The following is a 72,089-nucleotide window of genomic DNA, read 5'->3' on the forward strand; positions in this document are numbered from 1 at the left end:
GAGAACCATTTATATTAATTAGGGGGCAAGGGGATATCAAGGCGTTTATAGGGAAAATGTAAAAGTTTTGTTTTTGATGCGTTAAAATTAACAAGCCATCATTCGCCCCATTTGTACCACGGAGAGATGTTTTGTTCTATTGCACCACGGAGATACCGTGTTGATTGTTGGTCTTGTAAGAATTGCCATAAACAGTAGTGTCATCTGTATATATGTCTATGAAGAAACTTAGAATGTGATTTTAGAAATCATTTATGAAGATAAGGAAAAGGGTGTGGCCCAGTGTAGGGTATTGAGGCACGCCAGTGTGACACTTTAGATTTCACACTTTTGTCCATCGATCATTATTTATAAAACCCTATCGGAGAGAAAAGATTCGATGATTGAGAATAAGACATTTTCAAATATTTCAGAGCTGTATTTTTTGTGTTGTATAACTTTATGTTAAACCATATTAACTGTCTTTGATATGTCAAAATATATGGCTCCGAAGAGAAACCCCCTGTCTATAGATCCACTGATCCTATATGAAATTACAGTCAGTATACCAGCTGTAGATTTCGTAGGGCAGAAACCATATTTCTTGTCACTGAGTAAGGTGCTTTGCTGAGGTGCTTCGAAATATGTTTATTTAACACAGACTCAAAATATTTACTCATAACACACAGAAAACTAATTGGTCTGTACTGAGATACAGAAGACCGATCCCCAAAATTTGTAAATGCTTGTCAAACATTAGGTTTTCCAAAATGCTGAGAAATATTTCCCATTTAGGCATCATTTAATCAGCTTTGTAAGAAATAATGCAAATTCTAGTTACAGTTATTGTAGTACTATTACTGGAATTGTCAGGATAGGTTACTTTGATGCCATAAAGATCAATGATGAGTTTGGCCAAATCACGAACAGGTATGTGGATGTCGCTCAGATTATTGTCGATCTTGAGAGGAAATTCGGGAGGTAAGTGGCCATAATCGCATCAGGTTGAGTTTGCTGTAAATATTTTGGCAAATGGTTTAGCTTTCTCAGATACTGATGAAACAATCTTAGGCTCGTTGCTAATCGTTGGGATAGAAAGCCTGCATCTGTTCAAGACCTTGTTTGCTATACTCCAAAACTCATGGAAACCAAGCATCTGTTCTTCTACTTTGAACTTGACGAACTGAGCATATGACTCTCTCGCATTTTTTATAACCCTTTTACAGTGATCGCAAGTAGTTCTAAAAGAAAACTTTTATTCCAAGCATTTAGTAAGTCTATTGAGATAATGGTTTCTGTGTGCAAGGCTGCAGCACATTAAATAGTATCCTCCACATATAGATTTATATATTCAAAGAAATAAGCAAATACGTGAATGCGTAGACATCTATATAATCTCATAAATAAACCCCTCCAAGCGTACGTGTAGATCGAGAATTAAAATGAGAATATATATAATTCAGGTATTTTTAAATAATGTTTATTTTCAAACAGACAGATCTCTATTATAAAAATATATATGTGTGCGCGCGTGTGTGTGTGGAATACGCAAAGTATATATATATATATATATATATATATATATATGGAATTTCTATTTCAGCGTTGTTTATCATTTATTACTGTAGCTGCTCTTAGATTAGCTTCATCTCACAAGAGGGCTGTTTCAGAAAAATCTTGTTTATATGTTCGCGCCTTGCTTTCAATTTCCGGTGTACATTCTTCCATTTCTGTTCTAGCCATTATTCCATTTTCCGTTCCCTGGGGATTCCCATATTTCGTAATTAATTTCGACACTTTTGGAACATATCGACGTTTTTTTTCCTTTGTGATTATTATTTTTAGTTTTGGTTTTTCCTCGAAAAGTTATCTTTTTCATGGCAGACCGACGCGATCGTATTCCGTTGTCCATTACATATATTTGACGTTCTCTAAAAAAATACAATCCGGTTTCATGCATACATTATATATATATATATATATATATATATATATATATATATATATATATATATATATATATATACACCTATTGGTAACGAGCAAAACGCAGATCTTTGCTGATGGACCTTCAGTGAACCTCATCCGGTAACGCACTCACTACAAAATTAATAACTAAGAAGCTACGTCCAGTAAATTTTAGTTTCCCTTCCATATCGCAATATTAAATGAATATATACACAAACACACCCACGCACACAGCCTCACACTCAAACGCACACACACACACACACACACACACTATATATATATATATATATATATATATATATATATATAGTCATCAACATACAGAACTGTTTTGCTGTTTCACAGCTCATCAGTGCAGCTAGACAAGTAACTGCCTCAAGCCAGGATCGAAACCCGACCGCCCAAATGACAGTAAGGCTTCTCACCATTACGCTATACGGCTGCTGCTATGAGAGTAATGAATTTAACGATGTTTTGACATCGTCCAAATGCCTCCGCTCGATTTGTTTACACAAAGAGCGTCGCTTAATACGCTAATCGTAGATTGTATATCACTTCCCAATATGGTCAACTCAAGATATGGAGCATTATAGTCATAGTCATATATTTAATATTAACTTGGTTGGAGCCCTGTTCGCACTTACATATAAAAATGTATAAAAAAAGAAAGCAGGAAAATGTTAAGCAGATTATAACACATCACACGCAAACAGGCAACGGCATAATGCAAAACTTAGTACTAAGCCACTAAACAGGTTTTAAGAACACATGGACTTCGTTTTGTTTTCTTCACCTGGAGTACGTAAAATGACAAAAACTGAATAGCTTTGTATATGCTTTATATATAAACATAATATTGCATTAAAACAAGTATTTGTAGATATTGCGTATGATTTTTTAATGGGGGGTTTATTACAATTTGAAATGAAGTATTTATAATGATATTCCATTTTTTGACAATCTCAATGCATTAGGTTCAAATTGATAACAATAGTATATGTATATACTAAATGGTATTACATAAGAAATATTAGAAATCCTAATATTCTGAAATGAAATTAATTAATTTTATAGTCCGCCATGGGGATAAACTTAGAAACTTTCAATAGAAAGTAAAGAATACAAAAGAAAGCTGAGACTCTAGAGCTTATGAATTAACCAGAAAAAAATAAAGGATATTCTGTCGATGCATGAACGCCATCTTGCCTTATATGATATGATATCTGTAAAGGTACCCAAACATGGGTCAATCGAAACAATTTGACTATTTCCCAAAGCATCGAGTTTTAAGTAAGCTTAAGGTGTAGAGAAATTACATCTAATGACAAAATACCATCAAATGCAGACAGTAATCTCTTTGTTCACATGCTTCAATGGGAATAACTGTTCCCAACAGCACGTTTATGATAGACTAGAACTTACAAACATATATGAGGCAATTAGTCTAATAGAGGGTAAGCTCAACTCAAAAGATCAATTCATAACTGTTGAGCCCATTATACTTTGATAGCATAGCAAAATTAGGAACAAGTAATTCGATATTGAGAGCGTAACATTGTGCTAGTTAGAGATATTTACTGAATAATAGATTAATATGATACATAGAATTATACATACATATATGTTTATAGTATTTATATGTATACTGATAAATGATAATGAAAAAAAAACAGAATATTAATCAGGATTTTTATAAGATTAATTGGAACTAATAACCTCATCTTGTGAAAGTTTGGAAATACAGACGAAACATTGATGATTATTTATCTAAAATTTGTTTGTCCTTTTTCTTTTATCTCTTACGTTAGAATAGTATATCTATAACTTCTATCATATGTAAATATTTGTGAACAAACACACACACAAACACACACACACATATATATATATATATACATGTATAGCGTTTTATTTTTTATTACCATATCTTTCTGTTTAGTTACATTATTGTTTCAGCTAGGCGACCGTTTTTTGGCCGTTGTGTAGCCGCCTCAGACTTTTTAAAAAGTCTGTGTAGCCGCCTCAGACTTTTAAAAAGTCTGAGGAGGCTACACAACGGCCAAAAAACGGTCGCCTAGCTGAAACAATAATGTAACTAAACAGAAAGATATGGTAATAAAAAATAAAACGCATATTTGCTCTACAACAGTATTGAGCACTTTCTTCAGGGTTTTATTAATTACCATTTCTACTATATATATATATATATATATATATATATATATATATATATATATATATATATATATATATGACATAATCTGCCTGAGGATGACGGAAATGTTCCAGTTGAAAGCGCTCGCTATGAAAAGACAGACATATGGATCCAACTCATACAAGTTTGATAACAATATAAAACGTAAAAAGTGGAAGATTGGAAAAAACAAAAATGAAAATAATCCAACAAAAAAATTCCGTATTTTTAAATAAAATTTGCCTCAATGCGAATATGCTGCCTAAATGTATCTGATGTTTGTGTGTGTGAGGGGGGCGTGCGTGTCTATGCGGGTATACATTTATTCAAAAAATTTACATATAATGAAAATTCTGGATAAAATAAATGTCCATAGAAATATCCTGGTCAGTAAACTCATCACACAAATATTCACAGAAAGATTTTTTTTAAGTAAAGTAGATTTTAGATGATGATTTTAGTTGTTTTTTTTTAATTACATTTTCACTACAAACAAGGTTCATTGCCACTTTGATGTAGGGGGCTATTTTTAGGGACACAGGCTACAGGGGTACTAGGTGGGGGTTGAGGAGCAAGATGTCGGTTCACGTTACACTTTAACTTCTGCGCGTCAGTACAGTTGAGGAAGTAGGAACCTGGAAGGGAATTCTAAAGTCTAACGGTTCTGGGGAAGAAACTACTGGAGTAGAAGGCTCTCTTACATCTAGAGATCTCTACTGTAAAGGGGTGGGATTTAAGTGCTTGTCGGGTTTGTCGGGAGTATTTACGTAGAGGGGGTACAAGTGCTTGCACTTCGTTGGAATAGTTACCGTTAAAGTACTTGTAGAACAGGCAAAGGGATGCTACATTACGTCGATGGGACAGAAGTTGAAGGTTGGATGACAGTTCAGGACCTATTAGGTTAGCGACTCTCTTTTGAACCTTGTCTAGGAGTGAAGGACTAGTAGCAGATGTACCGGCCCAAATATGACAACACTACTTCATACATGGGCGAATGATGGCCTTATAGAGGTACACGATACTTTCAGGCGTTAGTAGCTTTCTAGCACGGTAGAGAGAACCTACCTTTTTCGCAGCGATTCTGGCAATGCTCTCAATATAATTGTTTCAACTCATGTTTCCTGTGAACGTTAGGCCAAGGAGTTTAAAAGATGTGCTTTCATATAAAGAGTCTTTGACCATTGCTATTAGTGGTAGAGAAGGTTTCTTGTAGTTATTGACGGAAACAAGTTTAGTATTGGCAGCATTGAATGTGACCATCCATTTTTGTCCCCATTCCACTACAGATCGGAGGTCATCCTCTAGTGTTTCTGCCATTTCTTTAGATATGTGTTCATTTGTTTTCCTGTCCTGTCTGTTATAGAGCGTGGTGTCATCAGCATATATACCCATCTCACAGACACTTTAGTCAGGGAGGTCATTTATGAATCTTAGGAATAATAGAGGTCCAATGATAGACCCCTGGGGCACTCCCGCATTTATATCATATTGTTTAGATGCACAACCATCGAGGACAACTTGAGTTTTTCTCTTATCTAAGAAGGATTTAATTATGTTAAGTATTCTTCCAGTGATACCGTATGATCTGATTTTCCTGAGAAGACCTTCATGCCATACCCTGTTAAAGCCTTAGATATATCATGAGCTACCGCTCTACCCTCCCCTGCTTTGTCAAGTGAACGGTATATACGCTCAGAGATTACAGTTAGAATGTCTGCTGTGGAAGGGCTCTCCTACATCCATATTGTTGGTCGGTCAGAAGTTTAGCATCTGTAAGGTGATGGACTAGAGCTTGGTTAATTATGGACTTAAATATTTTGGCAAAAAGTGGGAGGAGTCTAATAGGGCGGTAATTTACTGGGTCAGTTCTTTCGCCAGAATTCTTGAAAACTGGTACTACAGAAGCAGTTTTCCAGCAGGCAGGAAAGCAAGATCCATTAAGGCATTTGTTGTAGAGTTTGGAGAGGATTGGAGCTACTTCAGCGGAGTACTTTTTAAATAGCACGACCGCGATGAGATCAGGTCCACACGCTTTTGAAGTGTCAAGATTTTTTATGATAGCATGCACCTAAGAAGTAGTGTTTTTAAGATCGTCTAGTATGGCGAGCAAACAACTTCATGGTTGTTGGATAGTGAAAGAATTGTTGATTGCCCATTATTTACTACACTGTTGTAGATTTTTCAGAAGTCACGGGTTCCTAATTTCTGTGCTTCGGTGCGTTTTAGTGGTTTCAGTAAATTCTCTTTTAGCTGTCGCTATTTCTTTCTTACAGTTACTTCTGGCTTCTATATACTTCTGTCTGTTTGAACTGGATTTATGTCGGTTAAATCTGCGGTACGTGTGCTGCCTTTGCGCGATGGCAGCTGCACATGTGGAAGTAAACCATTGAGGAGAGTGGGGCTTGCTATAAAATTTCCGCGTGGGAACATGTGCTTCAATTGCTATTTTGAACTATTCAGTGGTCTCATTTACGCACTGTTCAGCAGGAAGTGAAAAGATATTTCGCCATGGGGCGTTTCTTAATAAATCCCTGATGGTTTCCCAGTAAGCCTGTTTATAATATCTCGTTGTTTTGAGCAATGGCTCTTCCATTTTGGCTCTAGAGTTTAGAGAGATTTCAACTATTATCACTATAAGATCAGCATTCCCAAAACTTTTCTCCGTAATTTCTGTACAGAGGGTGAACAGACACACACACATACACACACACACACACACACACGCGCACACGCATATATGCATATATATATATATATATATATATATATATATATATATATATATGTAAGAAGGAACAAACCGAGTTATGTGTTCGTCAACGTTTCGTCTTTATTTCGAGACTTTCTCTGGATGAAATAAAGACGAAATATTGGTGAACACATAACTAGGTTTCTTGTTTTTTTTATTTCTATATTGCATCCATTATTATCATCTATAATATGTCTCACCTGTCTGTTTAAATGTATGTATGTATGTATGTTTGTATACTTGTATGTCTGCCTAAAACATTCGACAAAGGCCGCAGATGTTCATGAGATCGATATCATTTTCAAGCCCAACCTTTCGGACGACAAATGACGAAGAATTGGCGAAAAACATTAATTCCTACAGCCTCAACTGGGCATTTTTTACAGGGAGGGGTCGCTTTTTTTCGCCTATATTTTCAAACGTCATTACCTCTTTCCGATTGACTAGCCTTAATTTAAACCTTCGTCAGTTCCGTTTTGGTGATGGGCGCAACATCAAATATGTCACTTTATTTCTCACGTTCTTCTTTTTCTTTCGCGGTACGGGTTCAAGCCTGCCTCCCTACTAACACTTTTGTTTTGCTCAACACACATACCTGGGCAACGCCAGGCACTCAGGCTAGTCTGTTATATAAATCTCACCTATCTGTTTCAATGTATGTATGCATGTTTGTATGCCGGCCTAAAACTTTCGACAGAGGTGACGGATTTTCACGAGATCGGTATCATTTTAAAGCTCGACTCTTCGGACGACAAATATTGGAAAATTGGCCAAAAACATTAATTCCCTCACCCTCAACTGGGCACCTTCACTTTTTCCAGGGAGGGGCCGTTTTATCGCCGATATTTTCGAAAGTCATCACCTTTTTTTCGATTGACTACCCTTAATTTAAACAGGGGCAACGGAGAGCACCCAGGCTAGTCAGTTATATAAATGCCTTAAACTTTCGACAAAGGCGACGGGTTTTCACGAGATCGGTATCGTTTTGAAGCGCGTCCCTGGAAGACAACTATCGAACAATTGGCTAAAAACAGTAATTCCTTCTAATCTGTACTGGGTACTTTTCTACAAGGAAGGGTCGCAGTTTTCGCTGATATTTTCGAAATCATAACCATTTTTTGATTGACTAACCCCGGTTTAAACCTTCACCACTTCCGGTTGGTGATGAACGCAACAGCAAGGACGTCAAGTTTTTTTCGCGTTCTTTTTCTCCTTCCCGGCACGGTTTCAGGCCTGCCTGCCTACTAGCACCTCCAAACACCCGAGCAACACCGGGCACCCAGCCTTGTCGTGTGTATGTATGTATGTATGTGTGTGTGTGTGTGTGCGTGTGTGTGTGTCTGCGTATGATGGGAAAACATGACGAACACGGTACCTACGTGAAGGAGTTTTACAAGCAAATACTATAAATCTACAGAAATGAAAGTGAAGATTGGAAAAAGCATAGACAAGAAGAATAGTGAAACTTAAATGAATAAACACCCTGGAAAGTTTCACTTGCCCGAACTATTCACAGGCTGGATTAAACGCTTCTAAACAAGTACGCATCTCTGTTGATAATTTGTGTAAGAACTCTTACTGATTAGACAATAATATATAAACAAATGTAACAAGAAGGAATTTCTATATAGATATCGACATAAGGCGATAAATGTAAGCATGTCTGTGTTAGTGTGTAAATATTTAAACGCTAAACTCTTAAACTACTTGTCACATAATACGAAACAGTAATCAATAATCAAGGATGGTTTAAAGCGAGTAGACTCTTGGTTTGGATGGATAATGCGGAGAGAAGTATGTCGGCAAATTTAAATGATCGTACGCAAGCTATTCTTTCTGGAATCACTACTACATATAAATAATATTTAATAGCGAATTGGTTCTGTAATAATAAATACGAAATCAGTATAAATTAAAATATTGTTTTATTATTATCGGGCAAAGACTGGTGCCCCCGCTAGTTATGCAATTTCTTTAGAGAAATGATCGTGTTTGTTATATATTCATATGGTAATTTAATGGATATAGTAAAAAGTTATCGACTACGTTACAAACAATAAGTTTTCCCCACCCCCGTAGCATAATGTGCTTTTTGGATATAAAAAATATAATCAACGGTAAAAGTTAATATATTTAAAATAAAATGCTAGCTATATTATATAGATTCGTAACCTCTCATGTAAGATGTTCTAATATATAGAGTTCACATATAATCTGTTATTATTTCCATGGAATTTACATAGTTAATTATATGAAGGGTATGCAAGAAGAGAAAAAGCGGAAAGTGTAAGGAACTGTTGTGTTTAATTATTATCTAGGCTTCTACCTTACATAATTTCCAGTAACTTTCTAAGGACTCGTAAGATTTTATACATTTAATCAGTTGCCAGTTAGAGAAATGAGGGCGTTCTTATCCTAATGATTTCAGATATCAGTAATAAGGGACGTACATTTCTCAAATATAGCATATCTGGATAATCTATTTTAATATTACTAACCTTAGAATGGGTTGATGGAGAATGTATTATCGTTTATTGTTACTATTTACATTAGCAAAACTATAAACAATATATACACTACTGCAACTGCAGTGGTGTATATATTGTTTAGCAGTGTGTTTGGAAATGAGGCTCTATTTCCATGAGTAATTCAACGTGCATGTTACACGTTTGCCGCACAGTAACAGACTTTTTATTTTAACTGAATTGGAGTTCCAAGTTAGTTACTGTAGAGTAAGGAATTTTTCTTGGGTTTTTATTCAATAACTTTATATATATATGTATGTAAGGATCACAACAGCAGCTCTTCTAAACAATTAGAAAAATGCTCGTTTATAATTTTTTTTACTAGAAGGCGGCTTAACTAAACGAAAGTCTGTCTCCTATTCTTCTGACTGTGTCAATGAGAATTTGATTATGCGTATAAACCATGTTGTACGTTTTCAATCTGTTTTCCATGAACATAGTTTGTTTATAATGAAACTATACTAAGATACATTAACATTGTGGGTAATTATATTGGTCAACAGCCCAGCATTGTTTTGTTTTCTTATTTTTTACGATTAGATGTTTGCTTGAATTAACACTTTGCTCATAGCCTTTGAAATATTGGGATATGTATTAAGTATACTACATTTGAAAGACTCACACTTCAACAATATGTACTAGAAAATTTAAATTCGATTTAATCTGGTTAAACCCTCTATGCACATAACAAGAAGTGTAGTTAGGTTTGTTGTATTGCTTGAGTGTAATCACTGAAAAGTATATTTTTAGAAATATGGACACTTTTTTAATTATTGTAATTTAAAACTAAACTTCGAAAACAATTCACATAGTCTCTTTGTTTATTCATTGATTAAATCGTTGAAAGAGAAACTCTCTTATATAATCCTTATTCTAGCTTTATCTCGCATTTAAAACGCTCATATATTTCCTTAAGTATATATAAAAGACACGTCTCCTTATCGTGATCTCCTCTGTCACGTACGCCTGCTCAAGGTTATTTTGTTTATTTAACCTAGCTAATTTATGTAAACATCTTAAGCTAAAACTCATGGCTGCACTTTATTCTATAAACATTAAATAACTCCCAATATAAACTATTTTAAGAATATCACTGAATAGATAGATAAATAGATCAACACAAAAATCGATAATAGCTAATTAACTTTTAACAATGTTATTATCTAACAATCGTACCACATTCGTAACTTCCGCAAAGTCGTTGAAGCCATTTTAAATATTAAATTTGTTAGTAGTATCTTTTCTAGTCCAATATAAATTGTAAAAAGAGATTTACAGCACAAATAATCAGATCTATATTGGTAGAAATCATGTTTTACGCGTTTCTAGAAATGATTAAAGCCTTCTTTAGTATAAGATTTCTTTATTTTTAGATAAGGATTTATCGTTCTTGTTACTTAGATTTTACGGACTGCTGTTCTCATTTAGCATATTATCCCCCACTGGCTTAAATAAAAACTTCTGTTCGAAATTCCGTGCAGATTACATGTTCAAAATAACGATTGTCAAGTTCAACAAGATACGCCTGAATAGGTTAAGAGTTATATTGAGTGAAACGTAGTAAAATAACATTCAAGATGAGAACAATAATCCGTAGAATACGAATACGAATAAAATTATTTAGTAGTATATTTGAAATGGACTAGTGGTAAGATTTGATGTCGTAATGCTATATTATGTTTACACTTCAAATCCTGAAAACAATCAAAGACGTGACTTTAGGAAACTCAGAAGGTATCTAATTTTATCCTTCATGATGAGAAAAATTCTATCACACATATTTCATTCACTGAACCTATGTGACACATCGATGGGCATCTAATTGATAGATTGTACCAGAAGTCCTATTTATAGGCCTTCAGATTGAACCTTCGTGTGTCGGAAAATATTATTATAACTATAAGGTTTGATAATAAATAGGGCTAGGACAAGAGCATATTCTTTTAATTGTTTTGACTCTCGAGTGTGTATCCGTTTATATCTTATATGCTTTTATATTAAGTTGTATATTGCTTTCCTTAGTCTTCTATTAGATAGTATTTATCTGTATTCAATCATCCCCATTGCTTTTATATATGTGATGCGATACTCGGTTGATTGACTGTGTCTAACTGTGCCGGATATATACTCGAGAGTCAAAACAATAAGAGTATTCTGTTTTCATGGCCCTAATAATACATATTCAGCTTCACGATTAATATTTTGGTAGACATATAAATTAATGATATAAAATAGTTTTATTTTTGCTCATAGTTCAGACTGTAAAGGCTTTTCGGTTTATTTGCAGAAACCATGAAGTTATTGTTATTATTGTGATTTAAGCTTTTTTTTGGAGATTATGTCTCACACATTTTATGTTTTTTTTAATGTCAACGTTTTAATCTTATTGATCAGATTCGCTGAAATTTATCTAATGCCGCGTTTATTTGTATGCTTTAAATGACATCAATCTGTAATATTTTATTCTATTCAATGAAACATTTCTTCATATATAGTGGACTTCACTGAGAAAAATGTATTATCAGTTACACGTTTGTTCCTTAATTATGTAGTTTCAACGCAGTTGCTTGCTTTGCAGAAAATACTCCCCGTAAAATGGTTTTAACACTTCTATAGATGTATGAAGTAGGCATAAGAATCTGTTTATTCATAAAAAATAAACACCTTTCGGAAAATAACTATCAACATATTATAATGTTCAACAATTTATCTTATAAAGAAAGGCGTATGTACATTATGGATATAATATGACTAAAAATGCTAGAAGTATGAAATTAGTGATAATAGATTAGCTATAGTTGTTAAATTATAGTTTACAGAAATCAATATATATATATACTAGCAAAGATACCCGTGCTTCGCACGGAGCTTTGTTGCGCACTCGGGTACCAAAATCTGTGGGCACCTTTCCAGTAAGTTGATGTTGTAAGAGCAACGATTGCATAAGGTGATTAACATTTTAACTACCTCTTGTAGTGACTGAAATTCAATCAGGAACTTCACAAAACATTTTCATCAAAAAGGAAGGTAAATTTTTCATTGAAGTAATTTTCAACTCTTGCTTAAATTTTATCTTGCACATTCAATACTAAAAACTTACCACAATCAGATCATGTCAGTTTTTCCTCATATCCATTTCTCGAACTTTTCACTGAAGAGCCTCAGGGTAAACTACATTTCTGCTGCTTTGATTTGGAGCCAGAATGTAGAGTTTTTCTGAACTTCCTGTCCGGCTGATGGAGACGTAGAACATACCGTGACTGAAGCAGTCTGATGTCAAGTCTACGCCAATGGTGTTAAATGTCTGACCTTGACTTTTGTTTATGCTCATTGCAAAACACACCTTCACAGGAAATTGGAGTCTCCGGAATTTAAATGGAAGTACTGAGTCCGATGGAACTAAGGGGATCCTTGGCAGTAGAACGGTTTCGCCTTTGTAGGGACCACAGGAAATGGTGGCCTCAAGTACATTGGTGTGCAATCTGGTGATAACACATCTGGTTCCGTTTGTTGTTTTTGGCGGTTCCAAGGATCGAAGAATCATGATTGGCGATCCAATTTTGAGATTTAAAATGTGTGGAGGCATTCCAGATATCTCCAAAGAGTTTTAAAACTCCACAGGGTAGTGAACAGCTTCATATTCATTAGTAGCCGAATCAACTGACTTGTATTGCTTTGTGTCTCCTGGAAATTCATCCATTATTGAATTGTTCAAATGATTCACATTGCTGTTTAATGGCGAAATAATAGCCCTCTCAGCAAGCCAATCCGGTGATTTTCAATTGTTTTGCAGGTCTGGGTACACTTTGTCTTTCAGTTGCTTCTGATTACCGACACATTTACCAAGCGCAGTTGGAATCTTAATTGTGTCAGGTGAAGAAGTGATAGGAAACTGACCATTACCGATTTGGAGAAGCAATTTTGAGAAGTCTGCTGCAGCTGTGTTATCAGAGATATAGGCTCTCATATTAGTAGTCAGTCTCTTCACTATAACGTGCCTCCAGAGATAGGATTGTTTCAAACTTGCATTGACAATGTTAGCCCTTGTGCCATTTTTAACCACTGGGAGGATTTGACGGAAATCACCGCAAAATAAGGTTGGAATGCCACCCATGGGATTCTTGTTTCCTGTGATGTCTTGCAGTGTTCGGTCAATTGCTTCATAAGCACTCTTGTGCGTCATTGGGGCTTCGTCTACAATGATTGCAGAGGTGTCTCTAATTACATTTGCCAAGGCTGAGTTACCAGTAATTTTGTAAACTGGCTGATCCATTCGATGAGTATCCAAGGGTACTTTAAAAGTGCTGTGAAGAGTGCGGCCACCTTGTAGTAGAGTAGCAGCAATGCCACTGGATGCTGTTGCAAGCACAATCTTTCTCATGGATCTAATCTTTGCAAGGATCAAATTGATTACAAAAGTCTTGCCCGTACCACCTGGAGCATCAAGAAACATCATGTTTTTGTTCATTTCACCTTGTGCTTCCAACATTGCCATGAATGAATTGTAAACTTCTCTTTGAGAATCGGTCAGTTTTTCTTGCATATTTTCTGCTTGTAGGGAAAGTTCTTCAAGATTATAAGTAACTTCACGTTGATACTCTCTCGCGAGTCTTTCATCTCTCCCTTGCGTTGGTGCAGGTAATCCATAGCTTGCCAATGGTTGACCGCACATAAGGAGAACTTTTTCTTCAATTAGACAAAGAGTTTTATTGTAGATGTCCTCATTAAAATCTGCTTCTGGATTGTTAACTTCTTGCCTGTATCCGTGAAGAATGTCTTCAGATATTACATCACGAAAAGCCATCCAGATCTCAAGAGGATTTCTTGGCTCACAGGCTGTTAAAATTATCACAAATAGGCTTCGCAAATTTGAAGGTGATTGAGTGGCACTTGCCTCTCCTACTGCTTGATGCAAGTGATGGTCATTTTCTAGAAGGCCTTGAGCAAGGCACGCTGCTCTGTATATTTCAAACACCTGACCATTGTATGCTCGCAAATTTTGAAATGAAGTTGGACCAGCAACCTCATTGAGCAACAGGCGTAAGAAATAACACTCCCCTGCTTTTGGACTAATCGTGTAGATTCTCCCAATGCATGGTGCCTTCCATACATCATCATTTTCAGTACCTTCAACTTGTACCCCACGCATTCTTCTCATCCATTTCTTTGTCGATTTGTTCCAAGTGTAAAACTCAGGGACTTCTACGTATTTGAGACCCCTTGCAAAGTCATCCTCCTGGCAGAGTTGAAAAAATGCTGTCAAAGTTGTGGCAGGCGGTGGACCTTGGGCTCGTTCCAGAGCAGTATCAGCTGAGAACATGATATGCTGCCCATTTTCAAGATGAACAGAAAGTTGTACAATTGGGGGGAAATGTTCATGGATGGGATGTTCCAATATCCTCCAGGCCGCCTCTGAACTGCCGACATACCTTGCATTCTGGAACTGCTGGATCTCATCCACAATGTGACTTTGTACTTGGCCTTGTTGGTTAGCTGCTCCATCAGTTCTTTGTAGTTCAAACACTGCTTGATCACATCCTTTATTCACGTATTTGAGGACATATTTGATGCTTTGGATCGAGTTGCAAATTTCTACGTTAATGTGAGCGTTGAACTGCTGAAGGAGGACCTTGTTGTACGGAACAATCCACTGGTTTGTTATTTCTTGATTAACATACCGACCATTTCTCTTCATCCTTATTGTACCAGTCTGGCCTCCATCTTCTGGTTTTCTTCGCCTGTACTTGGGGTAAGAGTCTTGGCCTTGCTCGGTACACTGAAGAAATTCTTTTGGGTATTTTTTGGAACATTTGTTGTCAATCATACATGGACAATTTGGATTAAATGGTCCACAAGGTCCATGCACCATATGTGCCATCACTTTAGCATGAAGATCAGGATCTTCCTCTTTGTCAGGGATCTCTGCATATCTGCAGAGATCCATTTTTTCTGGTAGAAGTTTGTCCTCTGGGGCCTGCCAGGTGAGGATGTGTGCATGCGGCAGTCCTCTTTTTTGATATTCAATACTGTACAGGAAAGCCCTCAACCTGCCAAATCCTCCCTTTTTAATAAATTCAAGTAACTTTTTTAGCTTCTGCCTGAAAACCCTGGCAACAATATCTGGACGATCCTGAGGGTCTTGCCCTTGAAGACAATTTTCTGTAATTTCTGTCCACTTTGGATTTGTTGTGAACGTGATGAAGAGGTCGGCTCGGCCCATTCGCCGAACATATGCCATGGCATCACTTTGACGCTCAAACATGTATCGAGGGCCTCCTGTATAAGTTGCCGGAAGTACAACTCGTTGACCAAACTGTTCTGGATTCCCATCCTCCCTAAGAATTGAATCTCTCAAGTTGCTATAATTGTCAGCTCTCAGGGTCTGTTGCTCACGCCTCAGGAACTGTAAACGTTCTGTTTCAATCTTGCAGTACACATCTACCAGCCATTGTTGAAATAGCCTTCGGTACCAGAGAAAATAGTTTCCAGGCCGAGTCATTAAATGGTACGAATAAAATTGCTGTTGGGTAACTTTTCGCCCATTGGATGCCTTCATGTAGATGTTGTAAGATGGAGAACCATAGGGGTACATTAACGGGTACATTAAAGTATCATAGAGGGGATGTAGTTCGGAGATCCATTTTAATCTATCATTTCTAAAACGCAAGACAATATCCCGGTTAGCTGTTGGTTCATTCTCCATTAATATTCCAATCTCATACGTTGTTGTTGGAGCATTGAATCGCCGTGGATGCTCTTCTTGCGGCCTTCGGTCTTCCCTTATGACAACTTTATGTTCTACCAAGTGTTCTTCTTCAATCCTCTCCTTTGTTGTTTTCAGCTGACGAATGAAGCTGTTGTTCTCATGTAAAAATTCAGTCAGACTTTGGAGAATGTCTCTATTGAGTCTACTGTCACGTCCCCGATTATGTAGTTCCTCTTCCAGACTATCCAAGAAGTAGACTTGAATAAACTTTGCTGTTTCATCTTCAGGTGGTAAAAGACTCCCAATCTGGTGGCAAACCTGGCCTCGAATTCTAAAAGAAGGATTCCACCCATGTACTGCCGCAATTTTGTGACCAAATGATGTCATTGCAAAACAATTGTTATAACTGCGTAGATTTTGCAGAAAATCTTTAGAGATGGGACCATTGCCGGAGAGCAAATCTTGAAGCAACTGAGGCAGTGGTGGAAAGCTATCAAGCACAACTTTGCCAGAAGAACAACAACAACCAGGGGTTTCTCCTTTAAATTTTACAGCTGAGCAATGTTGACATACTTTGTCCATTTTTCCTATATCAGCTGTAGTGAGAGAGTCATTTTTGTTGTAGAGCAATCCTTTTCTATTGCAGTGTTCTATTTCATGGTGTCTCAAAGCAGTCATTCGTTGTCTAGCTGCCTCGTTTTCTGTCAGTTGCTGGGGCAAAGTCATACTCTCTCTCCATGCAGCCTCTCGTTGTTGCCCTTGGTATAGGTGAAAGCTTCATTGGGTTTCCGATTCATTCTGATGTCGTTGAGCCACTCTCAACTGACCTTGTGTACGTCTACTTACCTCATATAATTCATTCGATCGTAATATTGCTTCTCTTTCCAGTGCATATCTTTGCCTTTCTTGAATTTCATCTTGTGATGAATTTAACCGCCTTACAGCATGTCTAGTTCTGTCAGCTTCACGTTGGGTTTCTCTTTCCAAATCTGACAGTCTTGCTCTCCTTTCTCTTTGACGTATCCTGTTAAGTTCTAGACGTCTTTCTCTATCTGAATTGTTTTCATTGGAGCGAATTGCAGCAACTCTTAGTCTATTAGCTTCCAATCTTTCCATTCTTTCTTCCTCACTTTCGTTTCTACTTCGTTTGGGTGGCATAATTTCGGTTTTAAACGGAATTGTTTAACGATATTAATGATTGTAAATTAATTAAGCGAAATTAAGGAAATGTATACTAACTGAAATGGACGAACTATAAATAATATTTCTGAATAGTACAATTATAAACAATTATATTGTACCTATTTACTATGCCTCCCCACGGGACAGAGTTAGGCACCAGGGTCGTTTTTTAACGTGGAGAAAAGGTACAAAAATAAAAATTGTCTCAGTCGTGAAGGATTTCTCCTCCACCGAAAGAGAACAAGAAAATGAAGTGCAGCATCTGAAGAACAGATACTACACTTTGATCTTGACCAAAAGGAATGAATAAAAGCGACCTACGTGTGACTCATTACTTCCGGGTGTAAACGTCACAGTCTAAATAATTAAAAAAAAAGTAAATGTAAAATAAATGTAATACCAACTTAGGTTAACTAAGTAAACAGTACAATTAAAACAGTTCTATTAAAACAAATAATTACTAAGATCTAGGTAATTGTTAGTCTCATTGTTATGGTTTTAAAGAAAAAAAATGTGTAAAAAAAGTTCTGCTTTTGTGAGTACGTGTATTTCTTTTAAATTACATAACCTTTTTATTTTATTATTTATATCTCTTTTAAATTTATATATTTTGTTAGTAAACTGGAAGAAATTCAGTTGAATAAAACCTTGTTCGTGTTCTTTACGTTAAACTCATATTTTTATAAAAGGTTCATCCGGTTTAAAGAAAGCACTAAGTTTAAATAAGACTGGAAATAACTAATTCAATATATAAATAGAAAAATGAAATAAATATAAGCTTTAAGTCTTAAGATAGTAATAATCAAAATGTAATAAATTATTTGTAGTTCAAATCTATGATAAGACAGGCTTTCGAAATAGACTCGACCAGAAAGATTAAATTGGAACGAAATTATAATCTCCGTGCCATTTTCAAAACAACCCCACAAAAGTAACGGTATCCTGCAGTTGGTTAAATGACAATGGTTGTAAGAAAAATGTAAAAGAAAATGCGCTTATCTGTTTATTTTGACCTGTTTTATTTAATAAAAAAAAAATTGGCTATAACTGGAAGAGAGCGTTATGTTTTGGGGGGGTTGTTTAAAAAATAGAATGGAAATAAAGTTAGTTCCGTTTTAATTGTCTTTAATTGCGGCAAGCGCTGACAAAATCGAAAAATCACTGTTTACATTCGAAATGTTAACTTTTATAGGTTTACAGGTTTGCTGACAAGGCTAGGGTGTTTAATACAATTAATTTACTAAATTGATTTTTTTCATTTAAAAATAAAATTATTTCTTTTTTAATAAAGTTTTATTTTAAAATATTTGTTTTTGTTTATTTATAAAAAATTACGATAGTTGAATTGTATTCTTTCAATTATATTGGCAAGTAAAATATAAAAGATTAAAACGGAACGAAATTGAAATTTCCATTACATTTTCAATACAATCCCAAAACATAAAGCTTTCCTCGCCAATGAATTGTTTTGATAATATACGTAAAGTGAAATAAATCGAATATAAAATTAAATGAAAATATATTAAATAATTAAATGTTAAATAGATTTTGTAAATAGTACAGTTGAAATGATTAGAATATTTCCAATATGTAATAAGGTCGAGGTAATTAGTTAAAGAGATTTAATATAATGTGATATGCAAATGAGCATAAGTCATTCGATATGGGGGTGGTTTGTAGACTAGTATATAAAGAAATTAGGCAAAGATTCTTATGTCTCCTATAACAGAAACATCCTAAAATGGGTTCTAATGTTTCTCTACCAGGAGAGATCTACCCTCTTACCTCCTTTATATTTCGTTGATGATGAAGAGCTGTACACACAGACAGAAACACACGAACCCTATTACTTTATAAATATATATATATATATATATATATATAAATACGTACACACATACACACACATATATATGTATTAGCAAAGTCTCGACCTAAAACTTTGGTTGTAATTTTGAAAGATAATGTGCACTCCTAGGTCGACGACTATCATCATTCCAGGTTTGGTCATGACCAGTCCAGTGGGGTGTGCTGTAGAAGAGTATATATACATAGGCGATGACCTTGATCTTTGACCTTAAACTTGAAAAATGATGTGCGCCATCCCTAGGTGGGATATATCATCACGCCAGATTTAGTCATGGTCGTGCTAGTGGTGTGTGTGGGAAAGGTACACACACACACACACACACGCGCATACACACGCGCACGCTATATATATATATATATATATATATAATCAGTTTTTTTAATCCATCAAAGTGCTCAACTATAAGGAAAATCCGAAAATAAGAGGGTATATATATATATATATATATATATATATATATATGATTCAATGAATTGAATATATATATATATATATGTGTGTGATTCAATGAATTTCAAAAAACTCTCATTGAAATGAAATGAAGTGGTTGAGTTTCATCAAAGAATTTTTATACTTCTAAGCAAGACTAAGAATACTTTAGAAAATTAATATCCTTAACCTACAGGGTTTCGATGTCTACCATCTCATATTCAAACTATTCTTAAGTATATATATATATATATATATATATATATATATATATATATATATATTAAAGTCACTTAACAAAAAAATTGTTTTAATCACAATTAAATTTAAAATTTAATATAATTTAATTCTACAGTTAATAAAATTATCACCATCCGATAGATAAAAAGAGGGGTCGTGAAACGAGATTTAAATGTGAACTTGTGATGCATATATATTTCCACTTTCGGTTATAAAATAGATGAGTATTGGCTGACGAGAGCTTGATATGGGTATCTAAAACAGTACTAATTATCGGGGTTTAAACCGACGGTACCAATGACTTGTCTCAACTTAAAACTTTCTGTAAACAAATATATATATATATATATATATATATATATATATATATATATATATATACTAGCAGAAGTACCTGCCGTTGACTGGGTTCAAAAACAGCCTACAAAAAATGGACTGTGATTGATGAAAGTATGATAGGTTCTGAAAAAGAGGGGGTTATAAAGAGATAGGTTTTGATACTCAAAAATTTTACCCTAAGCAAAATATTATGAAAGGTAAGATAATTTTCGCGAAAATATATTTTTTTATATCAACGTTGTTTCTGTTCGTAGCCAAGAGTGACCAACAAAATGATGTTTCCTTACAAAGAGAAAATGTTATACATATAATAATATAAATATACAAGAAATAAATGTTATAATAGTCAATAAAAGTTACTTTTATGGTAGAAAAGTTCATTGGTTTGTATTTTTAAGTAGTTTGTAATTTTTTTTTATTCACAATCCCGTTTAAAAAAAAATCAAAATGGCAGCGACTTTGAAATGGAGAGCTCCGTTTTCAATTTGAAAGAGGGGCATCTGAGCATTCTGTGTTAACAATTTAAGAGAGTCAACGTAAGGAATATTTATAAACATATTTTAATGTTTTCCGTTATTTTGTGCTTGAGGAATATTCGATTATGGCATGTGTAGTTAATATATAAATTCATTTAAGTAGTTATCGCCTCAAATTTCGTTTTAATTTCGGTTCCCTGAAAATTTTCAAGTAAAGAGCATTAAAAACTATTTCAAAACAAAAAAAAACATGAACTGAACTTTTATTGACTATGGTAACATTTATTTATTGAATATTTATTTTTTCGGGTAGTCGTCTGTTGGCTTTTCTGCTAAACACTCTTACTAAATAATATCGAAGAAATATCAGAAAAACAAAGAAACAAAAACAGTTTTGAAAAGTAATGAAGTTTTACTTACTTTAGTAAAATAATCCGAAACAGCCAAACGGGATATTAAAAAAGTAAACACGCAATTACTCTAGTTTTTTAAAGCAACGTATCGATATAATATGAATATGAAGAAAATGGCGCCCTTTTCAAGCAGAACAGCTTCGTTTCAGTTTTACAGTATTGAACGGTATAGTATTGCGCCGTCGGATTCAGGGTTGTACACCTTTTATGTAAAGAACACGCAAAAAGGGTTGGAATCAACTGAATTCCTTCTAGTACACTGACGAAAAAAAGCTTAAACAGATATATAAATAAAAATATAAAGGTTATGTAAATGTTTTTAAAAAGACACGTAATCACGTGAGCAGGATTTTTCCTTCTTTTGACACGATAACAAGTAACGTTCCTACTTTTTATTATTTACCTATTTATCTATTTTCGAAAGAGTACCACGTGCAAGTGAAGAAAAAAAACAGAGTTATGCAAAATTTGTGTCGAGAAATGTCTAAAGTTCCGACTTTTTTTTGACTTTCACTTTAATAAGAACGTGAATTTATGAGGTGAATTTATTCGACACAATATGATTTAACTCGAATAAATAAATAAAAGCTAACGTGAATTAAAATTAATGTTAAGGTGTTATTGTGGACCCTCACCCCTTTTAAAACACCTTGTTAAACTTTGTGACATATTTCCATTCTATGGAGGTCAGGCGCGAACGAACACCAAATATTTTATTATACCATATTTCTTAAAAATGAAGTATAATTATCAAAGTATACTTACGCAAATAGATATGGAAAGTCTTTGTTTAAGTTTGTGCCATATTTCCATGGAGTACAGGCGCGAACGCAGACCCCACAATTTTATTATACCATCCCTATTTAAGTTTAAACATACTTACCAAAGTATTCTTATGTACATCTATATCAAAAACCCTTGTAAACGTTTTTTTTTGTTTTTAATTTTTTATTTCCATACTTTGGGGGGCCAAGCGCGAACGCAGACCCCACAATTTTTATGAACCAGCGGTCTTCCAGATCAAACATACCCATTCCTGATCCTCGATACATCTTCTATCATTATATGTAATCAGTTTTAAAAATAGTCAACCATATAGGAGCCTATTCGTGACCAGACACACACACACAGACGTTCAGCTTTATATATATATATATATATATATATATATATATATATATATATATATATATATATATACTTGCAAGCTGCCCTGCATTGCCTGGCCGTAAAATACGCTATAATACTATAATATTGTATTTTGATTAATGCAAATTTCGTATTGAATATTATATTATATTCCCCCCAATATATAGCAATGATTTAAAATGTTTTTAAAAAATGCTCCTGCGACACTACTGAGACATTCACCTGTCAAATTCCATTTTTTTAATGTTCACTTTTTTTACCGATTTTCCCCCGGTTAGAACCCAATATAAAGTTTTGTATGGGTTCAATACCCTATATATTAAGTTTCATGTATGTAGACCTAAAAACTGACAGAGGTGTTTGGTAGGCAAATATTTTAAATAAATATATATACGCATACATAACATATATAGAAAGAGTCTTGTGTTTTCTATAATCTTTTACGCAAATATTACGCAAGTATAAATCTTATCTGCATGAATATAATTACACGTAATAATTTACTAAAGATGATTATCCCATAAGAAAACCGTAAAAACTAATAGGATATTAATTAAAATGAATGTTTAAAAGAATATGCAAATTAGCTAGATCTTTTGCAAATGAATGCAATTCCACGACACACATATAGCAAAGTTGTATTTTCTTCTTAATAAATACATAGAAAAAAAGAGTTTTTAATATAAATACCAATACATAAAAAACCCAGATTTATAGGAATAACTATATATATATATATATATATATATATATATATAGAGAGAGAGAGAGAGAGAGAGAGGGGAATGGGGAATGAATACTACAAACTGTCTTGAATATTTTACTCTTTCATATTTATTTTTTTTTACTTCCTTGTTTCGCTTTTCTATTTGTACATTTTGCTTTTAAAACTCATTTCTAATTTGATATTGCAACTTTGAGGAAGCTATACGTACTTTTATATGGGAATAAACGGAAACGTTTATGCATAATTATACCTACTCATAGAAATGTTTTTGAGTTTCATTAATCTTTTTTCATTTCCTTTCGATTTTTGACATGATTTTCGCTTTACTTCTAATAAGTTAAACGTATGGAAAACCAAGTCATATAACTCTATATTTCTGCTGTCTAAGTGTTAACAAAACACCTTCGTCAGGAAATAATATATTCAAACTGAATAAAGATAAAATTACTGAAATATAATCTTTTTAATGTTTATTTATATAAAATGTCTGGAGTTAAAAACTGAATATAATGAACTTACACTTTTAAAATCTTATGATTTACAATCGATTAATGCACACACACGCACCCCATATATATATACATATATATATATATATATATATATATATATATATATATATATATATATATATATATATATATAACGTTAGTAGGAGATAACACCATCAGAGTGCTCAATTATGGATGTTCCGTGGAAATCTATATAAACTGAGGCTGAAAAGATTCCAAGGTAGGTTCTATTTATTTGCATTTGAAATCGACAGTACAATGTAAGTTTGTATCTTCTGTAACACATATACGAATGTTTATATGCACATGTATGTATATAGTATGGTTTAAAAATATATGGCAATCAAGCTACGCAGCATTTTCTGCGTTTCGTCCTCGCGAGGATTCGTCAGGTTATTGCATGGAAATGACGGTGCTTAGTATTATGTATATTTCCATGGTGACCGATGAGACTAGTCAGCCTATAAGATTCGTAGTTAATAACACACCATTTTATTTAAGCCACTGAGCGCGTGCATCTGTTTATTTGTTGTTTAAGCGAGGATTTTTCTGTGGTCGGAGATGATCAAGTTTTAATTTGAATGTTTATTTACATTTTATGTTATACAAGAATATTTTATGTATTGTTTTTTTTAATATTGTTTTAGTCATGATCATCATTATTGTTGTTACTGTTTTTATTAATAATAGTAGTTTATTATGTTAGTTTATTATTTATTTATTTATTTATTCATTCATCATAAGGTAAATTTTATTTTATGTATACGTACGTTTGATATTTCACTCTTTCAGTTTAATAAATTGTGTTTTTTTTAAGTTTACTCATTTTGACATTATCTACACGGGGCGTCAAGCTTTCTACGTGCTGGCCTTCTGTACTATTTTGCAATATTTTACCGACGATCGCTCCATTTCGCTGAGCTCTCTAGTGGATCAGTAATGCTGTTTTTATTCGGCGTTTCTCATACTTACATTTACTTCTGCTGAAGCCTGACAACCCCCCACGAGGACGAAACGCGAACAATTATGTGTAGCTTAATTGCCATGTATGTTTTCACAACTTACTACCTAACTCTACTTACGAACATTGTACTGTTTAAGTAAATACTGAAAATATTTACAAAAAAATGTAGATAAAATAATTATATATATATATACTTATATATATATATATCTTGAATATATATAGATAAAATAATTATATATATATTTATATATATATATATATATATATATATATATATATATATATATATATATATGTTTTCTTTTTGAAAAGGGGAGGTATTTTCTCCCGAAATTAATCAAACTTCCATACCACCAACGGACTTTATATACACCGGACATACGAACAACTTGGTTACAAATTAATTATATAACGACGTGAGGAATGATAGATGAATAAACAGTTACACACTTCTCTACTTGAACATAGCCGTCTATTTGCTTGTTTGTTTTTCTTTTCTTTACTCTTGTGATTCCGGTCTTTCATACATTGCTTTTGGCTTTTGAAACTTTATATATATATACATATATATATATATATATATATATATATATATATATATATTGAGAAAAAATAGAAACTGTAGAGAAGCGATTAACATCTTACTTTAAAAGTAACATATCATATTTTGTTTGTTTTTCTCTTTCTGTTCGTAATGCCTATTTTGTCATTTTGAAAGATATGTATGACTAATGACGCCAGACAACTATAGTAAAATGTTATGAAATAAGTTTTATACGCAGATTTATAAATGTTTCATAATAAAAGTTAACTCTGATGTAAAAGTGCAATAATTAAATTCACGATTGACATATATGTTTTGTTTACTTAACTGCACCTAGATGTGATGCGCATTCACAAAACACATATTGGAATGATATATGTAAATGACGATTTAATTCAGTTTTGGCAAGTTCAGCTCTATTCATTCTGAACGTTAACTCGAAGTTCTTCTATCACCCCAAACTCATCTTTTGTGAACTGAATCGAGAAGATAAAAGGTAGATTGAACATAAGAAGAAATGATTGAAAGACGTTTAGAGACATCACACAACAAAACGAGGAACGATTATCGTTAATTTAGTCTTTTATTTCCTTTCATGTTTTTAGATTCACTCGCCACGAACCAACTAAATGGTAATAAAAATAGTGACTAAAAAGGAAAATGAAATATTCAAGTAAACGTTAGTTATAATTGGCGACGTTTCAACCAATAAAACAGATAATTACATCACCATGACAACTATGGTAAAAAATCTCTACAATCATTTTTTTTGTGTGGAAATCTGACCGTTTAGTGTTACTGACGGAACAACTAACACAAATAGGTTCAGTTCTAAATTTTTTAGATGAGGGTGACTGTTTGTATTACTTGTTTTGATCGGACTATTGTTCTCATATTGAGTGTTATTTGTACGACATCGACCGAAACGTTGCAACAATTACTCACGATAAAAACAATAATCCGATCCAAACAAATAATACAAACAAATAGATTCATCATCGTTCTAAAGTCTAGTCTGACTACATCGCTCCAAGTGCTTACTTATAAACATCAGTAGGGCTATGACAATAGCATATTTTTTTCGTTGTTTTTTTACTTTCGGGTATATATCCGACACAGTTAGACACAATTAATCACCGAGAACCACATCACTCTACATAAAAAAACAGATAAGGTATCAATGGATATATACCTGAGAATCAAAACAAGGAAAAGAATATGCTGCTGTCATAGGCCTAGACATCAGTACAGCTAGACAATAATGGCGCAATAATCTTGAGATTCGAACTCCTAATATTAATCACTACCTATAATGACAACCAGAAAATTCAATCAGTCAGCTAAATTGCATATTGATAAATCAAGATATACACATCACTTATAAACGAATGTTTATACAAATTTATGTATGTTATTTACTATGTTGATGCAATGAAATATTCAGTTTATTGTTCGAGAAATATATAAATTCTAAAACACAACACGCATTATTCAGTTAACATATTTTATTTAATCATATGCAAGACCATCAAAGGGTTGTTTATTGTTCTATGCTTATTTATAAATAGTATTAATATGTTTGGTAATATAGATCGGTTTGTTCAGATTTTACCAGGATACTTACTTGAAATTTATTAAATTGACAAAACAAACGGAATGTAAAAAACAGGCGAAATGTCTGAGAACCCAGAAACACTGTCTCAAAAGTAATAACAGCATTTGAAAAAAAAGTATGTTTTAACATACACTTCTAAGAATGGCCCTCATGCAGTTGCAACAATAACTGCAGAACATCATGAATTGATAAAGACCACAGTTCTACTAAAACCTCTTACCGTGAATTTATACAATGTTGGATTTAACAGAAGGGTTCTAACCCCCCCCAAAAAAAAAGGAAAGAAAGCAGTTTTTTTTTCCAGAAATAAAAGTTGAAAAGCATTTAGAGTGAATTAAAACTTCACATCCTGTATATTTCGGCATATAGGGCGACCAGCAGATGAGACGAGGTACAAAATTGGAACAAATTTTTTATAAATTTATCATATATCGGTTGAATAAGACGACTGCTTAATTAGGAAACCATGTTTGTTTAGCATAGGCTAAAGATTACAACACCTGGTATCTTATGAAATATCAGTTTTTAAAGATGTATTCTTCTACTTTATGGGTCGTTTTATACGCTGAAATATACTGCAAATGGTCATCAAAGCAGTGAAACAATCTCACATGCATCAGTGTTTACTCGATGTCCGATCACTGATGCAGTATACTTGTGATGAAAGGAGTAAATATGTACATAACTCAGTATGTCTTCGTTCTATCCCACAATCATGGTGGAGTACTTGTAATAAATTGAGTAAGGCAATAGCATGAAAATGCGCCTACTCAGTCCATGCAAGAATTAGTACACATTGATATTAGTATATATTTTTAAATGACTAGAACACTTCATAACATGATATTTATTATCAAACCACAAGCTTTATTGAATCTGCAGAAATTTGACATGTGGCATATGCCAATACGGTACCAGCCATTTTTCACTCAAAAAGATTGAAAAGCTTCTCTATGTCTTTTGGTTTAGCTTAGACGGTGTCCATTCCTACGCTTGACTGGTAGCAGTATCTGTATCAGCAGCTAAAGAGAAAGCAACTATCTCAGAAATTGAACCAGCTGCTGGAGGACTGAATGGCTGGCATTATTTGGACCCCCGAATGACCTGGGAATGGAGACGTGGTGTCACGGGGGACATCTTCAGCAGCATCTCTGCTATTCCCTGGTGTTGCTGCAGGCCTTGTTGAAATGCTCTTTCTCCAAGCAATTTCCAGTTTTTTTTCGCTTGGTGTTTGCGCTGGTTGTTCCAAATTTTTGTCCATGTCAAAAATCAGATGGAATTTGTGGAGGGCGTTTCCGAACTCGGCGGTCATCAAGAGAAAATATTTGAAGCCTGCTACAAGAAGATCTTTAAAAGAACACTGATGTTAGTGACAATGCGCTAAAGAGACAACTGATTTTAAGTACTTGTAAATTTAGTATATAAATAAATCTCTGTTACAGATTGTGCGCATGCGTACAACACCATGCGCGCTATGGTCGTCAAGTTGTCATGTCTTTCAAGTTTGAACCTCTTTTTGGAATCCCGTAGCAATTGTTTCGCCTGATTAAATACCACTAATAAAATTTTGCACCATAACTGTACTTTAAAGAACATTTTCGCTCCATCTAATCGTTTAAATTACAATAGTTTTAAAACAATTATGTCTTCTTTTAAAAACGTTGAGTACAATATAGCACAAAAGCAAATTCGCACAATTTTTATTTCAATTTAATCTAGGCTGGAAAGCTGCGGAAACAGCCTGCAATATATACGAGGTGTTTGGGCCAAGAACCACTACTGAACGTACAGCAGAGTGGTGGTTTAAGAAATTTCGTGGCGATGATGAGAGTTTTGAAGATGATGATCGTAGTGGTCGGCCATCGGATATTGACAATATATAGGAAGAGAAAGAAAAAGAGAAAGCCTTACAGGCACGTGTTTTATAGTCGCTACGTGGGTAAGTGGAGCGAGATACACACATCAGGCCATTACGAAGTGATGTAAAGACTCACACATACATACATACATACACACATACATACATACATATACACTCGTTAGCAAAAACATGGGCCAAACAAATATTATACATTTTACTGCACTAAAAGCTATACTGAACAAAGAACACTTGAACAAGGAAACTTAAACAAGACTAATAACACAGAACAAGATATGTACTTTAATAAATGCTTAGGATGGAATCGCATTCCTTTTTGATTTCTTTAAAAGATCAATTCTTTTAGACATGCTCTCAACGAAAGTGGAACACTGTGAAGAGGAGATGCTATTCCATTCGCTTTGTACAGCTTCCAGCAGTTTGTCATTGTTTTTCAGGCCAATGCACGAGATATTATGGACAAAATATTCTTGAATAGGTTAAAATCGGGGCTTTGATCCGGGCAAAATATCACATTAATTGAATGATCAGAAAACATTTTTTGTGACTTTAGCAGTGTGCGCAGGGGCATTATCATGTTGAAAAATAATGTTCTGGGATATTCCCAGCTTCTAGATACTTAGTAACAGTCCTGTTTCTAATATTTGACTGTATTCCTTTGCATTGATTGACTTCTCACATCTAATAAGTTCCTCAACCCCTGCTGCAGTAAAAGTTCCCCATAGCATTATCCCTCAAGTATGATGTCTAACTGTCGTTTTTATGCAACTTAGCGAAAATCTTTCTTCAGTTCTTCGATCGCACCATTCAGGAGCATCAGGAGCATCAACAACAAGACAAAATATTGATTCATCTGACCAGAAAACATTCCCAAACCAGTCTGTATCTTTCTTGAAATAATACGAGAACAATCTTTTCTATCATTGATGTTCTTCTTAGATGAAAATGGCTTCTTTGCACACCTTTTAGAAGAAAGTCCAATTTCTTTCATTCGTCTAGATATTGTATACCTAGAAAGAGAATTTCAAGCCCCTGTTTGGAATTCTTTACTAGGGTGAACAAAGGGTTTCTTTAAATCCTTCAAAACAGTGTATTTAAGCCTGTTGTCGTCCTTCAAAGTGAATGTGTCTAGGGCGACCAGATCCAGATTTCCCTTTTACCAAGCAGTCGACTTCAAACCTTTGACCAATTCGCTTCACTACAGAAATAGATGTTTTCACATTTTCTTTTCTTAAAATATCAAAAATCTGCTTGAAAGTCATTTTGGACTACTTAATCCTGCAATTCGGTTTTTTATATTATCACCAAGATGTGGTCTTACCATTTTTAGGATGAATTTTTTCCACTTATTATATGCTACAATAATAATGATCTGCAAAATAAAAATTTCTTGGGGGGGGATATCGCATAAGGTAAACAAACCATGGCGCTATTTTGAATGGAATTGAATTATATATATATATATATATATATATATATATATATATATATATATATATATATATATATATATATATAAATGAAAATTACAATTGAATTTACCAAAATGATCCAAGATGGTAAAATTAAAGTAAATTATAAATATTAAAGAATTAATGTTTATAAAATTATCTCAGCCAGATATAAAAGCTCGATAAAACCAAATAGGAAATAGAGCTTATAATATGAATTATATATATATATATATATATATATATATATATATATATATCCCTAAAATATCTAGCATTGATAGAGGGGAGACTAAAACTTGCTGCTATGGTTTAAAATAATCTGAAATAACAGCAAGGGGAGGCTTGATTCAAAATAGTTCTTATTTGTTATATATCCCCTCATTTAGAAATAGAGTGCGATTACAAATATCTCCAGTCTCAAATAATCCTTATGCACTGTAAATTTTCTATGTATGAAAAACAAAGATGGGAGACATAACATTTGGGAAATACATGGAATCAATTTCCCCTTACTGTTATTTCAGATCATTTGAAACCATAGCAAAAAGTTTTAATCTTCCCACTCTCTCTCTTTCTCTCTCATTCTTTTTTTCTCCCTCTCTCTATCTCGCTCTTTCACTCTCTCTCTCTCTCTCTATATATATATATATATATATATATATATATATATATACTTTTCAAAAAGCTATTCTACGTAGACAAACTTTCAAATCAATAACCTCAGAAGCATTTGACAAAGAAAAAATAAATAATCTGTTCATAAAATATAAATTGATTACTGATTATTTCTGTGTGAATCATTTCAAAACATACACGAATTTATTATTTTATATGAGATCGATTTAAATATTACAAAAGAAGCTGTAGTTTTTTTTAGTCTGGCATGAATAAAACAAAAATTAAACGTGATTTGGTCGGCTTTTAAACTGATTTTTTTCCCTTTTGTATAAACGGCCTTTTTTATTCGTATTGATTTATTTATTTATCAAATTGATGAATGACGTAACTGTCCGTGGAGTATCGGAAGCGCTTTCAACTGCACGCCGTTTCTCCTTGTCTTTCAAAACAACAACGAAGCCACTTTTTAAAAGTGGGCATCTTCAAAAAAAGCAGTTTAGATTATTCTGCTTCGGGCAGAATCTATTTTGCCGCGTCACATACTGAAAACAGAGTAATCACTAATAAAAACCAAGAAATATAATTTGAATCAATAGAAAAATCATTCCATTTTAGCACTTTCGTCTAAACACTTGGTGGGTCGACATTTTTTCTTTAATAGAACATTTCCGGTAAGAGTGGATAACTCTGCAGATTGTTTTTTTTTAGTAGGATGTTCCTGTACTTTTATTTTCAAGCTGTTTACAAAGATTGCAAAAGGGGAATGGATTAAAAAAAGCTATTCTTAAAATACGACTGCTCAATCTGCTTTTTTTAGCCATTAAAATAATTGTTGTAAACTTAAACACAGAAAACACGTAGACAGATTGATTGGCTCAGAGATTCTCTTAAAGAGATCCTTACTTTAACATGACTTCCATTTCAAACTTTAATGTGAAAGGTTGAAGGACGGACAACACCGCTAACAAAATATTTGGATGCATCTAACAAAACTACATTCCAAATAACAAAAGAACAGGCATCTATTAAACACATCTGGTTATAGATGCATATACACACATGTGTATGTTTATATATATATATATATATATATATATATATATATATTTAGGCAGCATTTTTCTCGTATGTTTTGTTGTATATATATATATATATATATATATGTATATATATATATACACACACATACACAACACACATACACACATATATATGCATACATATACTTCTAATATTATACGTCTCCACTTATTAAAGTACAGTTTATTTACTGTACATGCACACATTTGTTTCGTCCCGTAATTATTCTGTTACATGTTATTATCTGTATAACTGTATTTGATTTTATTTCGGTAGGGGAAGCTTAGCAACTCACCAGCGCTAAGAATATTCATACAAACCCAGCAACAAAATGTCATATCACCCCAGAGATATGTTTTTACGAGGCAATCCGTATATTTATAACATTATATAGTATCTATATTAAAAGTATTTATAGATCTAACATTGCAGTATCGAACTCCTTTAATCAATTTTCCATTGTTAATATTTATATTCCTAACACACAATTTCATTCAATATATATATATATATATATATATATATATATATATATATATATATATATATATATATATATATATATATATAGGTGAGAGAAATTTAGTGTGTTCGCCTTCGGATATGGCGACAATCATTTCTAAAAACCGATGATTGATTCTGGATTTACGAAGGAATAACATGATTTTTCTATTCTAAGCGTTTAAACCGATTAACTAATTCTTTTTTATCGGTGGTTTTTATTTTAATTCTGTTGAATTAAGTCGACCTAAAAAAAGTTTTAATTGTTTTTTTTTTTTATTTTGCCTCGTTTTACTAATCGAACAAGTTTCCTCTGTTAACATCACACGGGGATTATTCACAGTTTTGTGAAGTAGTTGTTAAAAATATACTCTAGCTAAAAGAAAAGCTAGAAGTAATTATTTTCTAAATAATAATAATAATAATAATAATAATAATAATAATAATAATAATAACAATAATAATAATAATCATAATAATAATAATAATAATAATAATAATAATAATAATAATAATAATAATAATAATAATCAACAATGAATGTAGACAAAGTATTTGGGCAATTATATGCTATTGTTTTACCAAATAATAGAACACAAGTGGAATAGTGGGCAGAAAGTTTGTAAACAAACATTGCAATGTGTAAAAGGAAAGGCATAATATACGTCTGTATATACTAACACTACTTACTATTTATTAACCCCATTATTTTTAATTGATTAACCTTTGTATGTGAGAAAGGGGAGATAAATTAAACTTGGTAGGCAATGGAAAGTGTTATAAACAGAATTATTGGGTTTTAGCAATAAATGCGATAAGATTCCGTATTGTACTCCACCTCCTGGCGAAATATTTCGAAACTAGAATATCCCTTTGTTTCAAAATATAATTTGCATATAAGAGGAATTGTTGCCATAAGAGAGACGAATTATGGAGGAAAGCAAGTAAAGTGTTTTGTAGCAACGATAACACGCCTAATTAGAGAAGTCGTGCTAATAACACGAATGTCGTAATAGTTTTCTTTTAAGATTACAAGCTTTTCGGCAAGCAAAGTAAAATGATGCGACCATGTCGTGATTCGGACTATTTTAGAATTAAAATAATGTTATAAAGAAGCTTGAATTTCGAGACGAGAGTCGGATTTTTAAATTTAACGTCATAATGTTTTGGAGAATTGTTTATACAATTCGACAGTCGAACTTTTTGAAATTGTCCTCATTGTTTTGTGGATAAATTTAAATACCGATTTAACGTTCGGAATAAAAAATATATTGTCATCGTGTTATGAAGAATTGTACAGGTACGGTGTAAGCTATCTGTTTTCTTCTTATTATAAATTTTCCTAATGTCTGTCGGTATGTCTGTGTGTGTGACGCGGTTTATCTCAGCCTACAGGCAATCCACCCAGGCAAGTAAGGTACCGAAATGAAGCTTATGACTCAGCGGATGTTTTAGTCATATTTATAGCCATGATTTGCGTATGTAAATGCAACAAAAAAAAAATGAAAAAAATAACGATTTACTAAACAACGTTTTATTTACTAGATATTTTTCCGGTATTCACCGGAAGTTATTATCTTCCTTAGTATGTTCGATTTACTGTCTGTGTGTGACGCGGTTTATCTCAGCCTACTGGCAACCTACCCAGGCAAGTAAGGTACCGAAATGAAGCTTATGACCCAGCGGATGTTTTAGTGATATTTATAGTCATGATTTGTATATGTAAATGCAAAAACAAATGCAAAAAAATAAAGATTTACTAAACAACGTTTTATTTACTGGATATTTTTTCGGTACAAGGAATGAAGTTTGCCGAGCTGGGCAAACTTGGGTTCTTGTGAAACAAAATATGCAATTCGCAATTATAATCCATCCTCACGTTTTCAGGAACGGTGTATTAAGATGTCTGGTTGATCAGTTGTTTTGGAGACTGCTCGCTCGGCTACTTTTAGGCTGTAGTTCAGTTTTTATTAGTTGGGTAGAATTCAACATTAAAGTTGAGTCCTTTTATTTTCACTGCAGCAGCGCCGGTACTGGAAATTTTGTTCAGGTAATTGGCCATACTATACGCATTTATATTAATATCGCCGGAAAAGATAAATGAGGTCAAGTCCGAGCAAGAGATCGAACCCCGATATATCTCCATTTATGGTTAACATCTCCAGTACTACGGAGATCTTTTTACCAATCTGCAGATTTACCTTGATTGTTCTCTTGCTTGTAGTGCTATCTCTGTCAACGGTTATTACCTTTCTCTGTCTTCCATTCGGTAGACCACAAATCGAACTCCTCGCAAGAAACCCGATGAACAATTAGTCAATCAATACATTACGTATAACTTCGTTGACGTACATACTTATAACTGATAGGTGTGTATTCATTTTACTCAGAATAAGAGTTACGGTCACATCTCGCTACTGTCTCTAGTCTCCAGATATTTGGGCGTAACGTGGTCCTCTCTCTGCCATTTGTAACATCAACTGATCGGTTTACGATACTGCCCCGGTCGTTCAAACTCATAATGGTTATCCAGATGATTGGGCTCGAAGCAATTAAACTATGCAACAAGTTATTTGTGAGTTTGGGTAAAGGTAATTGCTCAACTGTATCAGCAACCCTTACAATGATCCTTACTCATGGGTATGAGCAAGCAGCCGGCCATAAATGCATACTTGCTGGAAACTCCCTCTTTTTACATGGAGGTCACCACTTATCAAAGCCCAAGGGCCACTCGGGGATAAGGGTTATTGTGTATACGGTAATCAATGGGATAGTGTAGTAATAGTATAATAGAATTGATAAAGTGTCATTACTTAAGGGGACGTTTCATCAGGAATTTGTTTGTGTTGGACTTGAAGACATCCAGGTTGAAGTCGGGAGGGAAACAGGCAAGCGGAACAGAGTTCCACAGGGGTGCAGTTCTAAGAAAGAAGTTTTGTTCATGGAATCTACGCTTTGATTTAGGCACAGATAAGGAGTGGGGAAAATTATTGACGGTGGTTTCAGCAAGTTGGGTGTTTTTTGAAAAAGATTGGCGAGGGGGGACCAAAGAATGGAGCTCAGACGAGCACTTCCCATGGAAATAACGATAGAACAAAGATAGGCTCGCTACGTCTCTTCTGTGGGAAAGAGGTTACAGGGAAGAGAAAAGGGTATCCCCCACCAAGCCACGAAGTTTATTTTGTACTCTGTCAAGGCAGGATAGGCTGTTTTTAGCAGCTCCTGCCCAGATATGGCAGAAGTAATCCACTCTTGGATGTACTTGGCTTTTATATAGATAGAGAATTGCATCATTAGTGAGATATCTTCTGGAGCTTCGAGAGTTTCGTCAATGCCGAGTAGAACTGATCTACCAACTCATCTGAGCGTAAAGTGTGTGTCGAAAACTTTTGTGCGGTACGCTTCGCATATGCCAAACAACATGGATCTGCGCAGCGCATTATTTCCATTGATCTTATCTACACCCGATAGTTGCTGGTAGACATCGAAGAGCCCCCCGGCAAGGGGTTACTTGTTCGCCACTGTAAACACCTGAGAGTGTGCAAATCAGGTTAACTCATTCCATTTAGCTTACAATAGATGTTGCTCCCATATATTTCGGTAAGAGTATTTGGTCGAACCTTACTTCAACCTTGATCTTAAGGCAGCTTGTATTGGACTTTTCTTTTTCGTCGTCTTTCACTTCTTCCTCCTCTACTTCTATAATGGCAGCCGATATCGAAACAAACAACGCGCGGGTGTCTGTCTGATTTAAACCAAGGTTATCTACACTTAGAAACGCACCTTGTTTTATGCTCTCGAAGCGCACGTTTATACAAATTTATACAGGCCTAGCTTTCTGACCTGATGCGCACGAAAAGCATCATTCCTGAGCCCACTATCATAATGTTTGTTTCTTCACGCATTGCGGCGATTGTAAAAATATTATGCTTTTAGGATATGGATGTACAAACTCAGCAGACGTTATCATTCGGCAATGGACTGATTTGATGTGAAATATCTAAAGTTTGTACATGACAACTAGCAACAAAGTTTGTACATCACAACTAGTAACAAAGTTTGTATATCACAACTAGTAACAAAGTTTGTATATCACATCTAGTAACAAAGTTTGTACATCACAACTAGTAACAAAGTTTGTACATCACAACTAGTAACAAAGTTTGTATATCACAACTAGTAATAAAGTTTGTACATCACAACTAGTAATAAAGTTTGTACATCACAACTAGTAATAAAGTTTGTACATCACAACTAGTAATAAAGGACCATGGAATAGAATTTTAGCAACGCCAACATGTTTCAGTCAGTGAGGATTAAAAAAAAGGAATAAAAATATTTATATACTTTGGAAAATGATTTTTAACGTGGAAATTCTAAAGTCTTTCACAAAATAAATAATTCATTTCAGAAAATACATCGGTTATTTTTCTTAATAAATCCGTACTTTTACGATTCTTTCATTCTCCTGTGATGTTTTGATTGAGCATTCCTTTTAACTTTATTTTGCCGAAGCAAACAACCGCGTGTGACCTCTGACAGAAATTCTTCCTCAGAGAAATACCTTTCCATACATAAAAAAAAAACAATTATTAGGTGACAAATCTAGCAAGAGTTATTCCTCAGTAACAATAGTAATACAATCAGTTGCAATTTTTAGATTTGATTTATCTGTCACATATTTTTACGTTTTCTGTGAACAGCATATGTATTTATATTATGGTTTATTAATTTTTTTTTGTTATGTAATAATTTCATCTTATTATGGAAGCAGTGCTATTACTTTTCTATGCGTTTTCAATTTATTATTTATATTATTATTATTATTATTATTATTATTATTATTATTATTATTATTATTATTATTATTATTATTATCTATATTATATTTCTCTTGTTATGTCTGTGTGTCCGTTACCAATTTTCTCTGAAACTACTGGGCTGCTCTGGGTCGAAATTTTTATTGGCTTTTGCAATGTTAAAATGCAGCGAACTATGTATTATAGTATCCGTGCGATGCACAACTAGGGATGAGTAGAAATTAATAGTGATTAGAATATAATGAAAAATAAGCAGCCATTAAACCATTTCCCAATCCTTCCCCAGCTGTGCAATGAAGCCCTCCCCAGGTGTGCAATGAAATCCTCCCTAGCTGTGCAATGATGTCTCCAAGTATTTTCCAAGTATATGGCTATATGATGAACTGTCAATAATACTTTAAAAGATAAATAGAACACAAGTGTTTCAAGATCTCTGGAATTCAAAGTTGTAGTCTACACACTTAATAGGGCCTAACTATGAATCATATTCAACCAATAATTTGGCAAAAAGCAATCTTTCTTAGTCAACGGGCTATAGGTTCTGCTCCTTTGTAACTGGGAAACGTCCAGTGTATTAATTATTTGTACTGATGCATTAATAGCGCATACATCGTCGATCGCATAGTATTAATCTCGAACTTTTAAAAATTACATTTTCACCCCAAACAAGACACGTTGCCACTTTGATGTAAGGGGCTGATGTTACATGATAAAAGGACTGCCCCCTTTTCATGTAAGTAAAAATATAGGGAATTAGTTAAATGTAAATATGAAATAGGATAGTCAAGGATTCGAACTTGCTAAGCTAGATTTGGACTTGAAAATTCCAATCATAAGTTAAAATAAATACAGAATGTTATTGAAATAAGGAATTGCAATTGTTTAGCTTACATATCTGTATATGGAAAAGGAATGTAATAATGAAATTTGTTTCTGTTAAGGAATGTAATCGTCAATTAAAATTGTAAACATATTTTGTAAAATGTTATTTGAAAAATAGGTTACTGAACTCGGGGTCATGTCAAGTTTGGCAAGGTGACGCATGTCATCCAACGTGCTTTATGAGCACATGTTTAATCAGGCGATGACGTGACGAGTTCTCAATATAGGTAGATAATTAGATGCAGTCTGGGGAGTCTGGGAGAATAGTCGGAGAGAAGCAGAGAGGTTCAGACCGATTCTCCATTAGAATCAAGACACACTCTAGAAGTGAGAGTGTTTTAGGAATAACCATGTAAAGAAACTTTGAATTCCTCAAGCGAAATCATGGACCGGTCGTGAAATAAAGGACGTAATCATCATTGTATATCTGCGTCTTCTGTGTTCATCATTAGAACGAGAAAGGTAATGTGTTTATATTATATGCACAACTGTCAAAACGTAAAAGTCAAACGCACTATCTCTCGATTTATCTATCAGGATATTCATAAATCGCCTCTCATTGAATTGGTTATCTTGTAGTAATATGTACACTATATATATATATATATATATATATATATATATATATATATATTATATATATATATATATATGTACAGAACTGTATCTCTCTTTATATATACCTGTTTATGTCTCCAATATGCTATCTCTTACAACATGAACACTCTTAAGACAACCTCTTGATAAAACACTAAGACTGTCTCTATAACTCTAAGTCTCCAATCTCTCACTAAGACTCTCCTAAGACGAACAACAACAATACAAAAATATATACGCATATTTGCTACTTCTAATAATAACACCCACAACGTAACACTACTATCAGGGACATAAGTTGCAGGGGTACTATGTAGGGAATTTAGCAGCAAGATGTCTGTTCACATTACACTTGAACTTCTGCATGTCAGTACAGTTGGGGAAGCAGGAAACCGGAAGAGAATTCAAAAGTCCTGCAGTTCTAAGAAAAAAAGCAATTAGAATAAAAGGATTTCTTAAATCTAGGGATCTCAACTGTATATGGGGTGGAACTTCGCTGCTTGTCGGGTTTGTCGGGGGTATTTTCGTCGAGGGGGTACAAGGGCTTGTACTTCGTCAGAGCATCCACCTTTAAAATACTTGTAAAACAGGCAGAGGGATGGTACATTCCGTAGGTGGTACAGAGGCTGAAGTTTAGATGACAGTTCGGGACATATTTGGTTTGTCCAGGAGCGAGAGACTAGTAGCAGATGCACCAGCCCAAATGTGTCAGTAGTACTCCATACACGGGCGAATGGTGGCTTTGTAGAGGTACAGGATACTTTCAGGCGTAAGTAACTTTCTAGCACGATAGAGAGAGCCCACTTTCCTTGCAGCATCCTTAGCAATAATCTCGATGTAACTATTCCAACTCATGTTTCCTGTGAACGTTAAGCCAAGGAGCTTTAATGAAGTGCTCTCAGGTTAAGTATCTCTAGCCATAGTTATTGGTGGTTGGTAAGGTTTCACGTAATTATTAAAAGAAACGAGCTTTATCTTGGCAGCGTTGAACGTTACCATCCATTTTTGACCCCATTCCACTACAGACTGAAGGTCTTCCTCTAGGGTTTCGTCCACTGCCTTACATATGTGCTCATTAGTTTTCCCCACGTGCCTGCTATAGAGCGTGGTGTCGTCGGCAAATAGTCCCATCTCAAAGACAATTTTATCAGGTAAGTCATTTATGAATATCAGAAATAACAAAGGCCCAAGAATCGATCCCTGTAGCACACCCGCATTTATATCATTTTTTTGGATATACGCCCATTGAGGACAACCTGGATTCTTCTCTCACTTAAGAAGGATCTAATTATACTAAGCATTCGTCCAGTAATACCATAGGATTTAATTTTCATCAGAAGACCATCGTGCAATACCCTGTCAAAAGCATTAGATATATGAAGGGCTACTGCCCTCCCCTTCTTTATCCAGTGATTGGTATAAACGTTCAGAGATTACATTTAAAATATCTGCAGTAGAACGGGCTTGCCTAAATCCATATTGGTGGTCTGAAAGAAGTTAAGCAGCTGTAAGGTTTTGGACTAGAGCTTGATTAATTAAAAACTCAAATAGTTTGGCGAAAAGAGCGAGGAGGCTAATTGGGCGATAATTTAATGGTTCAGTTCTTTCGCCAGAGTTTTTGTAAACTGGTACCACAGAAGCCGTTTTCCAGCAGCCAGGAAAGCAAGATTCGTTAAGGCATTTGTTAAAGAGTTTAGAGAGAACAGGAGCAACCTAAGTGGAGCATTTTGTAATAGCACAGCCGGGATGAGGTCAGGTCCACATGCTTTTGAGGTGTCTAGGTTTTTTTATAATATCATGTACTTGGGAAGGTCTGATCTTCAGATCTTCTAGCGTGGTTTCTGCCCGGAGAGGAAAATTGCTGCGTCCAAAGTAGAGTTTGAGGCAAACTGACGGACAAGCATGTTAGCTTTCTCAGTTGCTGTGCAAACAACCTCATGATTGTTTGATAGTGGCGGTATTGTCGACTGCCCTCCAGTTATCTCTTTAAAAATGTTAGAAAGATCTCAAAATTTACGAGTGTCCGCTTCTATGTTAAACACCTTAGATAAAAGATTTTTTTATCACATTTGCTACACATTAAAGGAAATGCCCTATCTTTAGTCATGTAATTTATAATAGAAATTTAACCTTCTTATACAGCAACATATCCCACCAAGAATTTATTCTGCACTTTTAGTAGTTTTCCCTGTATACCTATGCGCATTTCATGCCTTTTTAATTGTCTGCGGTAAATAAGCAAAAAACTAACTTGCTTACAGATGTTTCCGTCTATTTATATTTGCTGAGACGAAGAAAGAACAGTGTGTGAAAAAAATCATACGTTCTCAGCACAAAGTAACCAAAATATTAAAATGAAAATCAAACAGCTGTGTATCATTTGAGCGTCAGATCTATTTTTAAACACTTAACGGCATTTTTCCAATCCTTCATTTTTAAGAAGAGGGCTTAATTATTCAGGCACTTTCACGAATTTTATTTCTCGTTATAAAATTTTACGACCAAATATATCACTTTTGAAAAAGTTTACACGTGCAAAAAAAAAAAAAAAATTCTTAACATACGTGCTTTTAATATACGCGTCTTGCGATGAGGAGTATATATTTTACATCTTTGGCTAGTTAAACTCTTAAAGGATAATATAAAGATTGAGCCTGACATTATGACAAATAAGTTATAATTCTTAATTTAAATGTCAGGAATTTTTTTGTATTATTTAAATTAACCTTGCCCTTTTCTTGAGTGTTGATAAACCTCGTACAAACTACATTAAAGATGAGAACGTAAGTACAATTAATTAAAAAATGATGCATAAATTTGCCAGACCTACAAAATCTTTATTACAATTTTAAGCTAAACTAACGGACAAGCGTGTTATTAACAATTTAATCCTGACAGTGCAATGAAATCGCTGTTTAAAACAAACAAGCAAAAAGGTATTTAAAAACGACATAGATTCTATTTTAAACTTAAAACCGACAGACCGACATAAATTTTATTCATAACTTTAGTGGGCGAAAGTAAAATAAATCTGAGAGATAAAAATGCAATTTTAACATAAGCTATCCCACGTGAAATGGCATAAGCACTTCTAGCACCCTTCCTCGCGTATAACATCACCATTGATACAGTTTTAAAATTCTATGGTTTGAACGTATTCATGAGACAACAGCAGTCTTGAAACAAACGTGTCACCTCAGCAGTTAAAATGAAAACGACGCATTCGTAACGAATTTCCTACTATTACATTTATATATGAGTTTCTGAACTTTTGTCTTCGATGAATTATTTTTTCATTTGTATCAATTCTATAGATGAAATGAATAAACTACCCCCACACACAATACAATCTAATGTTTTTTAACCTTCAACACTGAAATATTGTCAATACCCGTCTCCCTCCCCCTTATTATTGTTACCCCCCTTTTTTCCTTTTTTTTCGTATTTCTTCTAAAACGCTTTTTTTCACTAACAACTATTTCTGAAAGGTCTGGCGAGGCTGTTGGATCGTAAACATGGTCCAACATCCGAAACATATGTAACCAAACAGATAAAACAGTAATAAAAAAATAAAACACATTTGCTCTGCAATAGTATTGAGCACTCTCTTCAGGTTTTTACTAATTACCAGTTGTACCAAATATATATATATATATATATATATATATAATTAGATAGATAGATATATATCAATATCATGAAGAGAAGACTTAATTCATGATTAAAAAAATATGTGGTCTTATGACATTTGTGTGGACAAAGAAGGGAGTATGGGTAAGGATGGAGGTGAGAAGTACGATTTCGTGTGATTAAGCTGTCGCAGTGGGGAGGTGTTAGTATTCTTTTAACTTGGCAGTTGTTTATTGGCCTAAGTTTTCGCTTTAATTTGACGTAATATTATACTCTTATCGTCGCTACTTCCCTATCTTAGGTTTTTATGTTTGTTTTTTTTTGTATCGAATTCATTTTCGTATTGGCAAGTTTTATTTATTTATTTTATTTTATTTATTTATTAAAAACAATTAAATTCATCACATTTTTATCGATTCATTCGTTTCTAATATTCGAGTCCTTCCTTTCTTTCTTTGTTTGTTTATGTATAAGATATATGTCTATGTGGTCAAATTAACAGTTAGTTCGACAGATATATAGGCTTATTTTTATGATGTCAATAAAAGTGGTGTACTGGTAGTTATATTTTCTCCTTAAATGCGGTGTGTGAGGTAACTATCATGGCAAAGGTATTATATCTATATATAAACTTGATTTTGATGGTTGTCATTCTTTCATTTGGGTTGTTTATCCTTTCCCCAACAGAATATGTATATATTTCATAGGTTATATCCTTCGCTTTAGGGAGAGGTTCCTCAGACCATATACTTTCTGAAAAGTAGACATAATTGTTTAAAAACGATTTTAATTTAAACGATTATATAGAGCAGAAAGAGTTCTTTTAAAATGATGCGTAAATTAAAGGTCTTACAACGAAAACTCATAAGATTACATCATTTGAATCAAAATTTAAAATTCCGCAAGAACGTTCCAATCAACCTAATAAATAAACAAGAAATCCTATAAAAACTCTCATCATAAAGTCACGATAAAGCTTTATCTTTTGCTAATTTTACTGACCCTGCATATCGAAAAGTAAACATTTCTTTAATCACTTAATGATACTTTTTGAAATAAATTATTTATTATTAAGAGGTCCTTTTATAAAAATCCCATGCAATAATTATTTCTTCATCAAGTTAAAAATAAAGAATAAAAAAGATAAAATACAGAAAAGCATAAATATAAATGTTCAACTTCTAAAACGAAAACATGGTCCAACATCCGAAACATATGTAACCAAACAGATAAAACAGTAATAAAAAAATAAAACACATTTGCTCTGCAATAGTATTGAGCACTCTCTTCAGGTTTTTATTAATTACCAGTTGTACCAAATATATATATATATATATATATATATATATATATATAATTAGATAGATAGATATATATCAATATCATGAAGAGAAGACTTAATTCATGATTAAAAACGTTTTAAAATAAAGTAAACGGGGCGAAGAGGAGAAAAGAAGAAAAAAACATTTCGTAAATGTATGTACACGGTATATTGATGTAATGTAACTAGATAGTGGTTTTGTTACCAATACACCAAGGAAAGCTATGAACGAGTTAAACTCTCCTTCATAAGTATACTGTAAGGCGCGATGCATCGTATTAAGTAGGGAGAAAAAATTATTTGGCTCTGTTTGATTACTGAATAAGAAAAATGTGTCGCCCACATAGCGAAAATGGACTAAGTGTTTCATGGGTCCAAAGAGTAATTGCTCTTCATGGAAAACCACGAAAATATTCGCTACTATCGGCCCCAGAACTGAGCGCATGGACACATCTATTTGTCCGATAAAACTGACATCAACAGATGTGGTGGCAAATTTCATCAGCTCAACAAATATACTTTCAGAAATGAGAGGAGGCGATATCTGGCTACGATGTTAAAATGTGTACAAATATCTATAGTCTCTAAAATCGGGGCAAAAGTAAAACAGGTTGCTAATCTCATAAGAACACATATATTTATTAAAAACTTTAGACCTATAATAAATTTTGCAAAATATGTGGTCTTATGACATTTGTGTGGACAAAGAAGGGAGTATGGGTAAGGATGGAGGTGAGAAGTACGATTTCGTGTGATTAAGCTGTCGCAGTGGGGAGGTGTTAGTATTCTTTTAACTTGGCAGTTGTTTATTGGCCTAAGTTTTCGCTTTAATTTGACGTAATATTATACTCTTATCGTCGCTACTTCCCTATCTTAGGTTTTTATGTTTGTTTTTTTTTTGTATCGAATTCATTTTTGTATTGGCAAGTTTTATTTATTTATTTTATTTTATTTATTTATTAAAAACAATTAAATTCATCACATTTTTATCGATTCATTCGTTTCTAATATTCGAGTCCTTCCTTTCTTTCTTTGTTTGTTTATGTATAAGATATATGTCTATGTGGTCAAATTAACAGTTAGTTCGACAGATATATAGGCTTATTTTTATGATGTCAATAAAAGTGGTGTACTGGTAGTTATATTTTCTCCTTAAACGCAGTGTGTGAGGTAACTATCATGACAAAGGTATTATATCTATATATAAACTTGATTTTGATGGTTGTCATTCTTTCATTTGGGTTGTTTATCCTTTCCCCAACAGAATATGTATATATTTCATAGGTTATATCCTTCGCTTTAGGGAGAGGTTCGTCAGACCATATACATGAAAACAGGTGAATAATGATATAACTTCAACTAACTAATCGTTGTCAACATCCGATGCCCGACAAGTACGCTCATCATCTTCAAGACTCTCGTAACCGCCACGAAAATATTTAAACCACCATTGTACTGTGCGTTCAGCAGGGATTTCTAGGTTAAACGCTTCGTTGAGATCGCGAGCTGTTCCAACAGCCTTTCGGCCTTGCTTGAAATGAAATGAGAAAATTGTGCGAATTTGCCTTTTTCTATGTATTCAATGTTCTGAAAACTAGACATAATTGTTTAAAAACGATTTTAATTTAAACGATTATATAGAGCAGAAAGAGTTCTTTTAAAATGATGCGTAAATTAAAGGTCTTACAACGAAAACTCATAAGATTACATCATTTGAATCAAAATTTAAAATTCCGCAAGAACGTTCCAATCAACCTAATAAATAAACAAGAAATCCTATAAAAACTCTCATCATAAAGTCACGATAAAGCTTTATCTTTTGCTAATGTTATTGACCCTGCATATCGAAAAGTAAACATTTCTTTAATCACTTAATGATACTTTTTGAAATAAATTATTTATTATTAAGAGGCCCTTTTATAAAAATCCCATGCAATAATTATTTCTTCATCAAGTTAAAAATAAAGAATAAAAAAGATAAAATAAAGAAAAGCATAAATATAAATGTTCAACTTCGAAAACGAAAAGCACATTCTGCTCTTTAAGAAAACACAGCTATATGAACATAATGTTTGCTATATTATTAAAAAAACTATTATAGAAATATAATACTTTTTTTTTTACACAGGTGCATTTTAAACTAACAATTTACGTCACATGTAAATTAGTAATTAAATCCAATTTTTTGTTTTCTGGGAATAAAAGTATTTTCGAGACAAAAAATACAGCTTTTAATTACACGTCTCTCTCTCTCTGTCTCTGTCTCTCTCTCTGTCTCTCTGTCTGTCTGTCTCTCTCTCTCTATATATATATATATATATCATGATTTTCGTAGGGGGTACGAAACTTTATAAAGGCAATCATGAAGGAAAGACGTATTCCTTCGGAATTCATTTTATATTAAAAAATAAAAGACCGAGGAGAAACGGAAAATGCATAGCGACTAAAAAATAAAAGTAGAGAAATAGAGGAAAAAAATCAAAACGAGTCAATTGACATGTTTCGCCCTCACTCATCAAAATTGGAATCGAGGGATTCTAAAAAAAAAAAAAGAGACGGGAGCAACAGCAATCATATGGGGATGAATTTTAGAGACTTACAAAGGGAAGACTTCCTAAGGCGAACGTGAACAGTCTCTCTCCCCCCTCTCTCTCTCTCTCTCTCTATACATATATATATATATATATAATGAAATTGTCTGTGTGTGTGTGTGCGTGTGTACATTTCCCTACGAAAATACTCTTATAATTTTCAGTCTACAGACTCGATATTTGACATAAGGGGTATTAAGAGTTCGGAAAATCTTTTTAATCGGTTTTCGGTCAGAAATTTGGCTGTTAAGGAGTTAACGTGAAACAATTGCACCGTTTAAAACTCTAGCAAACCCCTCCGCGAATTTAAAATCTAAACACTCAATATTTTATATGTAGGTTACCTGGATATGGATCAAACTTTTTAACTTAATTTGAGCCCGAAACAATAAATGTTAAGGGTTCAAAATGTGAGTCGAAGTTAAAAAAATGACCTCCGCGGTCCCTACTTAATTATTCAGCATTCTTTTAGTCTAAACATTTGAAATTTTATGTAAAGTGTATTCAGACATAGGACAAGTTTTTTAATTGGTTTTTAGCCGAAATTTTGGCAGCCAAGAGGGCAAAGTTAAAAAGATTTGACCTTTGCGGTCTCTAGCAACCTATTCAGCAAAATTTGGGTCTAAACATTTGAAAGGATTTTCAAACAGGCAGCAAGTTTTTAATCAGTTTTTGGGCGGGAATTTGGCTGCCAAGAGGTCAAAGTTTACAGAGTTATATATATATATATATATATATATATATATATATATATATATTATAACTGTTATATATTATTATAATATATTATATATATATAATAATAATTTAATATTATTATATTATATATTATATATCTGTTAAACTTTAATCTAAACTCTTCCATCATCGAACTTTCAGACGACCTGTGTTTACCCATTGGAAAAGGAGATCGTCGTGATTATGTCACTGACTTAACAAGGTGTGATAATTTTGTCGATCTTTAGCCTTTAATTAGAGCAATTACCGTAGTTGATTACAGTTCCTTCGTACAGAATTAATAACATATGGACGTGTAGTTGATTGGAGTGATTGTGCGGCATGTAATCATCACCCACACACAGAGAGGTTATCTGGCGTTTTTCCTCGCCTAACCAGTCCGTAAATGATCATCAATTACGCTCATTACTTAAATATAAAACTTTGCTTTGCACTGTTTGTCTATACATACTACTTGTCTTTACTTATTTCTATGTCGTCTGTCATTATTCTAAATTGCCCGGCTATCTATGAATCAATTGCTACCAACGAAGATATCATTATGTGTTTATTTTAAAAACATTTTTCTAATTCTAACTAATCTTTCGATCTGCGAACAGGTTGTGGTTGAAAGAAGAAGGATCTATAAAGCAATATACCTTAATATTAAATGATCCCCCGACGAATATACACGTGCTTACTATTGTCTGCATCATTTCGTCTTTCTTGTTATGCGCAACACACTGGACTCGAGAAAAGACCTTCTGAGCAAAATCAGGTAATCCAGTGTACTGATGCCTTTTATTCGTTGCTCGATATTAGAAATTTGTTCGTTAGCTTTTCTAGCTGCACGGACTGGGAAAATAGCGAATAAACAAAATTTCTATACACGCAGAAAGCAAATATCCTCAAGATATCATGGCAGATGATAATATGATCCGCTCGTTCTCAGTTTATCTAAAGATCACAAACGCTTAACCGAGTACTGTTATTTGTTAGAGACATTTCGTACACGTGTGATTATATATGTTTATAGATATGCCTGCCAGTCTGTTTGCCTAGCCATCATTTTCCACTCTCTCTTACTTCTTTACGCTTTACACACACACACACACACACACACACACACATATATGTATTAGGTTTGTTAAAAAATAATGATTTTTACGTATCTGATAAAATAATGTTTTTATCACACATATATATACGTAAAAAACATTGTTTTTACACCAACCAAGTACGCACACACACACACACACACACACACACACATATATATATATGTATATATATATGTATATATATATATATATATATATATATGTATATATATATATGTACTTGGTTGGTGTAAAAACAATGTTTTTTACGTGTATATATATATATGATAAAAACATTATTTTATCATATATTATTAAGATTTATTGTTTACAAACAGTAGAAATAAGATAATCTATTTTTCTTACTCCATAGAGTTTCAATAATTTCACTTTTTTATACTTTTTATTCATTTATATACACTTATTTCAGTTTAAGAGCTTAAGACCAAGTATAATGTTTAGATAAGGTAGATTATTACTATGAATACAAACACTATTTTCGTATACGTGTTGCATTCGTCTGTAGAGTTTTTGCACACACACACACACACACACACACACACATACACACACACACACACACATGGAACTCCAAATGAATTATATAGTGGAATTAAAAAAATATATATTTTAAAATTATTTTCTGATTGCGAAATTCATTTTCAAATGTTATGTTTGAAAACAATTTTATGCAGTTTTGTGGTAAAGATCCTACGGGTAAAGATAAAGAATGAATGAGGATATTGACAGATTTCATCATCGCAATGTGTGGCACCAGGGTAATATAATGGCGCTATGTTCGTTGACTCTATTTGCTAGATGATAACCATATATATATATATGTATATATATATATATATATATATATATATATACTATTATATATGTATATATAAATATACACATATATATATGTGTGTGTATGTGTGAGTTTGTGTGTACGTACATATATGTATGTGCGTATACATATTCATATATGTATGCATGTTGATACATATACATATATAGTTAATTATTATCTTTAAATATAATAATTGATTCCCTAAAGATGTTCTATATAGTTTAATAACATAAGCCATATACTTTAATTATCAATCATAAAATCAAACAATTATATATGTTACTAAATAGCTAAGGTATCAATTAGGGATAAACAGAAGTCCGTATTAAACGAGTTGGGAAATATTCATTTTAGACATTTATATAAACTTTTATTGCAAATTTACTTTTATCTTTATTTAGTCATTAAATAAAACGAGCCTATTGCGTGACCCATCGTTTCACACTTTACTATATACAGTGTATCACACAAGTGAGCACACCCCTCACATTTCTTACAATATTTAAGCATGTATCTTCATGGGATAACACTGCTCAAATGATTTTTGACACAATTATAAATAGTCTGTCTACAGCAGAGTTAATTTATTTTCCCCTCAAAATGACTCAAAATATAGCCATTGAAAACTAAATCACTGACAACCGAAGTGAATACACCCTTTACGAAAAGTTGTCAATATTAACATACAACATGTCAACTTTTAATATTTTGTCAGGTCACCATAATTATGCAAAACTGCCTGGGCATGGAATTTACCAGAGTTTCACATATAGCCACTGGAATGCTCTTCCACTCTTCAATTATGACGTCGCGGAGCTGGCGGATATTTGAGACTCGGCGTACATGCATTTTCTAATTGAGGATGCCCGAAAGATGTAATATTAAGTCCAAGTCTGGATACATGCTTGGCCTTTAACCTCAGCCTCTTCAGTAAAGCAGTGGTTGTCTTGGATGTGTGTTTTGGGTCATTGTCATGGTGGAACACTGCTCTGCAGCCCAGTTTCTGGAGGGAGGGGCTCATGCTCTGTTGCAATATTTCACAGTACGTTTTGGTGTTCATGGTTTCCTCAATGAAATGTAACTCTCTAGTACCTACAGCACTCATGCAGTCTCAGCCCATGTCATTCCCACCACCATGCTTGACTGTGGGCATGCCACACTTATCTTTAGACTCCTCAAATGTGCATGGCTGTCACCCCAGGAGGAAACATCTTCTGAAGACAATACACAAGAAAGCCCGCAAAGAGTTTGCTGAAGACATGTCAACAAAGCCCATAGATTAATAGAACCATGTCCCATGGTCTGATGAGACGAAATTTAATTTTTTTGGTTCTTATGGCCTTAAGCATGTGTGAGAGAGACAAGGTGAGATGTACAAAGATACCTGTGTCATGGCTCCAGTCAAGCATGGTGGTGGAAATATCATGGTCAGTGTTCTCCCATGAAGAGATATACTAAAATATTTGAAGAAATGTGAGGGGTGTACTCACTTTTGTGATACACTATATATATATATATATATATATATATATATATATATATATATATGTATATATGTACTAGTAAGACGCCCGGCATGGTCCGGTCGTAAAATACGCTTAAATATGATATTTTGAAATATGCAGATTTCGTATTTATTATTATACTAACCTGGGTGCCCAACATTGCCCAGGTGTTTGCGATATGTGTTGAGCAAAAGAAAAAAAGAGTGGTAGTAGGCAGGCTCGAAACCGTGACGGGAAGACGGAAAAGAAAGTGGATGTGTGTCTAAGATTGTTGCTTTAGCAATAAAAAATAAAAACAAGGAAAATTGCGAGCGCATAAAAGTGGTAGTAGGCAGTCTCGAACCCGTACCGCGAAAGAGGAAAATAAAGTGAAAAAAAGCTGTTGCGCCCATCCCCAACCGGAAGTGAGTAGGTTTAAATTAAGCTAGACATTCGAAAAGAGGCGATGACTTTCGAAAATATCGGCGAAGAAGTGGCCAGTTGAATGTGATTAATGTTTTGTGGCCATTTTTTCGATATTCGTCGCACGAAAGCTCATGTATCAAAATGATACCGGTCTCGTGAAAATCCGCTGCCTCTGTCGAAAGTTTTTGCGAAAAATACATAACTACATACATACATTTAAACACATGTGAGATTTACATTATAGACTAGCGGGGGTGCCCGGCGTTGCCCGGGTATTTGTGTAGGAAAAAAGTTTTAGTAGGAAGGTAATCTCGAACCTGAATCCATTGAGGTGGAGGCGGAAAAAAAGTGATATCTTCATAACTTACCAAGACGCTAAGGGGGCAATTGAAGAGAGAACGATTGTAATTAAACGATTGAAAATTTAAGTGAATGAGTTTACACAAGTGCGTAAATTTAACGAGGTCAAACATCACGCCAGAGGGAAATACAATCCCGCTTGGCTGCGAGCCAGTTTTGTTTGTTTTTCCAAGATGTTGAGAGAAAGCACGCTCCCTACAAAAAGGGGAGTGTTCAAATGAATAGCAATTGTCTGATATGAAGGGTTTTCCAGACAATGATCAAAGCTTATTGCTTTTTTTGGACGTCCCTGTCATGAGTGCTCCGGATTCAGTTTTGTTTATTTATACGAAAATGCAAGCGTGTAAAACCGAATGTAAATCGAATATGATGACGATAATAATGCAACAGGTAAATATCAGTTTTCCTCTTCGTTCCGATAATTACTTTCAACATCGACTTCTTTCCTTCTTCTTTCCATTCTATCTATACATCGACCTATTTCTATTTTATTCCCTTTTTCTCTCCCTTCCTCTCTCTCTCTCTCTCTCTTTCTCTTACTCTCTCTCTATATATACTCCTATCAATTAGTTTTATTGTATATAGATATGTTTATTGTGTATTGATATTCATATAAACCCCTTTTTTCTATCTATTTTAAAAGAAAATACCACTTTAATATATATGGATCTGTAAAAGACATAGCTAATTTGCAAATTCATTTAAACATTCATTTTATTAATTCCCTATCATTATAATCTATTATATAAAAGCGAAAATGTGTGGGTGCACTTTTTTGTCTATCCGGCAAAGGGTTTATTTCGGAAGGAGGCGTTACCACGTCTTACAACTTTTTCTATACTCCCTAGATTATGATATCTCCAATTTACGAAAGGAAGTCGTCTCTAGCTTTTATTTGAGTTACTTTTACACGCTATTTTCGCACTATTTCTTTTACATGATTCAAAAGTAAAAATATGTCCTCTTTTTTACCAATGTAATTCTCTTTCCTTTGTATTCAAATAAATATAGCATCAATGTTGCATCGTTATCGTCATCATATCCGATTTACATTCGGTTTTACACGCTGGCATTTATGGAGCGGCTTACTGAAATTAACTTCTACTTTCTAGATTTCAATTTCTTTGAGATCATCAGGTCTAAGCTTGTCTATAAGAAACACCTCCATCATATAACTCTTACATTAATTAACGTATGCTTTCAATGTTACTTAACATGATTCACTTCAATACATTATCACAGTGTGTACACGTAGTTGATTTTTCTTTTATATGATAGACAGTGGTGACGTTATGCAGTTTACCAATGGCAGCATCTCTCCTAACTTAATCCACTCCCCTCATAACTCTTGCAATCACACACACACACACACACACACACACACGCGCGCGTGCGCACACACCTCCTCCTTGTACTCCAATTGTCACGTCAAGTTGGCACAATTCTTGAACAACCTCAATAACTTCGTCGCCCGTATACACTTTCTTGACATTTGTGTACATTTTTGTGTAGTTTTTCTACATCAACTGTTTATCGTACGTGTAACCTATGTGTAATTGCACTGCACTATTTAAATACGCCACGCTTATAAGTGTTACTAAAATCGTGGTCGCTCTCAATCCTTTTTACACATATTAAGAAGGGTCGCTTATCTTCAACAATATAACTATTTGTCACCACTTTGGTTTTGGCAACCTTCTCATTCAGACGTTTACATTCCGGAAGTATTGTCCAAGAGCATGTTTATTTTTTATTGTCTTAGGGACAACAGATAAATTATATAAATCAAGCAAATCTCTACTTAACAATCCACACGAAACTTTATTAAAACCATTCTTAGGTCACATATAAGGAAATAACTTACGTAAAAAAACTTACATTCTCCCAAGTTAAAAATATTACTGTCATTAAATATGCTCAACATTCTAAGCCACCTTGGATCATTTTCTATATTGTTTGAACGACCTTCAATAACCATTTGATCTAACCATAATAAGTTAACCACTGTTTAACTATAATAATTTAACCACTTATTTTACAATAATAATTAAACCACTTGATTTATAAAACAACGTAGTGGCTGTTATCGATGGAAGTTACTCAGAATCAGCCCTGTACGGTAGCAAAAGAGACAAAAGTTCCAGCGTTCTTGAAAGTATATGTTGTTAAAATTCAATAAAATCCATGATCGTGCCGTTATTCATAGTTCTTCTCTAAACCTGTGGATGTGTTGTTATTTACGATAGCTTTATCTGTGATAATTGTAAAATGAATAACACGAACCGTTATTTAGTTTTTTTTTTCAAACGTATATATTTAAAACAATGTTACAGTTCAGGCCGGTAAAACGAATAATAAAAAGCGGAACTACTAATCTGCTTACGCCCGAAAGCCTCAATGGAAAATGGCAGACCTAACCCTCTTTGTCGAACTGTCTGACTCGAGCTCGTCTCCCAAACTGACGATAAACGATTATGCAGTGCAATTTATAGCAAGGTGAGTGGTCAGTTGATGGGATGCAATCTCATTTCTTGACTAATTCTTACGTGCCTCATGCTAGTCAATGATTGGTCAACTGTCTATGCCAGACCGGTTGACCTCAATCAAGGACAAATTGATCTCATGTGCAATCTCTTAGCCTGGGTCAACGCTTTAAGTCTCTTAGGTTGACATTTTATTTTATTATCGATCGAAATCTTAAAGCGAAGTGAAATTTCTTCTTCGCTCGGTATCCAAAACAATTAATTCTTTTCCCATTACCGCTTTGTTGTTGCATTCAAGCTATTATTCAGCCAACACATATATACATTGACCCTGATATCTACTACTGACTGTATCTAATGTAATCAGGGCCCGTAAGTATTATAGACATCAACGGGCGGTTCTATTCAAGCCATGCTTGGCCTAGGAGTTGAATATTCTGAGGCCAGCTACACCAGTTAGGGCCTGGGGTCCCTGTTAAGCGACAGTGTTGCATCAAACATAATAATTTAACCACTTGATTTGGCCATAATAATTAAACCAAAACTCACCGGACATATATACGCCTCCCTAGAAAACTTTTTAAAAAATATTCTAAAGTAAAAAATATGTCCTCTTTTTTACCAATTTAATGCTCTTTCCTTTGTGTTCAAATAAATATAACATCAGTGGTAATTTGTTCATGCATAGAACTAAATATTTTATTTGTGTTTATATGACTTTCAATTCACTGCTTAGTGATTCTAGTAAACATTTTGAAGACATAATCCCTTGATTCTAAATCTCCGTAACTTCACCGCTGCCTTCTTTTACTCTTCTAAGAATTACCAACTGTACTAAAATTAAAGGTCTTTTCTAAAAGCAGTTTCTCCCATTATCTGATTTTTTTTTTCAAGTTTATGATCATCTCAATATCCTTATATTCCACAGCCTTCAATATTTCTGCATTAATACCTAAGTATCTTATAGTCTTATTATAATTATTATTAAGTTTCTCACACCATTTCATCGTAACTTGCCGTGACTTTACCTGACGACGCTACTGGAAATTCGGTATTTCGGCGGTCCCATAAACCCCAATATTAAACAATCCTTTAAATCAGCACTACCAGCATCCACCTTCTTCTGGTTAATTTCTTACTGACAGTCAGAAGTAATTTTATAGGAACACTTCCAGTATTATATATATATATATATATATATATATGTCTGTGTGTGTATGTATTTGTGCGTATATGTATGTATGTGTTTATGTGTAGGCTATCTGTTTATCGTTTCTGAACGCTTAATTCTTAGAAGAATGTCTGTAAACCATGCTTGACTTTCGTAGTTGTTTTTCATATTGTCATATTTTCCATATACATATCCTTATTTACTAAACTTTTTTTTATATATATATGTACATGCTCAATCGTTTCCGCCTTTCTTTGATACATTTACGAACTTCCAAATTCCTGGACAATGTGACATTATATGTTGTAGCTCGTTTTGTTCAACCACAAGCCTGGTATCTTACGCCCAACTTCTTCCACTGTTTTATATACTTTCCAAAGAAAATCTAGTAACAGATCTTTCTATTTCTTCATTTTTAACTCAGTATTTCACGTATTTTCCAGTAAATTTCCTCATCATTCTCTTTACTTAATGTGCACCTATTAAGTGGTTATGCTAAGTGACAATTTGTAGAAAGTGCTATCTTAAAGGAGCCTATCACGATCGAGGCGTGACGAAAATATTATATAAATTGCTTTTATTCGATTGTTTAAATCCTGCTTCTGAACTGCATGAACTTGAGAATATAAATGACATCACTGGAACAAAGCATTAAACTTACAAATTAATACCTGTGTAGGATGAGGCACATAATAGATATCGTGTGGGCGATTCTTTCTAACTGTTGATACATGTCAGATTCGTGCAGTGAATGTAACAAGTCTTGTTTGATGTTGTCTTATTTGAAAGTATGATAGATATAATTAAAATATTAATTAAAACGTACATATGTGAAGCATGGAAATAATATGTATATATATATATATATATATATATATATATATAGCAACTGTACTAAAATTAAAGGTCTATATATATCTCTGTGTGCGTGTGTGTACATATATATAGAGAGAGAGAGTGAAAGAGAGGGGTGAGAGAGAAAGAGAGCGAGAGGTAGATAAATAAATAGATAGCTAACTAGCTAGCTAGATAGATAGCCATCTTAGCAAATATATAATTATAATTAAGTTTTGGAGCATTCTGCCGAATTAGTAAATTAAGTTGAACATTACGGTTCAGCGAAAATAAGACAAAAGTTGGTTTCTTTCATGTGAGATCCTGAATTAATTATTTAATAAATCGCATAGTTCAAAACACACACAAACGCAAACACACACACACGCGCACGCAAGCTCTTATCGATTGTAGTCAGTTCCGTTGGCAAGCTTGCTATAGAGAATGTTCTTGGGAAGACTACATAGATCAATTATATGGAGGTCGCCTGCTTAGCGAGAGCGGTAATAGATGACAGAGGCCTCTACACTAGTCACTAATGCTCGTTACACACCTCTCTGTGGCTCACCCAAGTGATGTGGGAAGCGTTGTGTAGTTTTACATCGTTTCCGTATATATTTGAGAATATCTCTGAGAAAATTGACCACATTCTTTATAATCATCTTCCAACTAACATTCACCTCTGTGGAGATTTAAATGTTTTACAATGTTGGATGTTCATTAAAAAAGGATATGATAAAGGAAGGCTCTCTCATTATTTATCCCTTTGGTTATGATCTAACACAAATTATTAACAACCCCATCTGTTTGCCAAATGTTGACAGACAGTTTAGATATCTACTAGTCCTTTTTCTTACAACTTGGCCTGAATGATTAAAATTTTAGCAGACGAAAATTTAGGAGGCAAAAGAGGCACGAGTTCCAAAAAAATATCTATTTTTATTTTTATTAAAGGCGAAAACACAGAATAGTAACAAAGCACCCTCCACTCCTAATGTTTACAATCGCCTACAAAATAATAACGTCTTGTGGAAACACAGAATAGTTACAAAAACATCCTCCCCTCCCCAAACGAACAGAATTTTTGTGAAATATTAAACAGTTCTTCTGCTAGCTTAATATCGACGTGTTACTTACAGAAAACGGTTTATTAAACTGCAGAAGCACCTGTTAAACACTATACAAGTTCTATTATTGATTACCCCTGCAAAAAACCCGAAAAAACAAAGTATGTTTTTGTAAACCGTTCGTGAAAATTTCGCTGCTTGAGCACTTTTGTCACCGCGTTATTTGTAAATAGTTTCCAGATTAAATCCGAGCTTCACGATATCTTTTTGTTAAATTATCAGGTGAATGCACAGATTATTTACAAAACACCCTTCCCACCATATGTTAAAAATGGCCTTCAAAATAATTACGTTATTTCAGCACGTTGGCAAAAGTGCACAAGTCCTCAACTTAGTGACAGCATCACTAGCGTCCGAAATTATGAAATGAACAAATGAAGAATCTCTTAGTAAGAGAGAGTTATCACTATAAGAATAATAACAAATTGTAAAACAGCCCCCGTCCAACTAACAATGTAATTAGAAAAAAAGAGATCGTGATTAACCTGATTAAACTTTTTAAAACTAGCGAGGTGGCAAAACTGCACAATCAGCAAAACATGTTCAACTATGCTTATTTTTATTTCTTGACACAAACGCACACGTTTTTTTTTGTTTGTTTTTTTGGGGATGGAGAGTAAATTTTTACATTACATCCACCTGCATATTTTGGGTTACAATGAACACTTTAGTTTTCGTCTATCTTGATTATTAAAATCTCATCCAAATTTTGCGCTAACAAGTGCTTCTAGTGATATATACACATATATTCTACACTGTAATTCAATGCCTGCCAGATTTGTAGTCGCGCGCGATACAAAAATCCACTTCTCTTCTATCGACACTGTCACCAACCACATCATTTGCGGGTGAGTATGCTGCCTAGTTATTGCGTAGGGAAATGTACAGACACAGACACACAGATACACAGATACACAAACAGACCGTCAGACACTTTAACTTTTATATATATATATTCATATATATGTCTTAAATATATAATATATCTTTACAGTGTATCACATAAGTGAGTATATATATATATATATATATATATATATATATATATATATATATATATATGCATGAAAAGAAAATTGTTAATAAGATCAAACTTATATTGGTATACATAAATTTATTTGTCAGTTCAATTATTTTTTTCTTGAGTATTTTTTTGTCTTAAATTTTATTTATATTTTTGTTTTGCGAGTTTCCTTTTTTCTCCCCTTTCCTTCATATCTTCATTCCACATCTTTCTTTGGGCTTAGATGATCGTCTCATTATTTTTACATTAAACGTTTACTTTCTTCTTTTCCTCAAATAATATTTTTGAATGCTCCCCATTTTTGTTTTGGACTGAAGTTTATCTGCTATCTTTTCCAAGGAAAAATCCATATCTTTAGCCCCTTTCTAATTTTTATATTTTTAAGACCCCATTTGTCTTCAATACATTTGTCTCATTTTATTAGAAACCTTTCCGATCCCTTCCCTTCTTCAGTTTTCTCAATTATTTAAACATTTTTTTCTTAACGTACGCTAAGATTGATTTCAAATTTTTGTAGATCTGGAATCAAGTTTCTTTCTCCTCTTCTGATGAGAATCATTAGTATTCGAAATTTCTAAGCATAAAGAGTATTCATAACCCTTCCACCCATTGATGTTTTCACTTATTGAATGGCAAAAAATCATATTTGTAAATATATATTTTATCTTGTCTAAAATTTTCTTTTTATGGTTATGCTCCACCCCATATGTTGTATTGATGAGTCTCAAGTTAAAAAATCCTTCAATTTTTTCTTTGATCCCGTCTCTCGCTCTCACACACGCATATATATATATATATATATATATATATATATATATATATATATATATATATATATATACGGTCTTAAAATACGCATAAATATAATATTTTAATTAATACAGAAGCTGAGACATGTGCATGTCAGTATTATGTTCTTTTTTTCGAAACCAGTGAGTCAAATAAGATAATTAGATTAGCTTGACACGGTCTTTATGAAGTGTTTTCAAACCTACTTATTCTTAACTTAAAGAAGCTGTAATGTTTCACGACAGCGCATATGCATTCATGAAACAGTTCACAAGCTAATGAAAATCCGATCACCCCCACGTACTAATCTTTATATGCCATTAAAATATACTCCTTATTGTGTTTAATACGGCATAATCAGGTTGACGCACCGGTTCTCGCTAGTTCACCTAAGTTAAGCAACGTTGGACCTGGTCAGTACTACACGGGTGACCATTTGAGACTTCTAGGTGTGTATGTTCTCTCCGCTTATTTCGGCATTGTTTCCAGTCGTCCTGGATTACCTCATTTCCACTGGACCCAAACGATGCCGATTCAGGAGAGGTGTGGTTAGAGATTGCGCAACCCTTGCCTCACAATTACACGCGCAGCTGCTTCTACAGAGGGTATCTATTGTCTTTCGAGACTGAACGGAGGCATCGATTGCGCTTAATATAAAAACGTGTTCAAATAATCTTTGTTGCGTTCCTATATGTTTTACGGCGCCATCTTGTAATGTTAGTATTCTACATTCGACATACGTATGATGAGAGCGTTTTAATATTTTATCTTCTAGGTTAGAGAGTATCCTTGTTTCGTGATTACATTTCTCGAGGCTTATTCAACGAAAAAGATGTATGGTCTCCCTTCTGCGGATGTTGCCTTGGTGTCTATGATATTGCATTATCTATCCTAATATATAACATTATTGAAATTAAATATTTAAAATGGGTTGATATGCCGTAACACAGACAACTCCACTCAAGTGTGTATTATACAATATGTTATTGTTCTCATTTTGAGTCAAAGGTTCGGAAAGTTTAAAATTATGCATTCTATTTCTGACTCCGTTTTATGCATTTGTCATCGGCTAATCCTAGTGATTCATTAATAATAAGTAAACGAATATTAATTGCAAGATAATCTAAGCTAAATTAAAAACAATTAGAATGATTTAGCTTTAATCTTAGTAATTGCTTGGATATAACATACTATAAATAGTAAACATTGTTATTTAAAATCGGAAAGTTTCGCATAAGTTGTCTACTTCACAATATACTAGCAGGGCTATCTTGCGTTTCGCGCAGCAACTAAAACAACGTTAAAAATTTTAAATAGTATAAGAATTTCTGTTAATATCTCTAACTCCTTCTATCTCCCTCTACTTCTCTATCTTTTTCTCTTTGAACCCCTTCCCCACATTTCTCTCCTCCGCCTGCCAAACTCATTCTTTTTTCTACGTAAACACGTTCTTTTCTCTTGTTTTAATGTATTGAAAATTATTATAATGATGTAAGCTGCTTACCGGAGTTTTAAGTTTTAGAATTGTAGCTGAAACCCAACAACACATTTTTGGCCTCTTCTGTTTTGTAAAAATATAACTGAATTTACGAGGGCCATTCCAAAAGTAAAACCTCCTATTTTTAACTCAAGAGCTTAAATGTTGGTAGTTACGAAGACGGGAGTGGAACTATCAAAACGGGCGACATTTTGTGACTGAGAATCTGCATAGTCACAAGCATCATCAATGCGCTTTTGCCAGCGAGTAAGGGCGTCTTGGTCATTATAGTTAGAAGAGCGCTTTGCCAATCACATCGCAACTCTGAACTCGATGAACCCATCTCCTATGTTGACAACGATTGCATCGGCTTCGTAAACCATAACAGCGTAATGTTCACCGGTTCGAATTTTTCTGCATGTAAGAACTCAATGTTTATGACAGGGGTTACTTTCTTAGAGTATAACATCGTAATTACCTGCAGCAGAGAAATTGAATTTTCAGGTTGGTAGCAGTGACCATATGCAAATGACAAAGCCGGCTGCCCGACGTGACGTCACAGCAGAGATAAAATGGACACACGTGTTCAGAGACGCACGTATTCGAGACGTGTTCGAGATGTAGAGGATTACAGACGCATTTTAGACACGAAAGAGCGGAAATAGATGTGTTTGAGACACGGGTGTTGGGAGAAGTAGGATTTGAGACGTGTTTAAGACGCGTGGATGGCGTCAGAGTCGAGACACAAAGTCAAACGCGACCGGAAAAGAAAAAAAAATGAACTGTTTTAATATTTAGAAAAATACGCTGCTAGAAGTACCATATATAAAGGCTATTGTTAAAAAGTAGAAAAAAATACGTTGAGTTTATGACTTTCTTCTGTTTCCTTGCAACGGCGTCTACAACTTCTTGTGTCTGTTAAAATGTGACGACACCACTAAAAAAAAGTGTACAACGTTATAATATTACAAAACATCAATATTTTTAATACTAGTAGTTTCGTAAGACACGAGACAGTAATAATCCTTATAACACGTTATTACAAACATTTGTAGTTTGTAATAACGTGTTATAAGGATTATTATTATTATAACGTGTTATGAGGATTATTATTATTATTATTATTATTATTATTATTATTATTTTAACGTGGTATAAGGATTATTATTTTATTATAACGTGCTATAAGGATTATTATTATTATTATTATTATTATAACGTGTTATAAGGATTATTGTTATTATCATAACGTATTATAAGGATTATTATTATTATTATTATAACATATCATAATGATTATTATTATTATAACGTGTTATAAGGATTATTGTTATTATCATAACGTATTATAAGGATTATTATTATCATAACATATCATAATGAGTATTATTATTATAACGGGTTATAAGGATTATTATTACTATTATAAGGATTATTATTATTATTATTATTATTATTATTATTATTATTATAACGTGTTATAAGGATTATAAGGATAAAATGAGATAAATATTTTAATAAAGAAATACAAATGAAAACCCCAGCAAATGTTATAAAAATGTTAAACAGTATGGAGAATAGATCATAATACAACAAATATATTTTGAATCACTACTAATTTTTAATATATCTTCGAGAATTGATGAAAATGAATTCTGAATTAAAAGTTAAAATGATTAAATAAACCAAATATGATCATCAACAACTTCCTTTTACCTAAATGATTTTGGCGTATATGTTCCAGGATGCTACATGAGTTTCGCGCAATATATGTATTTGAAATGATGGAGTAACTCTCCCACGTGTGTGGAGTGTAATCTGGTTTAGTGGTTATGATTGAATGTTCTACCGTGCGTATTTAAATGGGAAACACCTCGACCTCTTCCGGATGAATAATAAAGATAAGATCTGAAATATGTAACAGCTTTGAAACTGCTAATTGCTTTGTGCATCAATTCGTCCAACGCAATAAACCCTGAATAAATAATGTCGGACAGAAACTTTGAACAGATATTATTAAGATGCGTTTGTGCATTTATCATACGAAATAGAGTTTCAAAGTTTAGCGCAAATAGACAAATCATAATAACATTACAAATTTAGGCCTGAAAGACGAACGAAAATGCCAATGAGAAATTTAGTGTCACAGTTAAATAACTTCTCTACTTTTAGCGTGACAGGAAAACAGAAAGGCTGTTTAAAACTTTAACGTGATAGACTAGCGACTATGCTCTTTGAACTTTATCGTGACTGACAAAGATGCTATTTCAAATTTTACCGTGGCAGACTAACGGCTATGTTATTTTAACGTTCAGTATTAGATACGAACAGAAGTAGGGTTTAAAACTTTAGCGCTAGAAATAAGCAAAGAAGTTTTCAACATTTGAGCCTAACAGACCAAAACGCTTTTTCAAACTTGACCGTGACAGATTAGCGAATATACATTTCAAATTTTAGTGTGACAGGCTAATAAAGATAATATTTAAAATTTACCGCGACAGACATGTGATTATGCTATTTAACTTTAGCCTTACCAATGAACGAAACTTTTACTTCAAACTTTAGCACGACAGACTAGCGACTAAGATATCTTCATTTTAGCGTAACAGACGAACGAAACTAAGGCATAAAACATTAGCGTTTGACCTTTAAGAAGATGTATTTTAATTTTTCATGTGACAGATGAACAGAAATGCTATTTTAAACTTTAGTATAACAGACTAGCGACTGTTATTTCAACTATGGGTGTAACAGACGAACGAAAATTTTATTGAAAACATTAGTGCAACGAACAAACGATAATGACATTTGTTATTTTTATATGATAGATTTGTGAATATACTGTTTCAACTTTTAACGTGACAAACTAGCGAAAATGCTATTGTTAACTTGAATTGCTGTACTGTAGTCGTCACACGTCAACACTCAGAACTCACACGATGTATGCAGATAGTCGCAAGAAAACAAAAACAATGAAAGAATCCGACTAACTTTTTTTTAAGTTGAAACAGACGTTTATTTACAGGTACTTCCATAATAACCCTTTGTCCCTCGTCTTCTCATACCCCAGTGTGATTTACAAGGCACGTTATCCTCTGTATTTGTCGGGCCATGTTTTGGATACGTCTTCCCTTGTCATTCTCGGGACATGAGTGCAACACGTCTATATATATCATAAGGCCACGTTTTTCTTTCTTTTTTTTAAATAATCCTTTTTTTCCTTCTTCCTTGCCTTGACGTCACTTTGAACACGGCTTGATCATGTGCAGAGGTTGGCTGTTGCTGCTGCTGCAGCTGCCATCCGCGCATCCGCGCTCGGTTACATTTCGTTGAAATATGGGGAAATGCTATTTCTATTTTAAACTTAAAAAAATAATAGAAAATATGCATTGCAGACACAATCATGACAGGCGGAAGAAATTATAAATATTTAGACGCATCTATATCAATACATTTTTAATGTGTTTAACGACGGATTTCAAAAATCAATCTGAAATATGGAAAAAAAAAAACAACGTGAATGGTTTTTCAGCATTTTGTGTGACAAATGAGAGAAAATGATTGACGGAAAAAGTATCATCGAAATTTTCAAAGCATTCCGAATACGATATATATCTGCGCTTTTCGAAAACTCATTGATATTTCAAACTGAATTTAGGGAAAACTAGTATCTTTCGTAGCAGCTTGAAGAGACCGCCAATTAGAGCACATATCCAAAGAGAGGGTATTTTATAAAGAGAGACTGAATAAATATGAAGAGAGTTCCAAAAGTTATGGCTCCTATTTTTATTCCGACCGCATGGATCATTGGGGAATGCAAAGTGCATTGTTATGATGGCAGTACTTATGCATTCATGATCTGAAAGTTTCAGTTTTCTGTTGTTATATTGAGGATGTGGGACTTCAATAAAGCAACCCCTTGTCATGGTCGTGCATAGAAACAGATATGCGTCATTGAATTCCTGGCAAAATTGCATTGAACATGAAGAATTACTAAAAAAAAAAAAAAGAAACAAAGTGTTTAAATAAATTGCCAAGCAAAATATTGCAGAAAACGAAAAAGATTAAAAAAAACAAAAACAAATGATTAACACCTAATAGTAAGATAGCGAAGCATAATGTAAAAAATCTAATTTATAAAACTCAATATGTCTATCTGCCCGTCTGTCTATCTGTCACCACATTTTCAAAATGCATCTCGCCCGAGACGCAAGGTCAAATGATCGCATCTTTAGTGAACTTTTGGATTTTTAGCCAGTAAAAATAGCTGATAAGTGGGGAATATTGAAAATCATGGAACTTTGTCAGGTATAAGTCAACTGAAAGTGCTCTTGTACGCATGCGCAAATATATGTTTATCAGCTAAAGTCAATTCATTTTTAAATATTTCTCGTCCAGCTGACGATTGGTCAAACGGTAACGACTAAAGCTGGACCTCTAAATGTTTTTGTTTCGATTGTACCTGATGATATGCAAGTTGAACGCGCTACGATATATTGAGAATAATATAATAATCAATAGAGAATCGTCTGTATAATAATAAATATTAAAATCTGCATGAATGAAAATATCATATTTAAGCATATCTTACGACGGAGCAATGAGGGGCACCTTGCTAGTAATGTATAAATCAGGGGATGACCTTGAAGATTGGGACATAACATGAAATAATCTAAATAGTTAAAAAGGTACTGAAAATATTATTAAACAAAAACGCAAGAAAAAAAAAGAAATATTATTTAAAGTAAAGCACGGGGAAAGACAGCCGCTTTCAAATCAATGATTGTTTATTGGTTGTTTTGTTTTACGGCATATCAACCCTCTTCAGATTATTTAATGCCGAATTCAATTATTCTGAAGAAAATTATTTTAATAGAATATATATATATATATATATATATATATATATATATATATCAAGTCGGTTTCTATTTAACCCATAGTTGGGACCTTAACAGGTACTACCACTCCGGGTCAGAGTGGACCTGGAAGCAATGGCAATTAAAGAGTGGCTCCACACTCCCCAAAGCCCGCAAACTGGGGCCGCACTATCCGATATAGTTTAAGGTTATATCCTGGACCTGAAAATAATGAAGAAAAGAAGATAGTAATTGATTTGCATAAAATAAGAAGTAAAATTGAAGATTTTAGCAACACAAATGTTTTTACACTGTTAAGCATGACAGAAAAATGTTATTTTAGCTTTAAAGGCTACAAAACAACAAATTGCTATTACAATTTGTAGCGTGACGGATCAACGAGACGTGTATACGTGACAAACTTACGATACGTCTATCTCAAATAGCAGCATGGCAGACGAATAAACATTTTATTGAAAGCAATAGCATAACACATAGGCCAACATAGAGAGAAAAGGAAAGATAGAGAGATTGCGATAGAGATCTTCGAAAACACTTCCATTACAAAGCTTCTATTAAAGAAAGAAAGATGGAAGGAACGTGAAAAGCGACAAAATACGATATTGAATGAAATGATAAGAGTTCGGGGGGAAAAAGATTGCATTAAAACGATGAAGAAAAAATGTCTAATTTAGAAACGGAAGCAGCAAAATGCTACTGAAAAGAAAAAGCAGAGAAATCGATTATAATCGAATAAGGAGAAAAAGAGAGCTGTTCAAAATAAACCAAGAGAAAGACACCTATAAAAAAAGAAACAAAGGAAGAAATGAATGAATGCAAAAAGAATACATAAAAATAAACGTAGGCTTTCAGTTTACATTGGCCACACTAAGTTGGCCTAGGCAGGTTTCATCCCAAATTCACTGTTTGGGAGTTGGCGTTATTACTTACAGCCGGACGTGAATTCAGACAACGTAATGTCGGCCCACAGCATTTGATTAGACATGTCAACCTCTGCTCTAACTCGGCCTTTCTATAAAAATTCTTTTCACGCTTCTACTTTACTCGCGGTGATGACCGCTGAGAATGGAGCGAGAGTAGAAAAGTAGGCATTTGCTTGTAACACGATGCATAATAAATTAACTTTACATTCTCTTAAGAAAGAAACGAGAACTCTCACAATAAGTTAAGTCGGTTACCACGGAAATATATGTAGCTTCATCATTGCTATGAATAAAACAAACATGTTTTTGTGTATACCAGGATTCGGGCCGACAAGAAAACTTTAATAAGAAACATGTAAAAATAAGATAAAACGGGGGCCTATTTTACTCAACATATATATTTACAAAGTGACAAGGTTTGAAATTTATTTGTATGAGTAAACTATAAATTTGTAGGCGTACGTTCAGAGTTACATATTTTCCTTCTGTTATTAGAAGAAATAAAATGAATTAGTCGATAAAAGGAGTGCAGATATGTTGCCTTATTATAGTAATGTATGGCTATAGTGTTTATAAAAGATTCGTTCCTCATTCGTAAGAAGAAACGTCACTTGATTTTCAATCAATTTTATCTATAAACTAGCAGGCCGCTCGGCGTTGCCCAGTCGTAAGATACGCTTAAATATGATATCTTAATATATGCAGACTGTGTATTTATTATTATAAAGCCAAATCTCTTCTGATTATTTTATTGTACTCAATATATAGTAGCGCCCCCCCCCGGCATGACCCGGTTGTAAAATAAATATATTTTATTTCATACACATTTCGAATTTATGATATATAGCCACTATGGTCCTGATTATTATATTGTATGGTTCGAAAAATCTTTAATTTTTTACACGCGCACCTTCTAATTATTTTTACTTTTTTTACTACATAAAAAATGCAATGTTGTTTTCATTACAAACTTGTTTTATTACAATTATATTTTCTTGCGCAAACTTTTAAATAAATGTTTTTACAATTATATATTTAGATTTTGTATACAATAACTCATTTTCGTTTACAAATACCTTCTGCTCGGAAAAACATTTTTTTTGCTTATTTCTCACGTTATTAAAGCAAGAAGAAATCGGAGTTATGTTTTTTCTTTTTTAATTCTGTTTTTTTTTTTTTACCTGAGTCTTGTTTGACAACGCTCGGCGGACGACGGAAACTGTCGGATTATACCGAGCGATATAGATGTAATATTCTTCAATAAGTTGTGGAAATTGTAGGAGAAATGTTTCAGCATCATTTAAATAAGTTCTAAGCCCACAGATGTTCGTAAATGCGAGCCTCAAGGGAGAAGGTATGTTGTTTTCATTTGAGTTTTGGCCTGGTTTTAACGTAATTTTTTAATGTACTTTTATTTTTATTTTTAAGAGTTTCAGTTTAGGTAAGGGGTGCTGAGCAAATGGTTATGTAGAATACAAGACATGTAACACAGGCCGATCACCAGCTGTCCCTCCATCTACTAGGGTTGTGGCCTCAGTTAAGCCCACCGGGGATGAGTGCAGGGTCCCTTTCCATGCGCGACATGGCACTACAAACATCCTGGTATTATACAACTGTTGATGGAGCAGCCGCTCTAAGCGCTACCAAAGAGTTAGGATCCTGTACTACCAGTTGGAAAGAGCAACCAGGAACTATCTATCCGGTACACTCAACCCATCAGATGATGGTCAACCCAATCTGCTTGCACTGGCATTACGATATTCAAGCACTCCCAATTGCCCAGTTTAAGGGTCGGGATGTGTCGGGAGAGAGGGAAAACGGCGTTCATTGCCCTAGTCAGGAAACAAGATCGACCACCGAGTTTTTCTGTCGACTCCCAGTGGTTCGACCTCTACGCCTGGCTAATAGACAATGAAAGAGTATGGAAGCCGGGCGATAGACAGTGCCTATCTACTCCTTAAGCAGTTTAGGTTTGCAGACCGGTAATTTGTTTGAGTCATCAGCTCTAAGAAGGTTGTCATCCACGACTGGAGAGGCCTTTCTACCCTTAGGTTTAGCTTCAGAGTTTTCCTTCTAGACGGATGACCTGGGAAGATCTACGGGTCCATTAGTACCGAGAGGGTTTGCCCCGTGCCCGGGTCCTAATCCAGGTATTTCTGCGACCCTGCGAGGGTGGTTAGTGTTGGTACTGGCTTAGTTTATAAAGGTTATATATCTACTGAGAGATTATACTCCTCAAAGTGATTACGGGACATTGCTATTTCATTGTTACTGGAGGATGGGATGAGTAAGAGTTCATGCAGTGGAAGTAGCTATATTTGCAAGCAGGTCTGTTGGAAGGAATCAATATGGCTTAGTGTTTGTTCTTTAAATTTATAATTGAGAAATAAATAAATAAGTAAAAAATAAAAGTAAAATAAAATTTTCTTCCTTTTATTTTTATGTTGGCATAGGAATAGGATAATGCGTTACAGAATGGCTTGATATTACGAATTAGCTAAACTTGTTGTACAAGCTCTGGATATTTTAGATGGCAGAAGGGTTATGTATATTCAATAGATACAAGTAACGTCCCTTTTTGATGAGTAAAATACAGTACAGGTGGAAGTAAATTATTCGCTATGGTGTCTACATTATGTATAATACAGTAAATAGATATATGGGGAGATTTCCAGTAGATGCGAATGTATGGGAATTATGGGTATTAAGTAGGTTTCCATTTCTAGTAAGGACTAGCAGGGGTTACCCGGCGTTGCCTGGGTGATCGGCCCCCTTCCCACTCCGAGGGGTAACAAAAAAAGTCACCCCTCTGGATTTACATGCTTGGTGCCGGCTTCCCCCCTTCAGGGAGAGATAATCCCCAACCCCACCTTCAGCGAGGAGGATGCCTGGAGCTTCTCCCCCCCCAAGGAAAAAAGTCACCTCCTCCTGGCCTCTTCGCCCCCCCCCCACCTTTGGGGGGACACCAGCTCCCTCCTTTAGGGGGAGAAACTGCCAAGCTCGCCCATTTCGGGTGAGAAAATGCCAGGCTTCCCCTTTTGGTGGGGGATGGTGGCCAGCCCCCCCTGCTTGCCCGTGGGTGGGTGGAGGATCGGACGCCCTTCCGTTAGGAATCCACCTTTGGGGGGAGGTGGAAGGAAAGGGTATAGCCCTTCCCCGCTTCGGATAGGATTTAATAAACAAATAGAATTAAAAAAAGTAGAATCGATCAGGAATGAAATAAGTTGTATGTCGATTAGAACGAAAAACAATGAATAGGAATGGTAGAAGGAAAAATGAAGAAAAATTTTGCAGACGATAATGGGTAGATGAATGATATATAAACATAAGAAAAATTAATTTATCGGAATACCGGTAGGTTTTATAACAGTCAAAAACTATAATTCACAAAGTATTTGGGAGTCTTGTCATAAAATGTAGTAAAAGAAAGTATAAGCAAATGCATGGATAAGCGGGAACATACCAAAGTAATAAAATGAGAAAATGAAGAAAATCAGATTTACTGTGTGTGTTTATGGTGTGAAAGTCAGCGCGCTTGGTTGCCATAACAACGTGACGTACACAAGGACGGTAGTGGACGTGTGTGTGTGCGTATGTGCGCGTGTGCTGGGAATAGTAGTAGTACTAATAGTCTGTCCTTTGGAGGAGAGCGTTTGTTTTCGTGTTGTGTGTACGTGTGTGTGGCTAGCGCCAGATGTGTGTGTGTGCGTGTGTGCGCGTGTGCTGGGAATAGTAGTAGTACTAATAGTCTGTCCTTTGGAGGACAGCGTTTGTTTTCGTGTTGTGTGTACGTGTGTGTGGCTAGCGCCAGACGGCACTTTAGTAATGTGTGGTTGTTTTTGTGAGTGTGCTATGTGTAGTAGTAGTAGTAGTAGTAGTAGTAGTAGTAGTAGTAGTAGTAGTAGTTATAGAGAGTCGTTTGCAGAGTCAGCGTCGTTGCTAAGGAACGGTCAGGCAAAATGGCAGTTCAGTGCATGTGCATAAGTAGTAATGTGCATATTGTTTCGTATCTTAAGGAATAAGAAGGCAGGCAGTATTTAATAAAGTGTGAAATAATTAATAATAATGAGAATCTGACTAATATAAATAAGGGAAGTAAGTAATGTGAAAAACAAAGGGAGCATGTAAGTAAATGGAAGTGTGTGTCGTAATGTTAGACGATAACGGCAGTGAGGATGGTGTAGGTGTAATGGCGGACGTGGTGTCGGAGGTTGGATTGTGATGGTTGGTGTAAGTTTCGTAATTTTGTAATTTTTAAATGGCAAGTTAGGGAAAAATAGACCCTCCCAAGATGGACAATAAATAAGGGCATAATATTTTATGGTAAAGTTAAGAACGTAGGAACCGTACTTTTTTAGATGTGATTATTGGATTAACCAATCACAAACCGTCTGTGGCACACGCATCTCTGTTTTTATAGATATATAGATAGATATCTTCAGCTTTCGTTTATAAATCAGGAAATTGTATTTTGCGTTACAGAGTATCGGTTCAGTTTTTGTATTTAACATTGTAAGGCTAAGTAAGAAACAGCTATTACTAGCTATAACTATTATAGCTGTAAATCTAAGTAAATACCGTAATTAGTAAGTATCTACCTAATTAAGAACAGACTAGTACATGCCTTAGAGGTAGAAATGAATGGATGTTTAGTGATCGTGACTTCCAATCGGTCAGCATGCGAAGGTTAAGGGCTGAAAGCTGAGGACCGTGTGTAATGTATGCGTGTTAGTGGCAGCTTGGGGAGTAGGGCAGATTGTTAGTTTTCAGGAGACGATTAAACTTACAGAATATAGTAGAATTAATTACTAGAATTTTGAGTGTCAAGTAAAGTTTAGTTAGAAGAAGAACAAAAAAAACACAATTTTTTAAAAAATTTAATTTAACATGCAAATCAGACATAGGTAGTCGTCATGGAAGTAAAGCATATATATTGAATATACATAGAATCCAGCAGGAGTTTGTACCGTAATGAGAGAAAAAATATTAGTGTATGGTGCGTCGGGATTCATAGTAAAATACAGTCAGTTTGGCACGGTTCAGTAAAAGTCCTAGCGACGTAGCTTTGGTAACTGCGTTTAACCAACAAATATAATTGAAAGTAAGACAATGTTCAGCGATTTTATATAGCTAGCAGGGAAGCAACATTTCAATACAAGCGAGCTTATAGTAAAAGTCTTAGCTTCCTATATAGGAGAAAATAATTCCTGGTTTGTGGAACATTCTGGAATTTTGCCTAGCCTTTTTATCGCTAGTTTACTTGAATATAGCACGGGTGCGCAGTGTTTTGTCCCTTTCGAGTGGAGGGGGGGTGACAATTTTCATCTTAGTTTGCAAGACAAAACTAAACACAAATATACATAACTAAAACAAATAGAAAGACAATATTATAACGAGGCATCATGGTACATTTGTAAGGAGTTAAGATGAGTTTTTTTTATGTTTGTTTGCATAATTTTCGAAAACAATATCAGACAATTGCTTTCCTTTACTAGATATCGCCTATTCTGGACAAGCTTTGTAAAAAATATTAATTTCATGAACCATAGTAAAAATACATGTCATCCCAGTACTTTTCAATATTCAAATGAAATTGTTCAACAGTAATAAGTAATAGCATGCTAGAATTTGACCAAGACACGACATTTTAACACCGTCTGTTTAAGAGGACAAAGCAGTAAGCACTAATAGCGGTATAGTGTGGATGTCTATAGTTTTATACTCATTATAAAAATGACTACGATGTTGGCATCCTTTGTCTGAATTTAGATGTCGTAAAGAAAACTTTACCCGTATAATTTACACCATAACGATAAGGAGTACAGACGTGATGATGATATGCATCTGATTGTATTGGAATCATTACTCTATTTTCTTCCAGACCTTAACAAATCTATATTTGAGTTTGATGGATAAGAAAACTAAATTTATTATATTACCCAATCCTTTCGAGACCATCTTGTATACTGTCCGTCTCTCGTGTTCGATGGATCGATTTGTAATTAAATTAACGTAACGTCCATATCCGCTCAACATATTGATCCATAACATTAATCATGTTCATCAAGGATTTCAAGGGGAAACAGTTTCGATTTGGCTGTAATTATCAACATGACACGTTCATTAAGGCGGTAATAGCGCCTATGACACGTTTGTCGTCAGGAAGCATTCACAAACCGACCATAAAATTCGTCAATGAAATATCTGGTCACAGAGTCCTAAAGCATTTTACCATCAGAAATAAGAGTAAACCTTAGATAAATACTGCAAAGCTGAACTATCCGTAGACATATTTATTATATCTGAACAAATAAACCAATACATATCTGAGTTCTTTTTAGGTTCTAACACACTTTAATAATCACTAGATATGGAATAAATGCCTGAGCTATTTATAAAGAAAGCATGAAAATGCTTTTTACAATGCATTTAAATCGATCTAAATCTTTGGGAGACAGTGTGTGTTAAAGTAACTACTTCGACAAACGCACAT

Source organism: Euprymna scolopes, chromosome 16 (assembly GCF_053919585.1).
Source record: "Euprymna scolopes isolate OS-2025 chromosome 16, ASM5391958v1, whole genome shotgun sequence".
Taxonomy (NCBI): Eukaryota; Metazoa; Mollusca; class Cephalopoda; order Sepiida; family Sepiolidae; genus Euprymna; species Euprymna scolopes.